This window comes from Peromyscus eremicus, chromosome 3, assembly GCF_949786415.1.
Source record: "Peromyscus eremicus chromosome 3, PerEre_H2_v1, whole genome shotgun sequence".
Lineage (NCBI taxonomy): Eukaryota > Metazoa > Chordata > Mammalia > Rodentia > Cricetidae > Peromyscus > Peromyscus eremicus.
The window spans coordinates 62,665,708-62,737,796 of NC_081418.1; the positions used below are offsets into that span (position 1 = coordinate 62,665,708).

A 72,089-nucleotide genomic window follows, 5' to 3' on the forward strand; every position below is an offset into this window, starting at 1 on the left:
TAAAAGATGGAAAGCGGTGATATGGGGACAGAGGCGGGTGGACATGATGTCAGAGCTGAGGCAGGAACACAGGAGACGTCAGAGCGTGAAGGGCAGTTGGTACAATCCACATAGATGAGTGAGGTCTAGAATCTCAGAAAACCCACCATTGCCAGGTACCTACCTGCCCACAGACAGCCAAGAACTGTGATAAAGGCACCTGGAGGAGAGAGGGGAGCGCTGGCCTGGGAGGGACAGTCCAGTGGGGCACAGCTGTGGGAGCAGCACTCGCTGAAGGTGTCCGTGCACGCACTGTCCTCACTCTGAAGTTACAGCCACACATCTGGGGGAGGTGATGAAGGGGCCACCCTACTGCTGGGAGGAAGATGGGGAGTCACAAACAGAGTCACAAACAGTGGGGCCACAGCAACGGTGCCCCGGGACAGGGGAGAGCCGTGGAAATGGCTTGGGGAGGGACTCTTACAGTACAAAGGATGCAGAACAACATGCTGGGACTACTGGGAAAGACTCTCCTAGGAAGGGTGAGAGATGTGCCAGGTTGCCCATCCCAGCACCACATAAACGGGGCATGGCATTGCACGCTTGTAAAGTACTCAGGAAGTGGAGGTAGGAGGCTCAGAAATTCAAGGTCATCCTTGGCTGCATACAGTCAAGTTATTGGTTGAGGGAGTAAACATCACGGGCAGCCATTGTTTTTGCAGACCTTTCTAGAGATGTGTCGTCGTAAATTTTCTGTTTTAGGAACCCCCTTTCCTCAAATCCTCTGTTTTCTTTTTTAGAACATTGGTTAACATATGACCTCAGGACCCAGGGTCACACTTCCTTTTGCCACCTGATAAGTGATAAGTGGAGCCCACTGTTCACTGGTTATAATAAATATCATCTTCTTTCCCAGCTGGCTGCTGGTCTGAGATGTTTCTTCCAGCAATCCATTGCTTATTTATTGCCCTCCCCAAAAGGAGCATTGGGGATCGCAGTAGCCAGACTTCTGAAGCTAAGAGGCAGCTTCTAAGTCCCTGTAATTAGAGAGGTCCGTATGTGATGAGGATATTATAGTATCAGTTATTCCTCGGCTCCCTGAGAGTCTTTCTAGTGCAGTGCGTTCCACCAGCAGTCTGTCGGGGCAGCAAGGGTATGGTTAATTGTGTTGTCAGCTTCTGGGAGCAGTGTCTCTGCACTCCTGTTTGTTTTCGGACGGGCAGCTCCTCAGACCACATCGTAGACTTTTCTTTGTGCAGTGGACAGTGCTTAACACAGAGACTGGACTGGCCAAAGCACAGAGAGTAAGTGCCCGTGGAGAACTTCGCCACAAATGGGACAATGTATCACTTCCTCCCAAGGTCAGGGACCATCGTAGGAGATGGGACTGAAAGATTGTAGGAGCCAGATAGATACTGGGGAGGATTTGAATGGAAACGACATCACAGGATTGCTGCACTCTTGACCAGTCAACATTTCAGCGTGGAGGGGAGAGGGTTCCTGAGCTGCCACCCCCTAGCTGAGGAGCTATGGACGGTTGATGGCTTCTGGGTGACAGTCGATTATATGAGTGTGGCCTCTGATAGGTGGCCCATTCTCCTGGAGATGGCCCCACACCCAAGAATATATGGGCAGCACAGAGTGGACTCAATGGGGTATTTAAACAAAAGAAGAAAAAGACAAGAAGTTGGAAAGGAGGTATGACATGGGTCTGGGAGGAGGTAGGGGGAGAGACGGGAGTGATTATAACCAAATTACATTGTATGCAAGTATGAAATTCTCAAAGAATTGATTAAAAAAAAACATTTTAAAACGAAAACTAAGACAAACAAGATGCAAAGCTCAGGGAGCAGAGGCGGAAGGACTGTGTGTAGATAGAAGCCTGGCTTGCCGTGCTACCCTGGACAGCAACAGATGACCCCTCTGTGCTTCAGGGCATCACATAAGATTCCTAACCTCTAATAATCCAGAACAGGGCTCTTAATGGAGGTTTTCGGGAACTTGAGTCGTGGGGAAGATGCCTTCGCGTTCTTTGCTAATTGCTCTCTGACAGATCCCAACCAACCTTTTTCATGTGAAAGACACCAGGCAGGGGAAGGACTCACAGCACCTGTGACACCGACCAATTTATTCACAGGTCTCTTCATGTCCCATTGCAGAAGTCTCAGAAGGTCATTTTTCCTCAACCCCAGTTAGAAGTTTGTTAACGGACGGTGGCTAGACCTTGTTCTGAGATATGGGAGTGGAGAGCGTCAAGGAAGGGCTTCCCCAAGCTGCTGTGAGGATCCTTAGTATTCAAAAGGGTTGAGAAGGTTGGGTGTAAGGGACTGCTGAGCAGCAGACGGAGGTTTGCTGAAAGGATGGTAGGGCTCTCTCGTGCAGCAAATGGAGAGAAGCCAGTTCGAAGGAGAGCACCACCATGTAAGTAGAGCAATCAATAAAAGAGACACCTGACCTGTCGGCGCACCCTAAAATCATTTTATTCAGAGTGGTCTATACCTGTGAGGGCCTGCTTCTTGGAAAACGTGGCACCGTGTCTGCTTACCACCACCTGGTCATGGAGAGTCCTGGTAACTTTAGCCCTCCCGCATGTTCCAACCAATCATGGAGGGCTACAAGTGGCAGTATCTTCAGGTCTGTCCGGCCTTTCTTCCTCTGGTCAGCATACAGGCTCACGTCATCATCTTTAGGAGAGATATCACCCGAGGACAAGCCCGTGATTGATGTGTTTTAATGAATGTTAGTGGCACTGTAGACATCTTGTATTTTCAAGAAAAATCACAGAGCCAATGTGATAACTCCAGACATTTCAGTGTGGGTATCCTGACATCCATGAGCTTCAGGGTCACCAGAGTGCCACTGTACTTACAGGGCTGGGACCCTAGAGGCAAGGGAGTGGGGGACCCTAAGCCGGGAGTCCCTTTTTGAGAAAGAACACCCAGCTTTGACTGTGGCTACTTATCTTGCTCCAGACCCTGGACTCTGTGTCCATGAGGTGATGTTAGTGGTGTGTTCCACACAGTGCTGTCACAGGGATGAAGTGGGATAGTGCCATGGAGGAATCTGAATGTTCACAGCCATCACTGCGACACTGGGTGCCTAAGTACCTGTAAGTGCTCCGACCCACCTGATGGAGCTCAATACCCTGTGGCAGGGCTAGGGTACCAAGGGTCCCTTCTCCTTGGGATGAGGACAAAAGACTTCCCAAACAAGAGAGGAATTGTCCGGCTGCCCTCTTATGGGGTGTTCTTCACTTACAGGGGTACAAGGTACACTTGGGGGACTAGAGTGACATCATGGTTTGACCTCAGGCTGCGTCTCCTGAGAGCTTTCTAGAACAGTGAGGACTTTCAGGACCTCCCCTGCCGCACACTCCAGGCAGCGTCTCCTCCTTTGCAATGTCATCTGAGGGGAGTTTCTGGAACTTACTAAAAATCTGGGGACAAAACATTAATCTCGTCATTGTTCATAAGAAGAAAACACTGAAAGCAACTGAGGTGAATGAGGTAAATATGCTGGCACCATCAAGGTTTGTGTTGTGGCCAGCCCTGAGGATTAATTTACTCTGAAGAAACGGTAAGAGAGGCAAATCTAATTCACAGGAGCACACATGTGTGCACCCTTCCACAAGAACACGATGGAACAGTCTTCTGGGTTGTGGGATTTAGCACAAATTTTTTCTTCTGTTTAAAATCTGCATTTTCTAGATACATGTATCATTTCTAACATAGGTAAGTGCCCGCTTTTACATTTTTCATTTTGTTTGGTCTGGTTCTATTCATTTGTATTCATTTATCTGTATTTTTTTGAGATAGGGTTTCACTATAGTTCTCAATCTGGTCTCAAACTTGAAATGCCCCTGCCTCAGCCTCCTGAGCACCGGGATTACAAGTGTGCACCATCACACCTGGTACTTAGTCTAAGTTTTTTTGTGTGTTTGTTTAAGATTTTATTATCACTTTTTAAAATTCAGATTCATTTTATTTTGCATGTAAAAATGTTTTGCCTACAAGTATGCATTATGTGGGTGCCTGGTGCCTGTGGAGGTCAGAGGGGGCATCACATTCCCTGGAACTGGAATTTCATATGGTTGCAAGCCACCATGTAGGTTCTGGGAACTGGAATCAGGTCCTGTGAACTCACTCACCATGGTTGGACACTTTTATTTATTTATTTATTTATTTATTTATTTATTTATTTATTTATCTATTTATCTATTTATTTATTTATTTATTTATTTTATTATTTTTATTGCTGTTGTTTTTCAAGACAGGGTTTCTCTGTGTAGTTTTGGTGCCTGTCCTGGATCTCGCTCTGTAGACCAGGCTGGCCTCGAACTCACAGAGATCCACCTGGCTCTGCCTCCCGAGTGCTAGGATTAAAGGCATGCACCACCGCCCCCCGGCAGGACACTCTTATGCTAGGCCTCAAGGAGGAAAAATGAACAGAGGTCAACTGGCTACGGGCCCTGAGTCAGACACAGACAGGCAGCAGACGAGCTGGTCAAGGAGTCCTGCCTCCTCTTGTGTACTCCCCACCACCAGGCTGCAAACAAATTAAGTCAGGAATGGAACAGTATTTTCACTGACAACTAGCAGAAAGGGAGTCATCCTCCTACCTGTGCTCAGTCTGAAATTCAAGCAGTTCCCACTCTGCCTACAGGCCACCAGGAGTACTGTCTATGGGACAGCCAGCCCCACAGGTGTTCCCTGTGATTCCCTGGAGAGGCCTAGAACCCAGTGCTCCTCATCTTCCTGCAACTCAAACTGACCTGGGGCTGTCTGTCATAGAGCCCAGAGGCATGCATGCATCTTGGCTTCTCAGCCGGTGTGAAACACAGCAAAGACAAGGCCTGAGTAAAGCATTCAGGATAAAAGAAGAGGTAGGGACCCCTCTCTTCAGCCTGCAGCCCTGATCTTTCTGGTTTGTATCCCTGCTTCTTGTCAGAACCTGAGATGCCAAGGGTTCATCATCTCCTTGTACTGGGCTGCTCAGTCTGGTGTTCTTCCCTCATCCCAAGGTGAGCTGTCCACCACCTTGAGATGCTGAGCCCCTTCACCCCTGGCTTCTGCAAGGTGGGTTACACTCAAGATTTCAGGGAGAAGCTTTTCTCTAGATGTGGCATAGTGTGGCTTGGATTTACAGCTCAGCCTATGAGAGGAGCCAGACAGAGCTGTGTGCTGGGCATTCGAGGTGTAAATCAATGAGAAAGTAATGGGAAGGGACCCAGCCCCCAGCTCATCACTCATCACTCAGATAAGGCTTTGTCTGAGCCGCACTGTTCCCTTGGGATCTTTATTGACTGTCTAGGATAGCCCCTGCTCAAGGGCAGAGGCTGGTCAAAGGGGGCCGAGGGTTGGTGAGGGAATCCAGATGGCCCAGACAGCAAAGGGGCTGACCTCACTCCCTGTCCACTGCCCCTGGCTCTGCCTGTCGCTGGTCTTGGCTCTACTGTGCTGTGGGCAGGGCTGTGACAGATCTCCAAGTATCCTGACTTCCTGCCCTGACAGTGGACTAGAGCTGCTCACTGTAGGAGGAAACGTCCTTGTCTGGGAGTCCATCAACAGGAACTAGAAGGAAAGAACAGGAGTGGAGATTTGTGTGATATGAGACTCACTCACCGGGAGAAAGAAGAGCAATACTCAGTGAACCTATAGTCTGTCATTTAGTCCCATGTCCTCCACTCCCACCCCTGACCCCTAAGCTCTCATTCATCTCTGCTGTTTTTATGCTTGAGAACGTGGGTGTCACTCATTCCTTTCATCCGGCCTGGTGCTGTTGATCTCAAGAAGGATTTTTCTATCCCACTGATGGGTACCCACAAGAAACTTAAGCCTCCTGGTTGGCTAAAAAGAAGCACCATTGGCCTGTGATCAGGCATGGCTTCAAGTCCAGGCCAGGTGTGGCTTTCCAGGTTAGGATTCCATCACCCACCAGGGGAATGATAGAGCTAGCTGGCCATCTTTTTTTTTTTTTTTTTTTTTTTCCCACCATTAGGGAGTGTCACTTTAAAAAGCACACATTCACACTGGACCCGTTAATCTTAGGCTATTCATAGTTAATCGGGGGCTTGGATTGCATTTAAGGCAGTTTTTATTCTAATTATCTGATATCCTGTATAGGACCTGCATTTGTATCAGAGTTCTCTATCTTAATAGACCTTTTGTTAAACAGGACCAGATAGTCTATCTCTTAGTGTCGTGCTTTCTTCCAAAATCCAAGGGTAGGGAGGTGCTTCACCAGTGTGTTTTGGTGAAGAACAACAGAACCAGAAAGATGACTCCCACCAGATTGGTGATTAAAATCTGTTCCCACGGTGTCACTTTGGGGTTACAGTCTCCCTTTATCAGCTGATTTCAGACAATGTGCTGTGGAGAAATTCCCACTCGTTCTGAAAGCTGCTGTGAGGCAAACTCCTTCACAGGAAATGTCAGGAGTCCATTCTGCTGTTTGAGGTGCCAGCCCTGCTATCATGAAGTTTAAAGTTAGCATCAACGTTTGAACTTTTGTCTTACAGGATCTGAGTCTCAGCCGGGCTCAATTAGCTGACACTGGCATGGGGCATTCGTTCCTCAGGTACGGGGAGATAGACATTCCCTAGAGGACACTTCAGCTCCCTCAGCAGCTCTTTGGGAAGGAGTGTGCACCACCCAGGTTCTGGCTCTTTTCCCTCTCCGTGACTGGAGGGAGCAAGACCATCCATCCATCAGTCACTAACACCACTTGGTCCGGCTTCTGCTTTATGCTGCGTTTGGAGGACATGACAGACCTGACAGAATGTTCTAGATCTGTGTCCCGTGATCCTGGCACATTACAAGACTCTACCTTCCACCACACGTTGGTTTTTCAGCAAGTTAGTATTTGAAAAATATTTTACAGTTATCTTACTGTTGTGAGGTGGGATCATTTCTGTTGTAATTTCAATAATTTTTCTCTTTCAGAAATGATGTTGAAGATAATTCTTCAAGACGTGAAGCATAGGCATGCTGTTTTCTGAAAGGAGTTAAAGAAATTTCCAGAAAAAGCTCCAACTGCATTTCTCAGGTCCAAATTTTATTTACTCCCTGTGTGTTTTAAACTTAGTATCTAAATTTTTTTCTACTTAAATATTTATCTATCCATCCACCCACTGACCCACGCATCCCTCCACCTACCCACTCACTGACCCATCTATCCACCTATCTACTCACTGACCTATCCATCCATCCATCCTTCCATTCACCTACCCATCTACCCACCACCCGTCTTTCTACTCCTGGACTCCACTCAGAGAATCAGAAGGGGAGTGAGCCAATCTGACATTTCCAACTCTGTTTCCACACACTTCCCCTCTGAGGCAAACCTCCTGCTGGTGATGAAGCAGCAACAGGAAGTAGATCGACCATCATTACATGAACACCATCATCTTTCCCACAGGGCAGACAATGCCAAAGCCTGACGATAGCCCCTGGTCCACACATGTCCCGGACAGGGCAGCAAGCACTCCAGTAGGACAATGCCATTCCCTGCATCCCTTCCTAGGTGGTTATCAGGCATATTTCAGTCTTATTTATTGCATTTGATCTTTCCTATTTACCCTTTTCCTTGCTCTAAAAGCAAATAAACGTACAAAGAGAACTATATTGCAGGCAGGAAGTCATAATAAAAACACACTGGTGTCTCACAAGTATATTTTTATTGCAATGTTTTAATGTACTTCTTCACTGTGTCTAGCTACCAAATGGTGCTACATGCTGATTGGCCTTTAACATTTCTCTTTTTTTTTCCATATTTATTTTATGTATATGAGTGACCTGTCTTCATTCACACCAGAATAGAGAATCAGATCCCATTACAGATGGTTGTGAGCCACCATGTGGCTGCTGGGAATTGATCTCAGGACTTCTAGAAGAGCAGCCGATGCTCTTAACTACTGAGCCATTTCTTCAGCCCCAGCCTTTAACATTTCTAACTCTACAATTAGCTCACAAGTTTGCATGAAGCTTAAAAGCAGACCACACAAGCATAAAAGATAGCCTTTCCCCAATATCCCACCATAATCTGAATTTTAAGACTGATACACAGGTCAAACTTTTTTTTGTTACATCTAACTATGCAAGTAAGAATAAACACAACACAAAGCTGAGAAATGTATGTCTGAGCTCCCGCTTTAACTATGTCTTAGGACTTGTCTAAGTAAGTGTTGATGTTACCTGTCGGGACTTTGGCTCATTTCTACTGTGTACTCTCTAGTAAAATGGGTTCAGCAGTCTTGGCTTGTTCTTAGCAAACAGACAAGAATCTTGTCTTGGTCAGTTTGGTTTGTGGGTTTTGAGGATCCAGGCTCAAGTGATGCTTCCATGGAGTCCCTAACACACATCTCACTGGACCATGTCTCCTCTTCTTGTCTTTTATTATTCACCCTCTTCCTAGGAATTTTAATATTATTATTATTATTATTTTTTTTTTTTTTTTACCTTGATCTAGCTTGATTTCTGTTAACTCTAAGAAACTTCCATCATGCAGCTTGAGTGTTTTTGTTGTTGTTGTTGTTGTTTCTGTTTTTGTTTGTTTTTAGTTGTGGTAGTGGCCCTCCCTGGCCTTTCATCTTATTTTGTACTTGTATTTTGAAAGCAGGACAGTGGCCAACCAACACCGCTTCTCTCTTCTACTACTATAACCTAGCAAAGCAGGCAGAGAGGGACCCAGGGTTCTGGGTAATTCTCAGTCGAATGAATGGAAGTTTAATCAGCAACTCAGTAAGCTACAGGCATCCCCATGAGCTCAACAAGCTTGATATGGAAAAGAATTACAGGGGGAAAAAAAAACCCATGAGTCATGAGATACCAAAACCATTGTAAGATCCAAGATCCTGTCTGGTGAGGAAGTCAAGAAAATTTGGGAAGCAAAGGGTCTGTGTAAAGCCCTCCCCGCCCCCGCAGGTGACAATGAACCTGGCGCTGGAAGTCTTCTTGGAGTCGCCTTCTCAGCCTTAAGCCCATGAAGGCACATTTTAAGAAAGTCCAAGTAAGAAAAATGCTAAAAAGACTTCCTATTTCAAAGGCCAAGTCAATCTTACAGGTTACAGAAATAAGAGACAGGGACAAGGACACCCCCGCCCCCATGGTGACATCTCCCACTATAGCTCAGGCTAGGCTTTAAATAACATTGTCTTCCCCGCTGGGAAGTAGCACCACCTGCCCTTGTATCTCCTCTTCCTTGTCTGTCTGGAGCACAGAATCTCAGGGTTACAGAGGTTCTATAACATCGCCAGCCACAGACACATTGCAAAAGCACACTTTCTCAGCTTCCCAGATAAACAAGTGACATTAAGACTTAAGACTAGGGGGAAGGGAAAAATAGAAATCTCTTTTCTTCATTTTTGTAATTTTTTTTTAAACAAATGTAAGGATTATTCTGGCCGAGGAGCCCAGTGAATGATCTGAATAGTGCAATTTCTGGATGGTTTTATAAACATTCATTTTAGATCTTCCAGTACAAAATTTGCCTGTTACCCATGCAAGTCTCACTGACAATGATGAAAATTTCATTAATTAAACAGGTGTAACCTGTACCCTCACATGCTGAATAATTAAAGTTCAATTCCACTGAATGCAAATTTAGCAGAGACAATGAGAACACTCGGGAGTGACTGTTATTACATTTTGTTACAATAAGTGTGGTAAAGGTGAATGTCTTTCCCCATCCAAAAATAAATACATAAATAAAAGTCCCATAGAAGAGTGAGAAATCAGCTGGTAGGAAAATCTACACACTATGATTGGTGAGGGGAAAACAAACCAAGAGAGATTTGAGCAAGACAAGAACACGTTCAGTGCTGTTATCGTTTGAAATCCACTACAAGTTAGCTTTCGGAATCATCTGAACTCACTGTGTAATCAGGTGAATGATGGCCATTCACTGTAGAACTAGCTATTCACTCTCTTCTAATTATTCCATGGAATCTTTTTAATTAATTAATTAATTAATTTTTGGCTTGGTTTTTCGAGACAGGGTTTCTCCTTGTAACAGTCCTGGCTGTCTTGGAACTTACTCTGTAGACTAGGCTGGCCTCAAACTCACTGAGATTCACCTGCCTCTGCCTCCCAAGTGCTGGGATTTAAAGGCGTGCGCCACCACCGCCCAGCTTATTCTACTGAATCTAAGGGACAAAGTTCTAAAAATTAAGAATCTCCAGATCTGTAAGTCCTACTCCTGATTGAGAGGAGTGACTTTACAAGTACCGTACAGAACCTCCCAGAATAACCAACCCATGGCATTAGTTGCAACTGAATGCCTTGAATTTGTGGTCAATCAAATATTTGAGAAATCAAACCAAGTTCTTTCCAAATAGCAAATCGTAGATGGATGTGTCAGACACATTTGCTATGAAACACTTGTACCCACTCTTAAATCCCTACTGACTTAAGAAATGGCTTCACCTTTTCCCCCACGGCTAAATTTAACGCTCTATTGCCAACCCAGCTTCCATCCAAATATGCAAAGGGGTGTTCAGTTTTATAAACTTCTTTTCACCTAACAGAAGACTTGGAGTTTGTCATGATGCCAAGTCAGAGATTTTCAAACCAATATCACGCATGAGACAAGTGTAGCAGACACGAGATGAAATTTCTTATCATGGCAGTCGCAAGACGTGAGGCGCACAGTGACCTTTGGGGCTGTGACTCCACTCCTCACTCCTAGGGTTCGGGACGACTGACTGGAGTGCCACACAGATCTGGAAAAAGAGAGTCATAATGAGTAAATCCCAGGTCACTGAGTCGTTTTTTTTTCTCCACAGAAGGCCCACACGGGTGGCAGCATATTTCAAAGCAAGTGTAAGGACACAGAAAAGTAGAAAGGAACACATATCCCGAGCCCAGCTTCCAGAATGAGTGACAGGCCAACCCAACTGTTCTCACATCATCTTCCAGTCTTTTCGGACCAAGCACCTCTGGAGGTCCCCCCAGAGGCAGGACCATTTAAGGGAGATATAAGCAGGGTGTTTCACAGTGAGAATGGGCGAGGATGCTGGCCCGGAACTCGGGAGGCACTAGCGTTTTGATTCACACCGCTTTAGTCATGTAACTTATTTGAAACGTACTAGCCTTTGAGAGTAAAGATCGTTTATGTGTTAGAATCTAAGTTTCCCCTCTCGGGTTGAGAAGCCAGATAAAATTGAAGATACTTGTCCACTTAAATGTCGGCTGGCCCATTTCTAGATACTTGCTATCTTACATCATGAGTTCTGTTAAGATGTTTCTAAAGTGTTGTGATTGGATATTAGCACAGAGTGATTAATACAGAACACATTTCTGTTTCCACTTAGGCCCTTACATCTCCAGGGCACCAGTGTAGCCATTCACTTACAAACCACAGCCCCATGTCCTCTACCTTGGACGGATACAGTTGTATTTTGAGTCCCAGTCTATATCATATTATACCATGGTTTTAGTCATTTTGATTTCACAATATCGAAGTAACCCTCAGGAGGTGCCGGTGTTTTAGGCCACAGAAGATGCCATTGGAAAAACCTAGCAAAGTTACTTTTCTTTTTTCTTTTGTCTATGAAAAAAGACACGTGAGGAATAAACCTGCCCCCCCCCCGCCTTATACCATGAGCAGACTGTGCTCAGTGACCTTCCTTCCTCCCAACTCAACTCAGTGGCACCCACAGAACCAGGCAACGCCCTCCCTCACTGAGATCTTCCCCACTCACTGGTGACACCAGTGTTTATGAGAATCTCCCTGCTGTGGCACTTCATAATTCAAACATGGCCGCCCTGTGACATGGACAGGTCTTCTCCATCATTCCCCATTTATGTCTGTCACCTCATGGGTGAATGACTGAGCCTTGACACACTGAAGAGTCAGACTGTGTCCTCATCTGCTCTGCTCCAGAGAAAGGGAGATGATCTAAACATAGCAGGAAAGAGCAGAACTCCTGTTTACGGTGTGTACGTTAGATAAGGACAGTAAGATTGCAGCCAATCTCTCCTTCTGGAAACATCTATTTTCTAAATAATTACATCTCTCCCTGTGAGCGACAGACGGGCGTTTCCTAGTTCTCAGGATGGCGTCTTGCATGTGGTGTACTCCCCCACTCCCACATACACACACACGTACATATAGGACACAGCCCTGAGACACGGTTCGCATTGCTGAGAGAAGAAAGGCCACAGCAAAGCTGCTGTCTAACACAAGACATGCTGAATCTCTGAAATACAGCTGGTGCCCTGCTCTGGTGGAAAGGACACTGCACTGTGCTGTAAATGACACCGTAGGGCACCAGGAATTTTTCTATGATGTGAAAGTGTCACCTTTCTTCGTGGGTATCTGAAGCCATCCCATGTGCTGAACCACAGCACCCCTTTGTTACTCTTGCATTCACGAGAATTGATTTGCAAATTTGCTTTTCTTGAGACAGAGCTCATGTAGCCCAGGTTAGCTCTGTGGTGTGGTGTGGTGTGTGTGTATGTATGTGTGTGTGTGTACATGTGACACAATCCCTGTGTGTATGTTGGAGGTCAGGCAATTATACATTAACTAATAACTGCTCCATGAGTATACATTACTTACAAGATGCTATCTTGAGAATGGGGGTAATACTCACCTACTGCTTTTAGGGAGACAAATAATTATTTAGCGCATAGATACCTCTAGAACTAGAGATTTGGCTGGTGGCTTGGCATTTGTATCACTGGACGTTGTTTGAACTGTTTTCGGCAATAATTTATGTCAGTCTGAAAAAGCAGTCTACCTTGCTCTCACAGTGCTTCAGTTGCAGGGCCAAGGGTGCTCAATCTCTGTTAAACACTAAGTTGTCACAGCTTTTGGCTTGGGTATAAGCTGCTGTATCTATCCATCACAAGCTTCATGAAGAAGCCCAGCCTGAAAGAGCTCTATCCACCACGCCACCGCCGCCGGAGCAGAGCAGTCACCTCCAGCTCTGCACAGGCCAGCTGCTGGCAGGGAAGGGTTGAAAAGCAATCACATGCAGTCGTCTGGTGTTCTCTTTCACATTAGCAGCCCTACATGTCTCTTAGGTTTATCTCCACACTTATATTTTCATTTTTATTTCCAATTACACCTATATAGAAAATGAAGAGAAGGTGCTAACATTACTGACTGTGTCAAATTGCTGAACCTGGGAGCAGTCTTCCCCCCCAAGACTCTTATTTCAGGGGCAGGGACTCCCAGAGACAGTGGCTGACACCCTCTTAGGTCTTTCTGGAATGCCTAGGTGTTCACGTAGTCATTTCTGGTGTCCATCATAGGTGACAATGGCTGGTTCAGCTATTTACAAGGAAAATTAGCAAAAAGATTTCAAACCCTGCTCATCATATGTATACTAAAAGCTAACATACACCTAACACAACCAAACTGATTGAAAAACCTCAGCAAGCCTTTCTTTGGGAAGTATGACCATGAACTTGTGTGAATGTCACAATTCTGTGATTACAGAACAATATAAAACATCTCAGGCTACCAAACAATCCTCTCTCTATCATTTTACTGCATTTTTCTACAGGCTTCCACTGGAATGGAATTTTAAATAGAAAGCGACCTTATTGTCTGCTCAGAGTGAGAAAACTTAAACTGTCTTGTTAGTGAGTATGTGGCCCTCTTATCTAGAAACTTCTAATGACACCAACGTATAGCTACAAGCACACAGTAATATTCCTTTAATATTATTCCTGAGCACCACATTTGATATATTGGTGACATGTACATACTCTTTATGAATACCTGCTGAATTTAACCTCAAGTTTTTGCTTACTGGGCACTACACTGGGTTAAACCATTGTCTTCATATAAACTCATTCATTTTCTTCCTAGGACATCTGAGAAGCTCTGCTCGACAGACCCACTCTGTCCTTATCTCTGTATAAACGTGTCAAAATGAGAGCAGACTGAGGAGGGGCTAGCCATCATAGGCTTCACCTTGGTATACAGTAGATAACATTCTGCTCATTTATTTTCCTAGTTTCTAAGTGGGCATACATATGTCTGAAATATGAAGCAAGTATTATTTAAACATGTTGAGACAGAAAAAAAACTTTTTAAGATGTAGATACACAGGGGAATGAACCTGGAAAAAATATTAAACATATCCCCCAACCCAGACAAGCAAAAACATTTAATGCTTTTTCTTTCAAAATAAAAACCCCACATTCTGTTGTTAGAACAAATACTTAAGCTATAAAATATACCTAAGCACATCCCTTCCTGGGCCAGGATAGAAAAACCGAACATCTATGACTAAAATTAAAGTCAATAGCTTTGGGGTCACTCAGCTCTTAACAACTAAAGTCTGAATTCTTTGAAAAACCAGAGGAGGAAAGTCAGCAGGGAAGGCTCCTGCCTGGGTTTTGGTAGCTCTGTTTTTTTGGCACAGGGGTCCTGTCCCTAGAAGCCTAGGTTCGAGCTGAGCCCGGCTGGCAGGGAGGCAGCCTGCCTAGGCTGTGCAAGGAGGAGTGAGAGCGGGTGAGCAGCGAGGCTGGGAGCACATGTTACATCAGACACAGTACCTGATTTTTCACTGCACAGCATGTCAGCTAGATGGTGTGCCTCCTGGGCGATAAGTGCGAATATCTCATCCTCATACTTTTCAATGATGGCTTCGCACTGCAGAAACACAATAGCAACACGTGTGAGCAGAGGCACATGGGCAGGGAGGGCCCCTTAGTAGCACAGACTTAGCGACATTTTAGTAGCGGAACACAGGAAAGCATGTAACCAAGGAAGTCCATTTTCCTTGGCACCTTTGGTTTGATACATCATTGCACAAGAGTAACCCTCCTCCAGAAAGGCTAATTGTATCATTTTCCTGAGACTTAACTAAATGATTACCCTGTTGGAAGACCTCAGAAGAGGAAGAGGAGGAGGAGAAGGAAGAAGGAAGAAGGAAGGAAAATGGCTGGCTATGTTTCTTTCTATTTCTGAAGTCTGGAGTGCAGTAGACAAGAAGCAACCAAGAGCTTTCCTTTCCCACTTCCTTCAACATTTTAAAGACCACATCTGGCAATGGTTAAGCCAGCTTTCTTACGATTTAACAGAATAATCCACTTTGTGGTTTGAAAATTGGAAACAACTGAGGCTCCTCAGCCATCACAACAACGGCACCTCCCAGCTTAGCTGCAGAGCACTTGCCATCACTTGGGAAGTTTCTCTGTCCATCCTTTAGGAATCTAGCTCAAATCCTGGGTCTGCTCTCCAAAGCAAATAAAAAATAAAAATAAAACAAGCGGACACTTCAGGCAGGAGGAAGCACAAATTTGCCATGGGATCTGAAAGTGTTAAATTCTGCCTGGAGTGTGTCTCTCCCATCAAGAACTACCAGGCTACCTTTTTTTTTTTTTTTTTTTTTGGAACTGTGAGTTACTGATGGCCATTCACTGGAGACTTGTAAACCATCTCTGAGTTCATTAAACAAGACTCTAAGAATTTTAAATGGCATTTAAAAATATTTAAATTCCACTATAATGTGTTTATTTAAAACCTGTGAAAGACAAACACACTCACATCACCATCCAAGTTCCATGGGGCTTTTAGCCCTGAATTATTGCCCTCACTTTTTAATTAAAATGAAATCTCCAAATGTCAGCTCCAGCCCCATGTTGGGGCTGCAGCACGCCTGACATTTTGGCCACTGTGTGAACTTAATGCATTTTTTAAACAGGCCTGCCCATCACTGTGTGATTCCACAGCATTAAGTAAGGGGAAATACGTTGCAATGTCTTTTGCCAGGCACACCCTAGGAAGCCAGAGGCCAACTTTTCGGTAAAATCAACTTTATACTGAAGGAAATGTGGGATTGTGCTCTTGACCCCAAGCATTGGTGTAGCCTAGCCTGAGCTACAAAACTTGAATTCACCGAAGGAAAACACTCCTTGAGAAGCCTGTGGGGGTTGGAGAGAGGATCTTGGGGCTACCATTCCAACATTTAGCTATAAATATTTGAAAACGACTCTTGGCCTCCCTTCGGTTTTCAGCCTAGAAACCACAAACCCTGCACTTCCTTAGGTGGAAACCCAGTCCCTTAGAAACAAGACAGGCTGAAGTCACCCCACACCAGCAGAATGTCCTGATAAACAATGTGCACCAGGACAGGGCACCTCCATAAAACTCCCTTTAATCTCCAAACTAATCAGTGGAGGAGGCCACGATCCCCGAGATGTGTCACAAGCCAAGTCACTAAGTGTTCAGTTAAGACTTAAACAGTGGCCAGCACAGGACACTAGGGCATGTGAATGTGCCTGACTGTCCACTGCTCATCAACAGCTCAAGAGTAGTCACAAGCAGAAAAAAGGAGATCCCAACAGGCTCTTAGAAGGGAGGCTTACCGCGAATTTCAAAGGTTTGAAGGCATCAGAATAAAAGAAGAACTTTTTATATTCTTTGTATATTTTGTCTCCCTTTCTCGGAGCGTATCTCCTAAAATACTTCTGCTTGGTCACTGGGTCGTCCTCCAGCTGGTAATCGTTCATTCGCATACACACTTTATCCAAAAGGTCGACGAGGAACGCCTCGGACTGGGCCAGGGGAACCTACAAGAAGAACAGAACCAGCCAGGACACTTGCCTACGCACACGCGAGTCCAGAGGATACGTGGAAGGACGGCTTCTCAACGGAAGCAGCTGCACCGTTCTTTATGTAGTTTAGCGCGAGCTTAAATTCTAGCGAGAAAACAACATGCTTGACAGTGGACAGTAAGAAACTGAACAATCTAGAAACTGTACTTATAGATGTCATTTAAAAAAGTTGTTGAGTAGAGGCTGAAGCACAGAAAATGGGAGGAAAATGGGGGCGTCGAGAGCGCATCAGTTCTGTGCGGAAGCCACGCTTCTGCCCATCCCAAGTCGCGCTGCCCCCTCGCCTTCCAGGCATCTCGCAGCGGCTGTGCCGGGTCTATGCGTGGTGGTCGTAGATAGCGGGACCCGGGACGCCCCTCACAGGCCTCGGTTTGCTCTGGGAACAGCTGGCGCGCGTCCCGGGCGCCCCTCTCCCTCCGGGACCTGCCGGGGCGCGCCGGGCTCCGTGCCACCACCTCCGCCCCAGGCGCGGGTCAAAGAGCACCCCGCGTCCTTGGAAACCAAGACAAAACCTCGTGCGGCGTCTAGACGGGTCAAGGTGCAGGAGGCCTGGTCCCCGCGGCTCCTTCCGGAAGGGGCGTGGAGCCGCCAAGGGCGCCCGGCCGGGCCCGCGGCTTTGCGCGCTTTCTCGCTCTCCACCCTCTGCTGATCAAAGAAGGAAGTTTGCATGACAACCGCGCTGAAAGGGGCTGCATGACAAATGAACTCGGTTTCTGCAATGTTGATATATCCAGCCCCCTTTGTCCCCTTTCACACGCAGTGTGAACCCTTCCGGTGCCAAGGACTGCGCGACATTCACAGGCGCGCTCAGGGCGCACAAAGGGTCCCGGCGCTTCCCCGCCATCTGGCCGCAAAGCCGATTCGCAATTAACATGAAAGCGCGGACGGCGTGGCCCGCAAACAACACCCCCAGGTCGCCGCTGCCCCCAGCGTCCACCAGGAACCGACCCTGGGAGTGCGCTTTACGCGGAGCGCAGGAACGGCGCGCTAGGAGCGCGCACGGTCACAACCCCGCACCTGCTGCGGCCCAGGTGAACCTCAGGCCGCCAGGAACTCTCAAGGTTCTGACTTCGCAAGAGCAATTAACTAAATACGTCTGCGAACTAAAATGAGCACACTCTGCAGCAGGTGTCAGGTTCTTTCCTCCAAATTCACCAAATTTATATATACATATATATTTTATATATAAATGTATATACAGTGAAAAAATGAAAATTCTTCAAGGGCACTTTCAATCACAACTGGCATTTTATTTATGCTTTTCAAACTTTGTAAGTTGCAAAAAGGGAAATCACAGGTTTACTCACTCATCTAAAAACCGAGTAACTGGTGGACACTTCGGTAAACTTGGCGTGCCGGGGGGGGATGGGGGGGGCGGAAGGGCGCTGGAGGGGGCGGCATTGGGAAAGGCTAGGGATCGCAAAGGCAAATTCTTACGTTAATGACTCAAAGCGGGCCTTTAACATGATGATGGCCAGTGCTTTCAAGGGTACCAGTGTGCTGAGCGGCTTTCCTTAACTGATACACATAAATGGCAGTTTCTGGTTGTCCACAAAGGATTTCAAGTCACAGCGAAGGGTGGGATCGTTTATTAAAAACAAAAACAAAAACAAAAACAAAAAACTAATAGCAACCAGGAAATTCACTCTCTCCTTCCCTCCCCCATCAGAAAAGCAAACAGACTATGCGTGGGGGTGGGGCAGGGCCTGGGGTAGGAGGGCCCAGGGTGCGGAAGAGGGCCCTGGGAAACGCAGTCCTGTTACCAGGCCAAGAACCTCCTCACACACTAAGCGTTTCTAGTCGCTTCCCTAGAAACTGTTCTGTTTTTCTTCCCCTTTCAAATTGACCTAGTACTCTGAGCTGTATGCAGAAGATTGCTAAGCCCTGTAAGTCTGGGACAAAACCATGAAAGCCTTCTTTCTACACGTTACTTTTGAAAGCTTTTACTTTTGCATATTTTTCCTGGGTTGCACTTTTTGAAAGCAGCTCCTCCACTTTAAAACCATCAGTGGGCTCAACAGCGAGTTGTTTTTAAAGTATAACCTTACACCTTTGGATATGGAGGCAGCGTGCCCCACTTTAACACAAATAGGTGTGTGTGTGTGTGTGTGTGTGTGTGTGTGTGTGAATTTCTACTGATTTTTGTTGTTGTTGTTTAAAGTCTGAAGATTGACAGCTTTTGAATGGCGTTAGCTAGCTAGCCCTTTGCAGGAGTCTTTAAAACCAGACGCAGTTGCTGGCTGAAGGCTTACACGATACTATAAGCTCCTCCGGAAATTCAGGCAAGAGAGCCCTCCCAACATGAGGGTGCTGAGGTCATTTTACGGAAGAGTCTTCAAAATTTGATCTTAAAATCCCTGAGCACCGGATATTGGAAAAATATTTTTAAAAGATGTTTCTCACCACAGCTCTTTATACATGTATTAAAATCTACATTAATATGATTCCACTCAGCTGAACCACCTTTAGTAAATTTAAAGACTGTTCACAGAATAATTGATCTCACCCCCAAATTGTTCCAATTCTAAGAATGCATTAGTACTGAGACAAGTGGAATAAGAACCAAGTCTTTCTTTGTACACAGTGAAGGTTTTGAATGGAACTTGTCAATAAAGCGACTCCCTTTGTGATCTTCCAGGAACCTCGCCTCCGCCATGCAAGGACTGTCTCAGAGATACTGGCCTCATTAAAATATGAATGGAAAGGGCCGCTGTCGCCACCGCTGTGGCAGTGGAGAACCCGGTCAGGCTTCTCCAGCAGTTCTCTTGCTGTTTTATGCGGACTCCTATAGCATGTTAGAAATGTAAAAGTGATCCAGTATCCTTTCCTCTCTATCCTTGGGAACCTCAATCAAAGTAAACCTGACATCTCCCAATTTTGCAGCCCTCCTTCACCTCTAAATCACATGTGGCATACGCAGTATCCAACCCCCACCCTACCACCTTAGGCTTCTCCTAACCACTGGCTTGTGAAGTGGACAGGGGAAAGGGCTTGAGAGGTACCAGACCACAACTTTGAAAAGTAGCCTAAAGTTCTGGCTGGGGTTTCTCCAGGAGTCTGCAGCGAGGGAGTTCGTTACAGACTACTATGACTACACTTTAATAACAGCCAATTACAGCATGCTCCATGTTTTTTCATTACTGTGTCTCTGTTAATCTTGTAGCAAATTTCTTGCTTGATAGCTATCACAACCAGGCAGGAATACAATTATGTCACAGCACAATGGACGTGGAGACGTTAGCTGTGATGCGTCCCCTCTCTGCCATCACAGCCTGACAGTTGCCAATAAACTTCATTCATCTTCGTGGCTGTTTTGTAGTTTTCCTTCAGACATGAAGGTGCACTTAACCTGCTTAGTGGCTGATAATTTCTTGTTGTTGCAAAGATTTTCCTTTCCTGAGGGTTGGTTAATGTAGCAATTCTAAGTGCTTTATAGCAGACATGGATCCTGTTTAACTGCCAACTTTCCTTCTTTAGAGAATGGACTGACCACTGATACTAGCTAAAAGTCAATCTTTAGATGCAAAAAGTTACCACTCCTCACCTTAGGCTTGGATTCAGAAACTCTTGTAGGCTGATGAGACATATAATTAGCTTTTATGTTAATTGTATGACACTCCTTCATATAATATGCAAATTGGTCGGCTGTTTGGTTTTATTAGACAACATGATTACAAATCTGTAGGAATTCATTTTGATAAGAAATAATAAAAGTTGATGGATTCCCAGTTTTATATATATATATGCAGGGGGATCACATCCAAACTCAACTAATAAGAGAGATTTTTTTTCTAGTAGCCTGTATTTAAAGAGCAGCTGGAACATCACAAATTCTCAACACTGGTGTTTCAAGATTTCACAAACTTCCTGTCTGTACAGGTGGGTCTGTGGGCTGCACAGGCCCTGCAACCACTATAGTATCCTCGCCTTCAAGAAATGTATTCCTTACCATCTGAACGATGGAAACAAGTCATTCTGATTTGAAAGGCTATTTTTGCAAGTTTTTCTGTCCTTACCATTAGCGTACGAGGGTACCGATCAGTAGCATGTATTCTCAAGGAGTTGAAAATTTGTAGCAAAATGAGAACCCTGTGATTTAGGGGAATTTTCCCCCCTAGACTCCAATCACATTTTTTATTCTGGAGGTTATCTTCAACTTCACAGTGACAGAAGAGAATAAAAAAGAATCATACCGTGGGTCAGGATTAATGATCACTGAATTTGGGAGGGGGGTCATGTAACTCAACTTCTAAAGTTAAAAAAAAAAAGTATCTTTCTCTCATTATTAAATATTAAATCTCCACTGCTATTAGGTTTCTCATTAAAAAATACTCTGCAAGTTTTTTTAAACCTATTAAATTTTGAATGTATTAGGTAAAATGAAAAGCACAGCAACCCATAAAAAACCGGCCATTTTCAAACTTCTGTGAAGTCCTGTAAGCAAAGTCTCAGGTACAGTGTCACCAAGCATCTGGATTTGTTCTGTACTTAGCATGGTGCTGGGATTCTGCTGCTTCAAAATTCCCCAGTAGGAGAAAGCCAGAGTGCCACCAGTGTGGCTGCAGACCAGAGCAGGACAAGATTTTGTTTATTTAAGGCTGAGGAAAGCTCGAGGCCAGCCTGATCTACATAGTAAGTTTCTGGGTAGCCTGGACTATAGTGCTCTGTCTCAAAAGATCAAAATTTAAATAAGAATAAAAATAATTTGTTTATTCATTCACCAAATAATTACTGAGCCTTATCTACACTGCAGACAAATGCATTTGTCAAGTATAAACTTTAAAAAAAATATTATTTTTTATTTTATGTGTATGGGTATATACATGTCTGTGTACCACATGTGTAGCCACAAAGGGCAAAAATTTAAGCTGCTACATGGGTCCTGGAAAATGAATGGAGGAATCCTTTGAAAAAGCAGCCAGTGCTCTTGACTGCTGAGCCATCCCTCCAGCCCCAAATACAGATCTTCTTAAAGACTCTTCATGATTCTGAATTAACACTGAAATAATTTTATTTACCTAGAATATGTTCTCAGCGGACATCAGCTGGTAGTAGTGTGGCCCCATCTACGGTATGGCTGTCAGAAATTGCCTAAGCACTGTTGCTGCCTGTGTCCCGGCAGCCGCGCCCAAATGACCAGAGACTTATTATTAATTGTAAATGCTCGGTTAATAGCTCAGGCTTGTTACTAGCTAACTCTTACATTTTAAATTAGCCCATATTTCTTATCTATGCTCTGCCATGTGGCTTGGCACCTTTTCTCAGTATGGTAAGTTCATCTCTTTCTTTCCTCTCGACCTGATTCCTCCTCTTCTTCTTTGCCCTCTCTTTTTGTCTGCAAGTCCCGCCTAACCTCTACCTGTCCAGCTATTGGCCAGTCAGCTTCTTTATTAACCCAATTACAGTGACATATATTCACACAGTATAAAGGAATATTCTGCACCTTCCAACCCTTCCTTGTCTTTCAGTGTCTTGTTACTGCAAATCACTCTGTGGCTGCCCAGCTGTCTGCTGAGCCAGCTCTGCCAGACGTGGTCCACTGTAGAAAGCGGGCAGAGGTATACCTGGGAGTCTACTCTGGCATTGTTCAGCTTGGTCTTTTTGCGTGCCATGGGCATATGGCAAGGAGGTGGTGAGATTGCCTGGTGAAGCCTGGGACATCTAAGAGGAGGAAGGTCTGGGACTTGAGTGATGGATTAAGATGTGTTGTCTTCACAGAGGGAAAGCACATGTACATCTATGTCCACATCCATAGACATGCTCACACACACACACACACACACACACACACACACACACACACACATAGATTATGCCTCTTAGCTGACAAGAATCCTGAAGGCACTGTGTGGCTGGCTTCTGGGTGGGGCTAGTGACAACTGTGAGCAGAATGACTATTGGGTTCCCAACCGTCTGCTCATGAGACTGCTGGAGTCTCTCTCATATAGAGTCCCTGATCAGCTGGCCTCCACATGCCTATCCTCCTCTCAAGCCCGAAGTTCACAGGGCTCTATCATATCCTAAGAACAAGCCTGTGTTCTGTGAGTGAGTGGCTAACTCCCAGCCTCCAGCTGAGCCTGAGGACACCCAGGGGTGTTGGCACAGGGCCTTTTTCACGTTCTTTGTCCTGTGTTCCTGTGCTGTTCATCTCCCTGTCTCCCTGGAGACAGCAGGTCTTTGGCATGAACCCTGATCCCCTTCACATGATAGGAATCTTGGTAGGCAAAGACTGAGCAACTGCCCTAGGCCACCCACACAAAAATCCTGCCTCTCAGCAGGCTATCTTCACAACTAAAGGCAGAAGGTAGAGGGAGAAGAGGACTCAGATTGGGCTAAATCAAAACCTTTCTACAGCACAGTGGACCCAGCCTCTCTGCAAAGGCCAGCCTTGTGTCCTCATTCCGGGAGGTCACAAAGAGGAAGCTCACTTCTCTCCCTCCCCTCCTCCCTCCCTCCCTCCCATCTATCTATCTATCTATCTATCTATCTATCTATCTATCTATCTTTATTTCTTAAAATCTGCCTGTATAGCCTGGCTACCTCAGCCTTCCAAGTGTTTCCATTACAGTTCTATGCACCATGCCTGTCTGAGACAGCTTTCTTTAAAATCGTTTGTTAATACTAACAGTAACACTTCCATTTTATTTCTTTTTAAAAATCCAAAAGAGCTGGATGGTGGTGGCGCAGGCCTTTAATCCCAGCACTTGGGAGGCAGAGTCAGGCGGATCTCTGTGAGTTCGAGACCAGCCTGGTCTACAGTGTGAGATCCAGGACAGGCACCAAAACTACACAGAGAAACCCTGTTTCGAAAAACAAACAAACAAACAAACAAAAAAAAAATCAAAAGAATCAAAAGGGTGAAAAACAAGGAAAACAAGGTTAACACCTACACCAGACCTGAGGTGTAGGGGCACTTCTAAAATTCTCTGTGACCTGGTTGAAACAACTGTGACCTCTACCAAAATCATGGCTATGTGTGAGTTCCCCTGCTCAGCCCACAGAGACTCAGGAGAGTCTCTCTCAGGAGGATGACCTGGCAGTTAGTTCCCTCTGCCCTGACAGCACCCCTGCACTGTTGTGGAACTTTGTTGTCTGGACACGGTCCAGTGTCCTTGAGTTCTGTTTCTCAACCAACCTCAGCAGCACCTGTTTCTTGTCATGTCCCCATTAAAGGGCAGAGTGGGGCACAGGTAAAGGCTGGATGGTATTCTCCCAAATTCATACCTCCAGGACCTTAGAACATGACACATCCATAGACAGGAACTTTGATGAGGGAATCAAGGTTAAGTAATATATTTGGGGGTGGCATTTCTCCACTACATATGTATGTTTCCTTACAAGAGGAGGAGATTGGAGCCAGTTGTGGTGGCATACACCTTTAATCTCAGGCACTCAGTAGGCAGAGACAGGCAGTTCTTTATGAGTTCGAGGGCAGCCTGGGCTATACTGTGAGTTCCAGGCCACCCAAGGCTACATGGTGAGACCCTGTCTCAAAAAATAGAATAAGAAGCCGGGCGGTGGTGGCACACGCCTTTAATCCCAGCACTCGGGAGGCAGAGCCAGGCGGATCTCTGTGAGTTCGAGGCCAGCCTGGGCTACCAAGTGAGTTCCAGGAGAGGCGCAAAGCTACACAGAGAAACCCTGTCTCGAAAAATCAAAAAAAAAAAAAAAATAGAATAAGATAAAGAAGAGGAGATTTGAACACAGATACACAGAGGGATGACACAGAGAGAAGATAGCATCCATAACCAGAAGGACTACAGAGGGGCTAGCCCTGTGGCACCCTCAACTCTGACTTCAGGAAAACTGACTCGTGTATTATCCATGGGACTTTGTTATGGGAACCTAGCTAACACACATGGATCCTAAAGGCCCAGCTCCCACCTTCTGACTACAGTCCAGGCCCAGCACACTGAACGTCCCCAAGGGTTAGGTGATAGTGGGCTGCAGAAACTCCAAATGCAGAGACAGCTAGCTATCCAGGCCAAGTCCTAGGAAGGCACTACTTGCCTTATGAAGCTCTGCCCATTGAAATCCTCAGTGTAGCCTAGTGGGGAAGGGGCCCTTGGGTTTGGGACTAGCATAAATATAAGAATCTAGTCAGGCTATAATTACCCAACTGTGGATAAGGCTGCCTGCTGTGGAATAATCCTTCTGTACACTGTGAACATGTATTACTCTTATTGGTTATTAAAAAGCTCACAGGCTGGTAGCCAAGCAGGAAGTATAGGTAGGACAGCCAGACACAGAGGACTCTGGGAGGAGGAAGGGTGGAGTCAGAGGAGTCACCAGGAACTGCAGAGGGAGCAGGACATGCTGGAAGACTGGTAAAGTCATGAGCCACATGGCAGAATGCAGATTAATAGAAATAGGTTAATTTAAGTTGTAAGAGCTAGTTAGTAATAAGCCTGAGCTATCAGCCCAGTATTTACAATTAATATCAGTCTCTGTGTGGTAATTTGGAAGTGGCTCCCAGGACAGGAAAACTCTGCCTACAACTACCAGTGACCTTTGGTCTCCCAGCATCCTTTTCTGTCAACAGGGCCATAGCAACACTATTTTGTGTATCTGATAAAGCATTTGACTAGTCAGGCAACAAAGGCAGAGTCTTGATAGTCTCTTCTGATGGGGCAGACTGTTTTAGAATTTACACACTTCAATGACACAAATTTCATGAGAGTGGGGTACCTCTGTACTCTTCACAGATAAATGAGGGGGAGGGGATGCCATTCCCTGCATCCTAACAAGCATAGCAGTGGGTGAGCTCTGGTCAGCACACAGCCACCCCTGTGCCCCAAAGCTCTCACTGGAACTGTCTTCTCCCTCTCCAGCTTCTCAGGATGTGAAAGCTTGTGGGATGGGTGGCAATCATTGGTTCTTAAGCATGGCTTGGGACCAGCACCAGCACTAGCACCAGCTTTCCCTGAGGCTCCCAGGCACATCAGTCTGTCAGAGCAGAAGGCTGGGAGAGGTTCTCACTGTGATGTCTTAAAAATATTGCATTATGTGTATGTGCGGGTTTTCATGTGTGTATGCATACAGACATGGGTACCTACAGATGACAGAAGAGGGAAGTGGATGCTCTGAAACTGGAGCTGCCTGCTGAACTTGGTGCTGGGAGCCAAACTCTGGTCTCTGGAGGAACAACTCTTACCTACTGAGCACCCAGTCCCTAATGTGACTTTAATTTTTTTTTTCATATGATGTACCCAGAAAGAGCAGGCCAGCAGAGCCTGGAGGGAGGGCCATTTAGGTCCAAGACCAAGAGTTCCTGAATCCAAGCCTGTCTTTGGGACACATGGAGAAAGATGTCTCAGTTTTGAGAACCAAATCATCCAGAGCAGCCCACATGGAGTACCAGAAACCCTGCTATTTCTCATGAGTTTGACTCAGGTGAGCCACCACAGCATCGGTGAGGTGATCAAAATCAAGAACAAACCTCTGAACCTGTAAGCCAGCCCCAACTAAATGTTTTCCTTTATGAGAGTAGCAATGGCCATGGTGTCTCTTCACAGCAATAGAAACCCCAACTAAGACAGACATGGAGGGAAAAATCCATTTGAAACTTTAGCATCTTATACTTGTAAGTATAAGGTTCCACCCTCCCTCCCACACAGAAGCAGTGAACCAGACACTCCTGTCATTTCACAGTCTGCAAAGGTAGTAGCAGAGTACTTCGTAAAGATTCACAGCTCACGGGTTGATGGGATGGCTCAGTGGGTAAAGGGCCTTGTCACTAAGCCTAACGACCTGAGTTCAATCCCCAGGACCCACAGCATGGAAGGAGAAAACGGAGTCCTTTAACCTCCTCATGTGTGCTATGACATGTGTGTGCTGAGACATAGACAGACAGACAGACAGACAGACACATACACAACACAAACGAAAAAACAAACAAACAAAACTATGACACTCCTCCCCCACCCCCCACCCCGTGCCTCAAATAATCCATAGCTCATTACCCAGTACCTTGATTTGGACATTTTTTTTTAGGGTGATGATAACATTTTAAAATTATCAATTACATTACTCTGAATGTTCTTGTGCATGTGGTATTTTTTCCTCTTGGGTTCTCTTCTCAGGGAATATTGCTAGCTGTAGATACCAGGACAGGGGCATCAGTCTTACATGCATTTCCACACGTGTTGTCTTGAATGCTGTCTTTCTGGGTAGAGGCATGAAAAGGAACTTGGCTAACAGATATCAGTAGAGCAAACATAAACCAAAACAGTGAGCAGGTCCTTCCCGAAGAAACAGCCACCAGCAGGTCACTGACTGGGACTCTCTGATTTTCCACCTTTGCTGACTCCCATTAATCAAGCTGAGAAGGAGGAGGGAAGGGAAGAGGAAAGGAAGGCTGGAGGTAGAGAGAGAAAGAGACAGAGAGAGAATTGGGTGTTTATTCCTGTACTGGCTGGGTGGTGGCATGGCCTCCCTGAAGACCTGTCTCAGCATCTCTGGGAAGTGGCCCTCGTTACTTTCTTTGTCATCACATAACTTGTTACCATGTTTATTTGGATGTCCAAATAAACCATTGTCCCAGAAAAACAGAAGTTTCACTTTAGTGGTTTATTTCAGGTAATAGATGTGAAACCATTGTCTCTACTCAAACAGTGTGTTTTCTGCACTACTTCAGGCTAGCAACCCCAGGAGATAACACTGGCTGTCTTTGTGCTGGTTGGTGTTTTGACAATTTGACACAAACCGAGACATATCTGGAAAGAGGGAGTTTTAACTAAGGAATTGCCTCCATAAGATTGGCCAGTAGGCAAGTCTGTGGGGGCATTTTATTGATTAATGATTGATGTGGAAGGGCCCAGCCCATTGCGGGTAGTGACACCCTTGGGCAGTTGGTCCTGGGGGGCATAAGAAAATAAACTGAGCAAGCCAAGACGAACAAGCCAGTAAGCAACATTCATCTATGGTTTCTGCTTCAGTTCCTGCCCTGACTTCCTTCAATGATGAACGATGATGTGTAACTGTGAGCTGGGATAAATCCTTTCCTCCTCACATTGCTTTTGGTCATGGTATTTTATCACAGCAATAGAAACCTAAGACATTCTTATTTTTTTAACATTGCTTTTGGACAAATACAATCTCCCTGCCAGCTCATACTCCAGGTAACTTACTCCAGGTGAGAGAATTCTGGGTTGCAGGTGGAATCATGCCTGTCAAGGCCAAGTGCACTGGATAAATCTCCACCAGGAGCTCTTTGCTACGGATGATGGAGACAAAGATCAGCAGCACATTCCTACTGACAAGACCAAACTTCTTCCCATGCAGGGACCAAAGAATGATGGGGAAAATGTAGTCTGGATAGAGAGTCAGTCCAAATGAGCCTGAAGGTCTCACCTGGTCCCTATGTCCTGAGCAGGACAGGCATGATGTCAGACAGGAGTCATGGCAGTGAATGAATCACATGCAGAGCATGTGGCCTTGAGGGTGGCCTTCTCCACTGCAGCGTCCTGGAGCAGACTGCTTATGGACAGTCCTGAGCTAAGAGTAGTTTTTTGCATTTATAAAGTGTGGAAAGATCACATGGTGCCGTGGAAGAGGTACTTTTCAATGGGAGAGCACGCAAAGCTTGCATTTCAGTGTCTAAAAGTTCTTTTTCTGTGGTACTAGGGATTAAACCCAGGGTATCACATATGCTAGGCAAGAGTTCTAACACTGAGGTACATCTCCAGTCCACTTAAGTACAGTTATATTCACTCACATACTGCCCAAAGCTAAGAGGTGCAGTGGGGTGTGTCTTGGAGCTGCTGACACCATCAGTCTTTACAGGTAATGCTACATACACTCTGTTCCTCTTCAGGTGACTTCACACTCTGCACCTCAACATGGCCCCGCCCCAGGTATAACACAGTCTTGTCCCGTGTATGATGTCATCTTATCTTCCTGATGCATTCTCCTCTCTCCTCTGGTACCAGACAGCAACGCTTTCCTGGGAAACACACCTGCAGCTCCACATCTATGGAACATACACACACAAGTACCTGAGAACACCAAGTTGCTAAGGAACGGCTAAGGAATTTCTAAGGAATCGCTTGCATCAGGCCAGAGGCATAGGCTTGTGTACACCTGGAGGATTTAAAGTCACTACATGTGTCATGGACCAAGAAACCAGAATCATGTTACTGGTCACTCACTCCACTTGGTGGACCCTTGAGACCCTCAGTAGGTTCTTCCCTTGTTGAAGTCCCCTAACTGTCCTGGGGGTGTGATGGGAGGCCAACGGGACCAGGTGCCTCTGAAGGTCTCCATCTTAACTGTTCATCTTTCTTCACAGAGGGGAAACAGCTTCTGCAGACAGGTTTCTTGCCCATGGTCACAGGCCTAGTTTACATACCAAAGGCAGAAAATAAACCAGGTCAACTAGATGCCAAAGGCCCTGAGCATCAGAGGCCACACTGGAGAGCACCTCTTTAGATTTTGGGGGAGGGCACCAGGTACCTCTGTGGAGTATGGAGTGCTCCCTGTGAGCACCTACACTGCCCTGCATCCTCCCGGGGCTACTCGAACAGCAAGCCAGTCCCAGCCATCCCTGGGCACTTGTCCTATGGTCACAGCTCTAGAACAGCATTCTGGACTTATTCTTCCTCCAAAACAATTGGTGCACTTGCTTCCTGCAAACAGGCAGACTCAAAGCCAGAGCACATCTATTCCAGCTGCAAATGTGCCAGGGCATGGTGGTGCCCATTGTGCCACACAGCTCCTTTTGTCCCGGGGGAGACACAGGCAATCCTTTAAACATTTCCCCATTATCCTCCATTCTCCACCCAATTTGTGGATCCACACGATTCTTATTCAGTGGATAAGGAGCAATTAACAGGACGAGGGATTTATTAAGGATAAGTCATGCCAGACGGTTTTGACAGCTTGTTTTGAGTGTGACAGAATTACCAAATCCAACGTTAGATGCATTATGTATTTAGACTTTAGCACGGTGTCTAATGCCAAGCTTGTGGAAGCATTCCTGCCAAATGGCAGCAGACAGTCATGTACCAGAGACAGACTCAAAGGTCAGAGATAAAGGACACATGACATGCAGCCACATACCCAGACAAGTCGGGAACGGTGGAGAAGGGAGTGGCATTTCATGGAGCCATCAAGGTCAATGTTAAAGTCTGCTCCCCATAGGAGCATCATCCAGAGGAAGAGAGAGGTTGTGCCGCTGACCAGCAGGGATGGTGGCAAGTCACAGCCACAGCCCTCATGAGACAATGCTCACCCCAGAGCACTACAGGAAAGTCTGAGCAGCCATGGGGCTGGGTTCATTTCCACCCACCTCCCATCCAAGAATACCTTGTAAGAAGGTACAATGGGAGGTTAGCCCACTCAGCCCTGTGGAACCAGTGTAGCACCGGGGTCATCTACCTCTTTCCACCTGGTGGTGGAGTTGTGTCCATGAAGCACATATTCAGGTCTTGACGTTTACACCCATGTGCACTTGGCTGGGAAAGGGTCTCACAAGCATGGTTATGCTGAGGTCCTGTGTTAGGATGGGTTCTGAAGGCAGCGTGATGGGTGCCAGAGTGGAGACACATGGACACACAAGGCCAGGGCTATGTGACCACAGGGATGGACCTAGGTGAGGACCCTGCTGAGTAGGGGCTGGAAGATGCTGGGCTAGACTTCCGTTCCCTCTGAGTCCTCAAGACCGCTCCCTTTCACCCCCTAGCTCTAATCGTCTGGTCCCTGATCTGTGAGAGGTAGGTGCTGCTTATCTTATTTCCCTTTGCTGTGCAACCCTGGAGGACAGACAGACTACTATGCAGAGTCCCACATACCTCCTCCACAAGGTACAAGGCACTGAAAAGCCACACCTTCCCAGATTATGATGGAGAAGGGGCTTCGCCTTTCTAGGGCCCCAGAGAAGATTTAGGTCAGCAACACTGAGCCCCGGCATCCATTCACACATGCAGGGCTCAATCTCAGCTTTGGTTTGTATTTAAAAATGAGTGGCACGCATCGCCAGCATTTGGCTAGTTAACCCTAATTCTTTGCTAAGCTACGATAATCTTTCATTCTCTCTCGCTGTTTTGTGCCTGCTGATCATTATTATTTTTATCTGTTCAGGAGTATTGAATCATCTGTCTTCTCCTCCTCCCTGAGGGCAGCAGAGCATCTAGTCTTTCTAGTAGTAATGCCAGGTTTTGTTTCTTAACCAGAGTCTTTGGTTAATGAGGACATTGGGTCTCCACTGTATCGCACACACTGTTACCAGTTCTTATGCTCAGGCTAGCTGGTCAGATCCCAGGAACTTAGCATGTGGGTGGATGTGCAGAGGACGGTGGGTCGCCCTAAGGTCCTTCTCAGACCTACCCTGTGATGGCAGGGCTCACTATAAAGGCTCCACTGCACCTTGCCCATGAGTTGGCAGCTCCAATCTCACAGGCGGCTCTCTCATTACACCGGGCATCACCAGCTACATCCTCACAGTGCAGACTCGTGGCAGCAAGTGATACAGCTGACTTGTGGGCCCCTCTCTTTCTCCATAACTTTCTGTTGCTTTCCTAAACTTCCCAACGGAGCTGGAGAGGTGGCTCAGTGGTTATGAGCACTGGCTGCTCTTGCAGGGGACCTGGTTTGATTCCCAGCACCTACATAGCTGTTCACAGCCATCTCTAACTCTAGCTCCAGAAGACCTGATGCCCTCTTCTGGTCTCTTGGGATACCAGGGACACACATAGTGCACAGACATACACACAGCTAAAACACCCACACACGTAAAATAAAAAATAAAACATTAAAACCCCGGCTTCACAACACAGTAGAAGTAGCCAGTCCCAAAGGACCTTCTGAAATCGATGAAGAAGTAACAGAGCCATGTCAACCACGTCTTCCTTCACTGATTTATCTGACAGAGCTAGGGGTGCGCTATGGACAAAATGTTGAGGTGCTGAAAGTATAAAAATTCACCTTAGCAGGGCTGAGAGCTGGCTCAGCAGTTAAGAACATTTCTGGCTTTTCTAGAGGACCCAAGTGTGATGCCCAACATCTACATGGGGTGACTTACACGTTATTCCAGCCCCAGGAGACCCAAAAGCCTCTCCCAGCCTCTAGGAGCACCCACACACATGACATACACTAACACAGACACACATACACATCTACACTTTTAAATAGGCTTCAGGCACAATGTTGAATGTTGGTAGAATGTTTACCCAGCACATACGAAGCCCGTGTTCAATCCCTAGCACCACATAAACCAAGCATGATGGTGCACACCTCTAATCTCAGCATTCGAGGTGGAGGTAGTGGGATGAGAAACTCAAGCTTGAAGGCCACTTGGGCTACAGGAGATGCTGTCTCAAAAAACAAAACAAACAAATAAAAAATGCAGTAGGCAAATAAGTAGAAATTTAAAAAAAAAACATAAAAATGTTCACAACATGAGAAGAAACGTGCAATTCCTCTGCCACCCCTAGAAACTTATCTTTTAAAGGTGACAGACACTGACTGGCTGGAGAGATGGCTCGGCAGTTAAGAGCACTCACTGGCTGCTCTTCCAGAGGATCCTGGTTTGATTCCCAGTACCCACATGGTAGATTACAGCCATCTGTAACTCCAGTCCTAGGGGATCCTCTTCTGCCCGCCCCCCAACCCCGAGTACTATATACACAAGTATCGCACAGACATACATGCAAGCAAAACACCCACAAAGTCAATAAATATAATTTTTTAAGGTAACAGACACAATAGCTTTCCAGGTCAACTGGGGAGCCAGGCTTATTTAGGAAATAGTGCTAGCACAGAGAACTTGTGTTCACCAGGGGAGAGAGAGAGAGCATGGTACACTGTTAAAAGATATGTTCAACACAGACGCTAAGAGAAGCATAGAAAAGAAGCAGGAACCATGGGAAGAAAACTCAGAAAAGCATTTGCATGACAAAGGCAGGCTCCAAAGGCGCTGTGAAAGGGGAGGAGTCTGTGAGGAGGCGCCCAGCCCCGCATGCATGCATGCATCACAGCCCTGGAAGCATGCTGCGGCAGTGACTCACAGAGGCGCTGTCCCGCAGATGCTTTCAAAGTAATAAAGTGTAAACGATAATCTGATAGAGAAATGGGAAAAGCTACAAATAAACAAGCAGACGAAGGAACTCCAGACAAAAGAGACTGCTCACTGCCAGACTGGGAAGGGAAATTAAAACAGGAGTTGAAATGGCTTTTTTTTTTTTTGGGCTCGGAACATGTCACCAAAGAGAGGACAAGTGGTATTTTCCACAATGGGCAAAGTAAAACTAAGTGGATTCTTTCCTACATTGCCAGTGGATTACAAAATGGTGAGGCTTTGAGGAGGTTATCCAGCGACTTGGATGAAAGTTACAAGTGTATAACCTGCATGGTTTGGCCCCAAACCACTGAAGACTCTGGAATCTATTGTATAGAAATCAGGTGAACAAGGCTGGGGGTGAACTGGCAGCAAAGTGCTTGCTACCAAGTGCAAGGTAGTGGACCATCTCAAACCTGATAAAATCCTGGAGCTTTGCTGTAATTGCCTTGTGTGGTAAAAATCTGGAGAGAACCAGAATGCACACCTGCAAGGGAAGGATCTGAGTTACTGAGGTGCATTTTACAGACGCCTCCAGATCTCCACTCACTGCATGGAAGGTGGCCTGTCTCACGGCCTCTGTCACCACATCCCACACTGTGACACTCGCCAAGCTATGGGCCTTACAGCTTGCCTCGCTCTCTCTTGGATATCAAAAGTCCAAGGTCAAGGTTTGGATGGTTCTATTCCTAGTGACGGAGCTGTGTCCACAAATGACAGTGTCAGCTCTGGGGTGTCTTCTTATGAGGTCAGGGTTCCACCTAAGACTCCTTTAGCTCTTCCCTTTACAGAACCTGCCTCTAAATACAGTCACAAAGGTAGAGAGAGCTTTGTCTTACGAATTTGGGGTGACACAGTTGGGCCTATCCCAAGAGGAAAGTATGCATGCTTAACAATAAATTTATATAACATTTCTACATTCTTCAGTGGATATATATATGATCTTACTACAGTTAAAAATGACCAAAGCTAAGAAACACTGAACATCTGCCTGCATGTATGTATGTGCTTGAGACCTGAGACAGCCGGAAAGGTGCTGATATCTGAGAGGGTGGATGGACTAGGGTGGGGTGGAGATGATACACAGAACTCTTCCATGTACAGTTGGCTCCCCTCGTTAACAGAGGAATTCTCCAAGACCCTAACCAGAGGCCCCCAAACCACAGATAACGTCAGAATCTGTTTTTTCCTCCATGCACATGCGTATGAAGAAGTTTAGGTCGGGTGAGACGGCTCAATGTACAAAAGCGGTGGCTGCCAAACCAGACGACCTGAGTTCACTCCCCAAGCCCCACATGGCGGAAGAGAGAACCAGCTCCTAGAAGTTGTCCTCTGGTCTCTGTACACACACACACACGCACACGCACACGCACACGCACACGCACACGCACACGCACGTAATAACAATAACCTTTTAAAAGTTTAATCTGCTTATCGTGATTATGAATCAACAGATGAAAACGCACACGCTCCCGTTCCGTAAGCTCCCTATAGCAAATCACCAAATTGAGGAAGGCAAAGAGTGATCAGAAGGGGGTGCTGTGTCACACCTGGGATCCCACCTACTTGGGGAAGTGAGGTTGGAGGACTGAAAACTCAAGGCCAGCCTTGGCTACACAAGGAGGTATCTCTAAAAACAAAATGACCTTGATGGAATGGCTCACATCATCTCTACATTCAAGAGGTTGAGGTAGAGGACTGGGTTTCACAGTGGGTTCAAGGCTAGATCGGGCTACAAAGCACGATCCCACTGCAAAAAACAAAACAAGGGGTAGAGGGTGAAGAGTAAGCAGCGACTAGGTACACTCTGCTCACAGAAACTTCAAAAACTATAGAATTTAAAAGACTGCTTTTAAGATAATTCCTCAAAAAAAAAAAAAAAAAAAGATAATTCCTCATAATTTTGACCTGAAAGAGATATCTTAGTTAGGGCTTCCATTGCTGTGGTCAAACTCTATGACCAACATCAACTTGGGGAGGAAATGGTTTACTTCATCTTGCAGCTTGTAGTCCACCATCCAGGGAAGTCAGGGAAGGAACCTGGAGGCAGGAATTGATGATGCAGAGGTCATGGAGCAACACAGCTCAAGGCTTGTTCCTTGTGGCTTGCTCAGACTGCTTCTTTATAGAACCCAGGGCCACTAGGTCAGGGGTGACCCCACCTGCAGTGGGCTCTCTTTTTTTTTTTTTTTTTTTTTTCGAGACAGGGTTTCTCTGTGTAGCTTTGCGCCTTTCCAGGAGCTCACTTGGTAGCCCAGGCTGGCCTCGAACTCACAGAGATCCGCCTGGCTCTGCCTCCCGAGTGCTGGGATTAAAGGCGTGCGCCACCACTGCCCGGCTTTTTTTTTTTTTTTTTTGCAGTGGGCTCTCTTACATCAATCATCAACAAAGAAAAGGCTCCACAGGCTTGCCCCCGGACCAATTTGGAAACAGCATCTTCTCAATTGAGCTTCCTTTTCCCCAAATGACTCTAGCTTGTGTCAAGTTGACATGAACCTAGCCAGTATAATATACTAAACAGTCAAATAATTTAGATCCAGTCAAAATGATTTGCTAAGTATCTTTGAAAATGAAAACGTTAAATAAACCTTACCAAAAAAAGAAGCAGAATACTTAAAAAAAAGAAAGACAGACAGAAAGAAAATGAAAACGTTTTAAGTTTTCCTCAAATTATAAACCCTAGGCACAAGGTTTTGTCTTTACAATATGTCATGAAACACTTCTTCCTGAATTATTTTCTGGAATTTTCTCCCTATTACTTTTGGACCTCAGTATGACAGCAGGAAACTAAAACTTTGTAATTGAAAGTGTGGATAAGGGGGGACTGTTCCATCTGCAGTTAATACCATAATGTACTAGTGTAATTTTAAAATGTCATTTTGTTTTGTTTTTAATTAATATTTTTTTAAAATTTTCTTTGTGGAAAAATGCCTCAGGGGTGAGGGGTGGATATGGAGAGACTGGGAGGTGAGCAGGATTGGGATACATGATGTGAAATTCCCAAAGAAGCAATAAAAAACTATGTTAAAAATATCAATGAAGAAACACTTGAAAATACAAAGTAGAGCTAACTTTAACCCAGTGATGGGAGGCGAGGCAGGTGAATCCCTGAGTTTGAGGCAAGCCTGGTCTACAGAAAATGTTCCTGGACATCCAGGGCTATATGGAGAAACACTGTCTCAAAAAACCCAAAATAAATAAATAAAGACAGACAGACAGACAGACAGACAGACAGAAAGAAAGAAAGAAAGAAAGAAAGAAAGAAAGAAAGAAAGAACGAAAAGAAAAGAAAGTCAAAAGTAGAGTCATTAGACACAGAATATACCCTGGACACCCCCTGGAGCCGGTTCAGGATCCCCTGCCCCACGCTGGACCTCTGGAGATTTCTGGGAGCTCCAGGAGCCTATGCTACTCAGTTCCCATCTCTGTGGAAAAAACTGAGATGAACTTCTGAGGAGCTGAGTGTAGTGGTGTACAACTTTAACCCCAGCACTTGGGCACAAGGTAGGCTGGTCTCTTCGAGTTCAAGGCTAGCCTGGACTTTATAGAGAGTTCTTTGCCATCCAAGGCTGCACAGTGAGACTCTGTCTCAAAAACAGATACAAACAAACTTATAAGGGAGGCATTTAATATGAGCAGCTCAGGGTTTCAGAGACTCCAGTCCATGGCCAATTAATGTTATTGCTTCAGGGCCTGTGGGAAGCACTTCCGGCCTGTGTATATGGTAAAGGAAACTACTCATCCTCATGGTGATCAGTAAGCAAAGACAGGAAAGTGTTTAAGAGCACCTCTTAATGGCCTAGCTTCCTCCTCCTAGAACCCACTTTCCAAAGACTCCATCACAGCCCAGCTGTGCCACAGGATAAGGATCAAACCTCAACACACAGGCTTGTGGGACACTCATCCCTGCCACAGCAGAGACCCAGCTGTCTAGATATGGCCTTGGACACCTACAGCAGGAATGGGCCTTCCCCTGAGGTGTAAGGCCACTTGAAACTGTTGTGCCCATGAGACAGCCTCATTATTGGTACTTAGCAGCCCACTGAAGCACTAGGGATGACCATAATTGAGTGTATCCATGGAGGAGGGGCCATGGAACCTCCCATAACACCTGAACTCGGATAGTTTCAGTATAGTTAATGGTCCTTCCTTCTTATGGCTTTGGAAAGTCTGGAAGTCAGGGTATGAGAAAGGCCCAAGGAGTCTAATTATTTTCTCACTTTGCTTAAGCAGTGGGCAGGAGAATAAGACCCTATTTGATACAAATGTGTAAATCTCTTTATTGGAGTCTTAGTCACACTGCCTTCCTTTAATGGCTTTAAATGTATTTTATTGGATTGGTAAGAAGCTGCCCAGGGGCCAGGGCCAGGCAGCTGTCTCTGGCAGCTTGGTTCCTACAGTTCTGATAGCCTCTCTCAGCCATAGACAGCACTTTTCTTTCTTGGTGGCACATTAGGCCACACTGTGGGGGAATCAGCAAAGGGGGCTAGCACACAATACATACTCCTGACCGTGAGTCCCATCCCGCCCTCCCAGGCTACAGCATACCATCGCCTTCACCCCCACAGAGTACTGTGCGGTGTGGTTTCTGTTTTCTGAAGCCACCTTGCCTTTAAAACTTTCCCTTTTATCAAAGACCTGATGACAGCCAGATGTTCTTACCTGTGAGAACACCTCTGGATGCTATCAGTGAGAATTGCAAGGGGAATGTGAGCCTGTGACCACAGAGATCAGAGAGGTCACAGCAATCCTGCCCAAAATTCTTATTGGAAATACTTCAGAGGGTGTCTTACATGTTCCTCACGGCGTAGGCAGATTGACCTCGGAAAGCCAGTGCCTCATAGCCTCAGTCCCAGGTCTGAAGGCATGAGATGTTGTCAGCTTCCTTGTTTCCTGGGCTGCCCACAGCAAACCACCAGTGCCAAGGCCAGAAGTCCAAAAGCAAGGCGTCAGCAGTCCATGCTCTCTCTCAGGGGAAGGTCTGCTCTTGCCTGCTCCAGCTGTGGGTTTTGCCAGTGATCCCTGGTATATAGACATGGTACTCCAATCTTGACCTCTGTCCCCAGTTAATGCTCTGCCAGGGGTCTCTGTTTCATCTTCTCAGAAGGTCTCCAAACACTGGATTCAGGGTCACCTTACTCCAAATAACCTCATCTGAACTGATGGCCTTTACCAAAATGCCATTTTCATCAATGGCAAAGGCTGTATCTAATGAACACACCGAGGTTCCTAGGTGAGGTGATTAAGGTTGAAATGGTAGTAGTCAGAGCACCCCGCCTGATCCCACCTTCATTATATATGTGTCTGTGTGTCTGTCCTTTCTTCATTCTCTCGTCACCCCAACCAGGGTTCTGGGATATTGAAGTAGCTAGGACTGCACCTTGTGTCTGTAAGGCTGAGCCCATGGTCCCATGCTGGGACCATGCCTAGTGTCTGCTGAGGTGCTACCCAGGGTAGACAGTGCCCAATGCTCCTCTATCCAGCACCTCTCAGAGTCTGTGTTGGGGGCTGCCCTGTGCCTCATAGGTCACTGAACAGCCAGCCTCTTGGACCCCTTCCCACCAGATACCAGCCGTCTCAGCCCCTCCAGCAGTGAAACTGAAACCATCATCAGACACTGACTTTAGGAGGGGATTTGTGGATTTGTGGTCCACGGCTCTGTGGACCAGAGATTTTGATCACAAGATGAGGGTCTTCCTACCTAGGACTCCATGGGCTTTGTCCATGCTAACTGCTGTGTACTAAATCTCGACCACAGAGCCAGTGTGTCTGTTCACCAAACTGCTGAGTCTGCTCTGGGGCACTCACCTGGCACTCTGCAGGCCTCAGGTGCTGCCAGGACAGTTCTGTTTAGTCTTTCCTCTCTGTAAACAAACTGGACAGATGTTTCATTTTACACACACACACACACACACACACACACACACACACACACACACACCACAACATGTGTGTGGAGATCAGAGGACAACTTGAAGGAGTTGGCTTTCACCTCTCACCTTTATGTGGGTTCCAGGGATTGAACTCAAGTCATCAGGCTTGGTGGCAGACCTTTACCCACCAAGCCATTTTACCAGCCATGAACAGACTTTTTCAAAGGGGAAAAGCTGGGTTCATTCTATGCATAAACCCTGGATAATCAATTTTTTTCTATGCTAAATGTTTTTGTTGTTAAAATAAAATTTCAAAGACTCAAGTCTATATTTGCTACCAGATTTGGTTACTTAGTACTAACCTAAATTCTAGGACTTCTTCACCTCAGATTGTGTAAGCTAAACAATAAGCAATAAGACTAGTTATGGCATTTAAATTTGGGAGGGCAAGACAAGGAACTCAGATGTTTGAAAGAAATAAATGCAGGCTGGTAAAATGTCTCAGCAGGTAAAGGCACTTGCCCAGCAAGCCCCTAGCAACCTGAGTTTGATCCCTAGAAGCTAGGGAGCAAACTTCCACATGTCTGTATCTTACCCCCAACATATATGCACTAATACACGATGATGATGATGATGATGATGATGATAAATGTATGAGAGGCTTAAGGTCCTGAGCTCTTATAGCCAGAGCATGCTGGAGCTAGGCTTGAAACACTATCTCAGTCTCTCCACTGGCCTGGTGTCCATCTGCCGTCTTTCATCAGACCCTCCTCCCCCTTGCTCTAAGCATAGGATGTCAGCACTTCCCCCACAGATGGGAGTATAGAGTAGGGCAGAGTCGGCATTGAGCGGGGATAATTCCTTATTTGTGCTTCTGCTTCCTGAGAGCTGCTGGGTTGACCTTTTGGGAGCGCTGGCCTCTTTCAGACACTTACAATCACACAGGCAGACAGCGAACAGGAAATCCCTGCAGGAATGTCGGACTCTGGAGGGCAGGCCCAGGGCCAGGGCTCCATGGGGAGAGGATTCCTTTGCCTCATCACTTCCCCTGAGGGACATATGGCAGGGCCCTGTGACCACAACATCCCAGAATGCCCCAGAGTGACAGCAAGAACCTGGCCCAGGATAGGCTTCTCAGTGTGCTTGGTCCTAGCCACCCTGTGTGGCCAGAGTTGTGTGAGATCCAGACAGACTTGGGATCCAGAAAGATTGTAGAGCATGCACTGTGAAATGTCTGATCAAAGTGATAAACAGGAATCAGCTCCCATTGAAGACTGGAGATGTGCTCTACAGTAGACATGACACCAGAGTTTAGAGAGCTTCTGGAATTCAGGTGACTCATGACAACGTCCATCTATGCCTCTCAGAAGTCAGTGAGGCCCCTGTGGGCTCTATGTCTCCCTCTAGGAGATGGGGTTTCTCTGTATAACCCTGGCTGTCCTAGAATTCCCTATGGAGACCAGGCTGGCCTTGAACTCACAGAGATCTGCCTGCCTTGGTCTTCCGAGTACCAGGATTGCTGGCATTAAATGTCTGCACCATCATGTACAACTTAAGGCATTTTTTATGATTTATTTTTAATCATCTGCATGTGTATGTGGTGGGGATATGTGCACACAAGAACAGCTGCCTACAGAAGCCAGGAGAGGAAGTCAGATTCCTAGGTTAGCCATCTGACATGAGTGGAATTTGGGTCCGTTGCAAAAGCCGGATACACTCTTAACCCCTGAGCCATCTCTCTAGACCTCTCCCTCTAGGTCCTAGCGGGCCCGCTCTTGTAGAGCGCTCTCCCTCTCCTCAGACAGAACGTGTATCAGTTTGTGTGACCTCAGTTGTCTACTTCCGCTGCTCAGCACCTTGTCTTCTGAGGCAGTGTTTCACTGAGCCTGAAGCTTGTGGCTTTGCCTAGACTGGCTGGCAGCAAGCCCTAGGGATCCTCTCTGCCTCCCCAGTACCAGATTACAGGCACTGCTGCCATGCACAGCTCTGATGGGGTGCTGAGGACCTCGTGTGTATACAGCAAGCACTTTACCGTCCGGGCAGCTCTGTAGCTCCAGGACGCACAGTTTGATTTTATGATGCCTTCTGCTTCCTTCTCCAAAGTATTGTAGACTTTAAAAATAAATGAAGTCTAGCTGAACAACTTGAGTTATAAACCCCGTGCCACCTTTAGGAGACCATCCCATGCTAAGGTGGAAAACAGCCTACAGAAGCTGGCTCCTCTGGCTGGGGGAACACTCATGGTAAGCAAGGTCCAGCTCAGGGGAACCAGCTCCCCCATGCACACCTGCCTCACTCTGTCTTCAGAAAACAGAATCGCTCCTCTACTCCTCATTATCACATTCCCCAATATCCATACTAGCACTACTCATGTTCTTACCTACGAGGAAAAGTTATGGTGTCTCTAGTGAATGTCTGTGGCAGGTCGAATAGCCAGGAATAAGTGGCACAGGGATGGCCTTCTCATGCACACAGTGTGACAGGTGACTCAGAAGCTCTGTCTCCAGGTGGCTTCCCTTGCCTGCTGCAATCATCCTGCAAACTCAGGAAGTTCCACACAGGAAGCCTGGGGCAGAGGACGTGGGAGAAGGAAAGAGCCAGGTACCCCACAGGGCCTGACATTTTTAGCAGGCCAACAAATGAGGCTGCCTTGAGTCTTGGAGTGTGCCATTCTTGAAGGTAGGGGGGAAGGTTTGGGCCATTTTCAGGATGGAGCACAGTTGCTGGAAGTGTTCCAGGGAGCACATGGGGAGGTCTACAAAACCAAACAGCACCAAGTGGGGAAATGGGCATCTTTGACCAGAGAACAATACTTGGGGATTCGGGAGTTTTCTTAGAGGAGTTCCTAATTACCTGTTTCTGGTAGTGAAGCTCCTCCTCACTTCAAATGGCCAAGCTTTGGGATCCGGCTGCCCCTTCATTGTCTTAATGCCCACGAAGAGGATTAAGATACTCTTTACCTTTTAATTCAACATCTCTCCTCATACCCTTGGAGAAGGCACAAACATTAAATTCCCTTGGTTTGGGGGCGGGGGAGGAGCTTGTTAACCCTTTGAGATGGTCAGGGAGGATGAGAGGCCCTGGGGGAAAGATCCACCTGCTGGCTTCTCCTGGAACAGCACAAGTGCCCCAGGACTGCTGTGGGACACCATCCTGTGTGTAGGAAAGGTGACTTATCGTCCCTTCCCAGCCTTGGGATGCCAAGAGCTTCCGAATCAGCCAAAGTGTCACCACTGTAGCCGAGACACAGCGCCACACCCTCCGCAGTGATGCCCAGGCTGTCTCTGCTCTGAGAGGCAAACAGAAAGCCCGTGTTTTGGGTGGCCACACACTTATTCACATGTGTGCATGCACACATACACTTGTGTACACACAGATCCACTTATACATATGTGCAGACATAAAGATGTGCACACCCACACTCACACATGTGCAGACGCACTGCCTGCACATACATATAATTGAGCATGCATACCAGGCCCACATATAACACATATCCAGACTTGGATAACTCACGGTCTGGAACCCTTGCTCTCACCAATTTTGGTTCTCATCATAGGCTTCCTGGTGACTTCAGGCTTGCTAGGAAGAAGCTGATCAGGAAGGGAGCCAGGCTGCTGGGACACAGTCTAAGCCTGTTCCCATTTCAGTGCCCAGTCCACCTGCACCGAACCTGAGGCAGCCCTGGTGCCAGGGCCTAGGCACTTTGAAGGCCACCTCCGTGGGTTAGCAAGGGATTGGGATGGAGACTTGCACGTGACAGGACTCTAGGACCAGGGGTAGAGGGTGACAGACACCCCACAGCTAACATGCTGAACAGGTGCACACGGCTGGGGCACAGTGTCAGCAAGCACCGGGCGCTCCTCAGCCACAGAGGCCAGCTGAGGGATGGGAGCTGCAGGGCACAGCCTCTGCCTCTTCAGGTATTCTCGGCAAGTGGACATCTAGACTCTGCCAGGGGTGTGAGAGGATGAGGAAGCCTGGGGCAGCCCTAGCTGATGAGGATGCCAGGCTGACCTACACAAAGGGATTGGAAGTGAGTTCCCTGTGTGGGTATCAGGCATCACACAGACACAGGGTATGGGTACTGGTGCCCATCAGTCAGTGAGGTACGCCCGTCAGGTCTTGCCCACCACCCTGCTAAGCATCTGGGCCAGGGGATTGGAGGGAGGAGACTTTCCTGCTGCTGCTTCTGTTTCTGGTGTGAACACATGGGAGGAGAGGGGACTGATCAGAGGAACATCTCTTTCAGGTGGGGAACCAGAGTCTGCAATTCCCATAGCCAAGCCCCAAATAAAAGCCCTGTGTTATCTCTGGCGTGGGGAGGACACTCAAGGTGTTGATAGAGAGGCGCTCCCAAGGGGCTCTGTAACAGCACAAAGCCTGAGGGCAATTTTGCTGTCTCCCTGCAGTCCACCCTCTCTTTCCTGTCAACTGATGCCTGTTTTTGTTCCTTGAAGGTTAATGAATATGGAGGTGACATTTGGCTCTTGTACTCCCCTGACTTCAGGTGGAGCACAGCCCTGCTGAGCCTCGAGCACAGCCACTTGAACTGCCCACCTGTGTGTCTTCTTTCCCCATCCTGTAAGCACTGGCTGCCCCTGGCTCATCCTGGAGCTGTCTACCATACCAGGCCTCTGGTATGTGGCGAGAACAGCTGTGCACTGAGGAGACAGGCAGGCTTGTACTTGGGTTTGAGGCTGTTCCTGGTTTTCGTTTTGTTTTTGAAAATCCAGTGACCAAGACCTAGCTCCAAGGCAGCTCTTCTGGGCTTGAGCTCATTGCTCTGGCTAGGGCAGGCTGCTACCTCCTGACTCACCTTCTCCATGGCAGTGGCAGAGCCCCCAGGGTCTAGTGACGCCAGGGGAAGTGTCCGCCCCATGCATTTCTGTGCCCTTCTGCTTACGGAGTGCTGGATTTGCATTGGGACCTGCCTGGGCAGCCTTTGGGGCAGAAAGGCTGAGACCTGAGTTTGCTCCTTGGGACATACATAGAAAGAACTGAATACCACAAGTTGCCCTCTGACCTGACCATACATGCCAAACAGACAAATGAATTTAAAACATTTTAAATGTTTTCTATATAAACCAAGCTAAGGAAACAGAAGCTTTACAATAAAATTCAGTGCAACATTGCCAAATAAATTATTTTTAAAATTTATGTACAGCCCAAGTTTTATAGTCTTGGAGACCAGAGTTATTCATCCATTCACCCATCTAGCTATCCATTCACATGTCCATCCATCCATCCATCCATCCATCCATCCATCATCCATCCATCCATCCATCCATCCATCCATCCATCCATCCATTTATTCATCCATCCATTCACTCATCTATTCATTTATCCATCCATCCATCCATCCATCCATCCATCCATCCATCCATCCATCCATCACTGCTGTTTGCCCTCTGTGAGGTGAGCAGTTGGTGCAATCTGGGAAAGGGGTGGACTATCTACTATTCCTCCATACAAAGAGCCCTGCACATGCCATGGTAGGTAGTTAAGAGGTGTGGTCATTTTGATTCCGAAGAATAGAGTAATGGAAAGTAAAGAGGTATCTTGATGTCAAGGAAGGCCCCACCCTCTGTTTTCTTCACAGGACTCGCCACAGACCAAGGACAACCCATGCTCCACTGGCCTCTGAATCCCCTGAGCTCCACACTTGAAGAGGGTGACACAGAATGGGCACTATCTTCCAACTTTGCTCTTTACTTGGGACAGGCCAGCACCCAAACCTTGGCTTAGGTCTAGGTGGCTCTGAGAGGGTCATAGTAGGCTCCACACCCATGGGTTCTAGTTGGTCTAGGTGTGAGTCTAGGTCTAGGTGGTCAAGGGAGGTTTTCTTGACTGAGGTGGAAGGGGCTGGAGGTGGAAAGTGATTTTCCACTATGATAAAGGAGCACAGTAAGGCACTGTTCCTTCTGCCATAACACTGATGTCCACCAAACTGTCTGTCCTCCCCCTAGGCCATCCTAAGGCTCCCCCAGAGGTCTGCTATGGCCTTCTGCAGCACGGCACTCACACTAATCTCAGTCATGTCTAGACTTCAGACCTCAGTGACTGGAAGGAATCTTTCATGTGATCTGCAATCCCAAGTCTGGGTATCAAGTTATGGAGGCTTTGAGTTGAGCACCAAGGATGCAGTCACTGGAGCCTAGAGCCAGGGTGGGTCCTGCATGTGGGTGTCCGGTCTGGGCTCTGTCTGTATAAAGTACAGGCCTCTACACCCAAAGCCATGGCTGCTGGAGCCTCTGCACTCAGAGAGGCCTTGCATTCTCTGCCTAGGCAGCCAGGAATGGGTGTGATGTTCTTTAGTTCATTGTCTTCTCAAACAAAGTATCTTCAGGCTACTCTCCCATGCTAAGGACAGACACCTGCCTTAGTGGCTTTTGGATGTTTAGACATGGCCTACTTTTTATATTAACACTTTACATAAAATAACACAGCATAGACCCCTCCTTTTCTAGAAGATGCTTTCTGGCATTTATATGTTTTCTTATAACCACCACATTATGCCAATTTTAAGGCCCGCTAACAGCTGCTAAAGTTCCTGATGAACTGAACCCCACTTTGTCTCCATGTCTAATGTTCCATGATACATGCAGTAGAGAGGGCACTTTGAAGTTATTTTGTGTCCCGGCAAATCAGAAAAACTCTTTGGACTAATCTTGCCAAGGTGGGTCAAGCAGGAGAGGGGAATGGTAAACTTAACTCCTTTTTGGGATTAGATGCTCAGGAAGGTGCAGGATTCTTACCCGGACAGCCCTTGGTGAAACCCCTGCAGGATGCTGCAGGAGGGTGAGAAGGGAGAGGCTTGGGTCACTTCATCCAGCTCCCTGAGCAGCTGTGTGTCTGGCTTTTCCACAATGGTCAGTACCACAGGGTCTGTTTCTTCTGCAAGGTCATCTCCAGGATCATAGAGTGTTTAAGGGCTGGGATACTGTGCTTCCAACAAGCAGCCACCCATTTCCTTCTGACCCCTCCAGCCCTACCCTTGCCCTGCTTTCCCATGGGACAGCATTTGCCTTCTTAACTCTCCTCGGTTCCCCAATTACTCCATGAAAAAGATCCATCCTACTGATCCAAGTGATCTAACAGTGGATCCGTTAACCCTCACTCAAGTTACTAAAACATGAAAATTGCTTTTAAAGCAATACTGCTAGCATGTCACACACACACACACACACACACACACACACACACACACGTACACACACAGTCAAGCCTCCGTTCAGGCTGGGTTCTTTCCCCTCTCTGCATGTGGCCCCCATGTCAGGAAGGTAATGTTGTACAGACAGATACTTTCCATGCTTGCTTTGGCACAGGACAAGATAATCCAACTCCTGTGGCTGTGCAGTTTTACATGGACTGGACACCATGGGGGACAGCTATTCTAAGTTCCAGAGTTCACTATCTGTGCTTGGAAGGAGTGGTGTCTTCTAAAGTGTCTGACCTCCCCTCAGGCTGCTGACCCTCTTCCCTGCAGGTCAAGTCCACCCTCCCTTGCAGCACCTGCCACTGTGGACCCTTGGGGCAAGCCCCCTTTGAGTATTTTTGAAGGAGGATCTTTCTTTTCCCTGAGCCATGGGCCTGTCTAACCAGAGAAGAGCTTGCATCCTGCTCCCCCTTCACACTGGAAATCTGTAGAACCAGGAAGGAGGAGGGGTGGAGTGCCCAAGAGGGGCATGCACAGCCTTTGAGCGTCTGCCCTGTCACCTCCCTGGGCCCCCTGCTGGTCTTGCCCAAGAACCATGGACTTGCTATTTTTTATTTTGATGAACAACGGGAGCCGAAATGTCTTCCAACTTGACAAAACACAAAATTTAGGTGCTGAGAGAGATACTTCAATTTCAAGCTTAAAGATTACTTTGGGTCCCCCAGGACTCAGAAGCAATTTAGAGCTGACACCCTGAACAAGAGCAAGGTTAGAAGATTAAGACCAACTGCTGTTTGGATAAATGGCTGGTAATTGCCCATATCCGCAATTATATACTGGCACATAATTCCTTTTCCGCTACCTTTTTCCTCTCCTGTGTCCCGTCAGGCCTGATGCGGTAGGAGCCCACCTTGGTTTTCTTCTGTCGGGCCTTGTTGATGTCATATTCCACCTCGTCCATCAGGGCCCTGCATGCTAAACAAGACAGACGCTGTGGTCAGGGGAGGGGAGTAGCATGGGTCGAGAAAGCCCCTGCTGCACCCGTGGGTACAGAGCTCCTGCAACCACAGATGTGCATGGACTCTGGCTGAGAGACCGAGGATCCCTGCTCTGCAGTACCCAAAGACACCTGGACCAAGACCTGGGTCCTTTATGTCCTGGTCTTTTCCTGTTCATTAAAAAAAAAATATGTTTATATTTCCTGTGTATAAGTGTATGTCTGTGTACCCTGTGTATACCTGGTGTGCATGGAGGCCATAGGACTGAATGAGCTGCTGGGTGCTGGGAACCAAACCTAGGACCTGTATAGCATTCTATCATTGTCTTCTGTCTCTTTCAGTTGACAAATGAAATCCTTACTAAAGTGAAACAAAGAGATTTTCTCCTGAATTTAGGAAACTGCCTTGCCTCATAACAGCGGGAACCAAACCTGGGTCTTCTGTAAGAGCAGCAAGTGCTTTTAACCGTCGGACCATCTCTTCAGCCCTACTATTCTGGTCTCTCAAACCGTATGTTTTCCCTTGCATGTAGGTGGCACTGTGGTGACTTGAGGGAAGCTGCTGGTGCTGGCAGAGCCCCTCGGGTGGCTTTGCTTTGGCCTAGGTAGCCACCTACATCACAGGAAGGCATTGTCCATCTCTACGTACTCTGAAACATAATTCTTCGGGGCTCTCTGGATGATCTACACCACCTGAAATCTTTCTCCCGTCCTCTCGGGTGCTCACGATCCAGCTTGAGATAGATAAGCTGTTACCTTAACAAAGCCTTTGGTGCCTCCAAAGCTTTCCTTCAGCTGTACCGGAAGCCAACTCTGGATTCCTTGTCCCTGCCTATCTGTGGACAAGACGTCAGCACAGCAGCAGCAGCAGCAGCTTTGGGGGACATTGAAAAAACTCAACAGGGAAAACCCAGGACCCAAGTAATGTGAGCAGACACAGCTGCATGCCAGTCTAGATGGCTCATCAGGGTGGTGAGTGACCTAGAAGCTGTCCGCTCCACCCTGGATCTCTACCCTGGGGTCTCCTTGCTGGAGTAGTGTGACCTCACATGCCCAGAACTAGCTTCTGGCACTGGAGATCTGCCCCTGGATCAGGCGCTCTTCTGATTGTGCACCAGAATGTAGCAGCTGGTGGCACGGGCTGGGCTAACGAGGCAGAGATGGGTCATGTATGGAGGTAGCTGGTGGCAGTGTGTTTGCTGCTTTCCAGTCACTTTCTAGGTAGATGTTGCTATGGCTCTACAGTGGCGTGGATGTTGCCCTGTGGCTATTGCTGGAGCTTCTCTGTCTGTGGGCCAGAGCCATTCCCTGGTGCCTGCACATCCAGCTCAGCGGCGCTGAGCCACGCTCAGCCACGGACTTGGAACTAAGGCATTAGTGTCACGCAAGCCCAGCTACCTATTGATCCTGCTCATGACAGCCAGGTCAGAATGGGCTGCTGCCGGGCATTGTACCATCGCTGGACCAGCATACAGCCGCACCATTCAACCTCATCTGGTTTCAGAAGCTAAACAGGGTTGGCCCTGGTTAGTACTTGGATAGGAGACTGTTACTGGATGGTAAATCCTGTGCAGTTAGCCTGAGACCTCCAGTGGAATGGCTGGGGTTTCTCCTCAACCGTGGTCCATGAGGATGGAAGGTTTGCTTGGCTGTGGTCACAGATGTGATTCAGTTGATACTATGCTGAGACGGCCTGTGAGGCTGAGAGGCTGCCTCGGGCTCTCATCATCATACTGCTCAGGTCATGGAATGCAAGTGCCCCTCCCGCTGATGCCTGCTGGCTCTACGGCTGTTTATTCTGGAAACGCCCAGAAGGGCCAGCTCACACTTGGTCCTTCTCTGCCTACTGCTAGAGTGAGGATGCTGGCTGGAGCCGGTCTTAGGCAGTCAGGTGCAGGATACAGTAAGATGCCTGGTGACGAACTGTGGGGCCAGCGCCTCCCAGTGGGCTTCCACGTCCCTCATCCTGAAGAGCCAAGGAGAAGAGAAGGCATTCATGGAGGGTAGTGAAGGAGCAGGGTTGGTAGAACAAGGATGAAGGATGGCTTTGCACTTTCCTGTCTCTCCCAGGAAGGACGGTGGCTGTGTCTTGAACCTTTTTAGCCAGCAAGCCTCAGGTCACAGTCATCCTCCCTGGGGTGGGCTGTGAGCTGGCAAGGCAGGAAAGGAATCCTGGCTTTTGGGACCATGGGGGTCATTGGGGTGTCCACTGTGGGGTACAGGGCTGTCACTGGGCAAGTGTTCTTCTCCTAGCCCATCCTGCTCCTCTTCCTCCCCTCCCAGGGACTAACCTGTGTGTGACCTACTCACTGCATCCTAGGGTCTTAGGATCTCAGCGTTGCTTCCACATCTAGGCCTGAGAAGAAGCCCATAGGCTGAGGCAGCCTGGGGCTGGGGCATTGAGGGGCTACCCAGAAGGCTACGGCCCCCATGGGGAGGACCCACAGCTATGATTGGAGAAGACACCATTAGCTCCCGGAAGGGACAGGATGGGTGGGAGGGGTACCTCCAGCACTGCCATGCCATCCCTGACCTCCCCAAGGAGGAACGGCTCTTTGAGAAAAGATCATTTTAAATTTCTGCCCCAGGTCACAGAACATGTTAAAGGAGAGTCACATCAGCGACCTGGGCTCCATATTTCAAGTCCAGCATTAATTTAAATGTTAATCTGAAATCTTCACATAAGCCACTGGAGTTTAGAGTTTATTAAAGCAGACGGCAGGAGTGGAGCCTCACGGGGGCCCTGGCGGGTCACATTGCCTGCCAGAGGGCAAGCCCCCCGCCCAGCTGGGTCTCCCCATCCTTTCCACGCTGCAGCTCCTCCTCTCTCCCTGTCTTCCTCTTTCTCTCTCAGAGGAAGATTTGAAAATGGGGACAGGAAATTCAGGTGACCTCCTGGTACTTAGGTGATGGGCCATCTCCAGACATCCACAAGTGCAGACCCTATCTATGCGTCATCTCCCAATGCCAGCATGGCACACAGCCTGGACTGGACCCGGCAGGAGAATTTACACACTAAGAATAGGCAGGCGTCGACTCAGGGGCTGCTGGCTCTTTGGTGCTGTACTTTCTGGAAGCAAAGGGATCTGAAGCTTGACACTGGCTACCTTCGAGGTACAAGGAAGTCACTGAGCATAAACCACAGCCCTACCTGGCAGGGGTGCACATCTGCCTGTGAGCTCAATCCCAGAAGAGATGCCAGATAGAGAGAGGCATCCAAGGACAACACTGGTACCCAAAGACACCTGGCCCATTGGGAGACAGGACCCACAGAACTTCCTGAAGCCTTCTAGGACAAAGAGCATGGGTTGAGGTGGCTACTAACCTCTGAATGATCAATGACTTTTAAATTGACATGGACTATCCCAACAAGAAGATGTACTGGCAAGCTCCATCCCTCTGCAGACATTTAAAAGATGGATGGTCAAGCCTGGGGTCAACCTCTGTGCCAACAGACACCTGAGCACCTTTACTTATGCTAAAATTGCATCTCACTGGGTTGAGGATCACAGTTCAGAATGCACACACTTAGGGATCAAACTTGGAGTGAGAAAAACCACTGTCTTAGTTAGAGTTTTATTGCTGTGAAGAGACACCATGACCACAGCAACTCTTAGACAGGAAAACTGTAGCTAGAGTTTTTCTGCCTGGCCCACAGTCAGGGCAAATCTCTTTCACCTGCCAGTCCCACAGCTGCTCAAACCCGACCAAGTAAACACAGAGACTTATGTTGGTTACAAACTGTATGGCCGTGGCAGGCTTCTTGCTAACTGTTCTTATATCTTAAATTAATCCATTTCCATTAATCTATACCTTGCCACATGGCTCGTGGCTTACCGGGATCTTCCCATGCGGCTTGTCATGGTGGCGGCTGGCAGTGTCTCTCTCTCAGCCTTCCACTTCCCGGAATTCTTTTCCCTGTCCCGCCTATACTTCCTGCCTATCCAATGGCCAATCAGTGATTTATTTACTGACCAATCAGCAACACACTTGACATACAGACCATCCCACAGCACTTCCCCCCTTTTTTTTTTTTATAAATCACTGATTGGCCATTGGCTAGGCAGGAAGTATAGGCGGGACTAACAGAGAAGAGAATTGAGAGAACAGGAAGCTGGGTGAGGGAGACACTGCCAGCCGCCACCATGACAAGCCGCGTGTGAAGATGCCGGTAAGCCACGAGCCATGTGGCAAGGTATAGATTAATAGAAATGGATTAATTTAAGTTATAAGAACAGTTAGCAAGAAGCCTGCCATGGCCATACAGCTTGTAAGCAATATAAGCCTCTATGTTTATTTGGTTGGGTCTGAATGGCTGTGGGACTGGCGGGTGAGAGAGATTTGTCCTGACTGTGGGCCAGGCAGGAAAACTCTAGCTACAAATGGCGCCCAACATGGGGCAAGATTTTCCACCTAAAAACTGAGAGAAAAGATTCTAAAACAGAGCTAAAAACAGCTTCCTAATTGTCTCTCTCAAATGAGCAGCAACTGCCGGTTTGAGCTACTGGTGGGTTCCTGGTGTGCATGCTCGACCTGCCTGCCATATGGCGGGAACGAGGCCTTTGCAAGTGGTACTTTGAGCTGCATGGTGGATTTAGCCTTTGCTGGTGCAGAGCAAAAGGGGAGGTTTCTGGGCTACACGCTGCTTGGATAAAAGCATAGACCCACGATAGCTCCCAGAGCCAGCGGTAAAATACCATGGCCATGTTGGGAAGCTGAGGTGGATGGAGCCAGCAGCCACAGCTGCTGCAGTTTAAAGCGATAGATTCACAATAAGACAGATTCAGATGTAATAGTTTACAATATATGTAAAAGATACGTAGGCTTAAAAGAGACAAAAAAGGTGATATATACAGTTACAAAAACAAATACATAGTTTTAAAAAATAAAGTCTTTAAAGAGACAGTAAAATTAATATATAAAATAAGCCACGTAAAGATGAATATTACACAGAGAATCTGGATTGTGTTGTCTTTGGGATTCTTAACTGCAGAGAGATATTTGATTGTAAAGGAAGCTGAGTTAAACCAATATGCATATTTTAAAAATACCTTGATTTCAAAATTTGGATGTAAGGATATGTTGCTTTGGAAAGGAGACTCTGATTTTGTTTCCACAGAAAGCCAGAGGCTATGGATTTGTTCAAGATTAAGATACATCAGGTTTGACCAGCCAAGACCCCCTGAAAGATCTCCGATGACACCATGGCCCTGATGATCCAACATCCAAAATGGTTTCAAGGCAACTGGCTCAGACGACATACCCTCATGGACTATTCCATAATTCTAAAATTTTCTTTGTATCCCCATAAGATACAGCGCCCCCCTCCAGCAGGAAGTAGTAAGAGAAGCTACGCCCAAATTCCCAAATATACCAAGCTGACTTTGGAGATATGCAAAGGTTAAAACCTTCCTTTTTAAGAAAAGAAAAGGGGAAGTGCTGTGGGATGGTCTGTATGTCAAGTATGTTGCTGATTGGTCAGGAAATAAATCACTGATTGGCCATTGGCTAGGCAGGAAGTATAGGCGGGACTAACAGAGAAGAGAATTGAGAGAACAGGAAGCTGGGTGAGGGAGACACTGCCAGCCGCCACCATGACAAGCCGCGTGTGAAGATGCCAGTAAGCCACGAGCCATGTGGCAAGGTATAGATTAATAGAAATGGATTAATTTAAGTTATAAGAACAGTTAGCAAGAAGCCTGCCATGGCCATACAGCTTGTAAGCAATATAAGCCTCTATGTTTATTTGGTTGGGTCTGAATGGCTGTGGGACTGGCGGGTGAGAGAGATTTGTCCTGACTGTGGGCCAGGCAGGAAAACTCTAGCTACAGAAAACATTTAACTTGGACTGGCTTACAGTTTCAGAGATTTAGTCCATTATCATCACAGCAGGAAGCATGGTGGTGTACAGACAGACATGGTGCTGGAGAAGGAGCTGAGAGTTCTACATCTGGATCAGCAGGTAGCAGGAAAAAATAGTGAGCCACTGAGCCTGGGCTTGAGCTTCTGAGACCTCAAAGCCTGTTCCCACGATGACACACTTCCTGCAACAAAGCCACACCTACTCTAACAAGGCCACACCTCCTAATAGTGCCACTCCCTGTGACCAAGCATTCAAACACATGAGCCTATAGGGGCCATTCCTATTCAAACCGCCACAGCCACGGTCACTCCTTCATTCATGGGCTTACAGGTAACAGAGCTCTGGTATCTTCCAGAAAGGAGGAATTGCATGCCAGGAGAATGGGGTGGATGGCACAGGTCAGAAAACAGGACCTACACAGTCTTATCCTCTCTTCCACCCAGGGGTTTTGAGGTGTCTGTTTTGGCAGTCCTAGCTATACCTATGACCTGCCTTGATGTACATGGTAGAGTGGTACTGTGTAAAGTGTGGGACACAAGAACACCCCCCCCCAAATCCCTCTGAGCTTCACCATGGCCCTCAGAGGGCTCTGGCCACGGTGTAAGAAATCATACTGGTTACCCCATGGTGAAAGTTTGCAGGAGAATGAAAGCAAGCGAGAGCCAGTGCCAGGGTCCCGGCCATGCAGGGATACATACAGGCTGTGCTGCTCACACAGGCGGAGGTGACACTGGGGAACAGACTATGAAAGGGAGCTCATGTCTAATGTCTGAGTTTAGGGTGGGGCACCCAGGACGGGTGGGTGGGTACCCCTGGAGAACAGGGGGAGACCCTAAAAAGCCACAGAGACCTGAGAACCAGGCATTGCTGACTAGTAGAGTCAGGGAATCATGTATGCAGACACCATGATGGAAAAGTGCAAGGTAAGATGGAGGAACAAGAAAACCAACCAAACAAACACAACCTGGGGGCCCAGATCCCTGGAGAGGAAGAGGAACCGTGTGCTAAGTGCTGAGGTGGCAGCGTGGGTGGGGCAAGAAGGGAAGGAGTCTTCACGCTGAGCCCAGAGTGCCCAGGCTTCTGATCTGTATGTTTTCTGGATCATTTAGGCCGTAGTCAGGAGGGTGGAGGAGGGAGGGTCGGGGTGGATACAGGTGAGTAGCTGGACAGACTACTGCAACAGTCATATTAGTGGGCCCAGATCGCGCAAACTTTAACCTTGTGCTTAAAGGGCCTGTCTCCCAAAAAGCCATGTGGGTAGTTATGGTTTTAGCATATGGATGGAGAGGGGCACAATTCTACCCCAACAAGCAATAAGAAGGAAACTTGACCCATAGCCTGGCCCAGCCCTGTCGCTTGCCTCAGCCAGCCCCTCTGTGCCTGTCTGGTCGACACCTTGGCAATGTTCTTGGCTTTCCCTGCAGGATATTGGGTATCATCCATAGTCCTAGGCCTCAGATTCTCAGACCCCTGCATCTGGGTCTCCCAAGCCTGTCTACTTGTCATTTTAAAGGAATGTGTTCCATCTCTGAAGGCCTGCTGCCTTGGCCAGAGCCATCCTGTGGCCTGGCCTCACCTCGTCCCCCACATGGAAACAGTCAGGATGCCTGGCTGAGGCAGGCTGTGACCCACCCTCCAGGTCTAGGGAAGGCCTGGCCCATCCTCCAAAGCTCTTGACTGCTCATTAGCGGAACAAGATCAGGGCTCAGCTAGTAAGTACGTGTCTAGCCAGAGAGCAGCATCCCACTCTGTGAGGGTCGGGCACCGGGCAGAGATTCAGGAGGCAGCAGGTGGGGAGGGGGGGGTCTGCAAAGATGAGGCTCCACCAGCTGGTGCGGACAAAACTGAAGCCCGGGGCTCCTGCAAGTAGCAGCAGGCCCTGCATCCCCCATCCCATCACCACGGCAACCCGGCCGAGGGAGGGGCTCCCCACTGAGTTTTAACCCAAATTATATTTTCCAGGTCTAAAATCAGAGCCACTGTAAGGGAAGAACTCATTTTCACAACTTTAAGATGCCTTGGCTGAGAGGCAAAGATGAGGGATGGATGCTGGGAAGGACAAAAAACCTACTGAATGCTGCTTTAAAAAGGACTGCACAGAGCCAGAATGCTTCTCCCCGCTGCTTCTGGGAAGATGTGAGGTTGGTGTTAGGGCGTGGAGGTCACTTTTTAGAGAATTGTCTAGTTTCCCTGTCATTCTGTTTACCACAAGCCACAACCATCTTTAATGTTCAAGATGATGACCCTGCGTTCCTAAAGACACAGAGAACCATGGTTAGAAAATGCTATTTGCTTTGGTAGAAGTACGGACAGACGCACAGGAACACTTTGGGTGTGTCATCATGGGACGCCATCACAGCCAGCCTTCAGGTGGCTGGAGATGCACTGAGCCCAGCCAGACCACACCACGCAGACCTTTTTCCATGCTCTTATACTGGCGAGTCTTAGTTTGAGGGACTTGACTCCACATTTCCTGCAGGCTGAAATCCCTTCTGCATAATATTTGATTACTTTAAGAAAAGTCTGGACCTGGATGTGGTCTGGACCTATGCACTCTTGTGATCCCAAGCTCAAGTGGGCCACAGGAGATTATGCCTAAAAAAAAAAAAACAAAAACAAACAAACAAACAAACAAACAAAAATCCAATGGGAGGAAGGGAGGAAGGAGAGGCAAGGTGAGAATAGAAAAAGCAACAGGCTGTGTATTGCTTTGCTGTTTCACCAGACACAGGCAGGTGCTTTGGTGTTATTTCCCATCCCGCGGGTCCCTGTGGGTCCTGTGGGTCCTGTGGGTCTGTGTCAAGGAAAAGAAGCCATTATGTGATTAGAGATCCTCTGGGGAAGCTACACTCTGACACTCCTGGGGGAGCTGGAGGCCACATGCAACAGTAGCAGCTACTGGCCTTGGGTGCTCTCTGTGCACTGCTCGGCACCCTGGTGAGTCTCATGGGTCTGTGTCCCATTCTGTGAGGGTCAAAGATTTAAAAGCCAGTTAGTTGAGCTCCCTCACCTGGCTATCATCTTCTCTGAGCCCCCTCTGAGCATGTGAGTAGGTGGCTGATGGGTGGAGAGTGGGCAGGTGGAGCCTCTTCCAGGTAGAGTCACAAAAGAGCTCCTAAAATCAGGCTCTCTTCTGAGAACCCTTTGAGAGAAAGGGTCTGGTGCAACCCAGGAGTGGTGGTGCATGCCTATAATCTCAGAACTCAGGAGGCTGAAGCAGGGGGACCAGTTGGAGGTCATCCTGGGCTACACAGTGAGGTCAAGGTTAGCCTGGAGTACATAACAAGAACTTGTCTCAAAAACCTAAGTCAGCCGGGCGGTGGTGGCGCACGCCTTTAATCCCAGCACTTGCGAGGCAGGCAGGTGGATCTCTGTGAGTTCAAGGCCAGCCTGGGCTACAGAGTGAGTTCCAGGAAAGGTGCCAAAGCTACACAGGGAAACCCTGTCTCGAAAAACCAAAAACCAAAACCAAAACCAAAAAAACCTAAGTCAAAATAGTCCGGTTGTGCCAGGCGGTGGTGGCACACACCTTTAATCCCAGCACTCGGGAGACAGAGGCAGATATCTGTGAATTCAAAGCCAGCCTGGTCTACAGATCAAGTTCCAGGACAGCCAGAGCTGTTACACAGAGGAATCTTGTCTTGAAAACAACAACAACAACAAAAAAGTCTAGTTGTAGCAAGACTCTGAAGTGCATAGTTCATGTGAGTTCTGATAAAGTGATAGAGTAACCACTCAGGACAGCTTTGTCTGGTGTCTTAGGAGCCAGACACTTCCACCGATGGATGTCACTATGTCTGAACCTGTCACATCCAAGAGCACTGGGTCTATTCCAGCGGGCACAGAAACCTGTGCTGCCCAGGAAGAAAAATGATGTCTCAATAAAGTCAATTCCAAAGTACATTCCAAAGAAGAGCCTGGCTCCTAGGCTGCAGAGCTCAGTCTGGGTAGAGCGTAGTGAGGCAGCCAGTCAGTGCCAGGCATTTTGAGAGCAGTGGTCTATATTCCTCTAGGGTGGCTTGACTTCCTCGTGGGAGAACACCCACCACCGCTCTAATGCTTCAGCTCTAACAAGGGTCCAGGGTGTCTCTTTGTCATGGCAGGGACACAAGCAAGGCAAACACCTGGGCTTCTTTAGACACACAGCTCAATTTCCCATTGGCTTCCACCAGAAAACACTGCAGAGCCCCTAATTCACCAGCCACAGGCACTGAGTTCATCCACAGTAGCAGCCAAGCCCCGTCTAGCCCCCAAAGTGTCCACACCCAGCTCTAAGTCTTCAGGTATGGAGAAGGAAATTTGGTCAACTCAGACCCCCTGTTTGGGGAGGATTAGGAGGTGACCTTGCAGGAGGAAGTATGTCATGGCAGGGCACTTGAGGTTCAAGAAGTGAGCTCTCAGCTTGCTGCTCCAGCCATACTTCCCTGCCTTGGTGGTGATGGATTCTTGTCCTTCTGGAACCATAGGCCAAATAAACCCTTCCTTCTACAAATTGTCCACCTTGTCCACGGTGTTTTATCACAGCAATAGAAAGTACCTAATGCACATGGAAACCCAAAGGCAAGGGGCTGGGGGTCAAATGGGTAACAGAACAGTGGTAGGTCTGGGTAGGTAGAGGTGAAGCAACCCCATAGAAAATGCCCAGAAGTCGGATGAGGAGGTTGAACATTCCACAGAGATGTGGTCCAGGCTGACCTCTGAAAGAGAAGAAGGAAAGAGAGACCCAGGGACAGAGGGTCACCTGGTCAGTGCCCCAGTGAAGTCAGAAACCCCAATGGGAAAGTAAGGAGGCAGAACTCCCAAGTCCTCTGGCCTCTCTCTGGAAGATGACCTATGGCATGAGTACACACACCTTATTGTCACTGTGGGCAGGTCTTAGCTCAGGTTTCCAAAAAGTCACCCTCCTTTAGTGAACACTCTCCATTCCCTAATTCAGAATGAACTTGTTCAAATGTTTTTAGTGTAATGAAAACATTAGCTCTAGTCTCGGTGGAGCGGCTGTCACTAAATCAATAGCCTGGGCCGTCCATTATGCGGAGGGCTGATGGGCTGAGAGGTCTGTCAGCAACATGAGGCAGAAGTGCCCTCTACGAGTGACTGACGGGCGGGAAGACACAGGAAACTGCTGTCTGCAAGCTGAAACCCTTGAAAGCAGGCCAGGGTGGTGGGTGGTCTACACAACCCAGGTGCCCTCAGGAAAGCAGGACAGACCTTGGGGGTGACCTGCTGGGCTGCACCTGCACTGTGAGCCCTGCCCACGGGGCAAGCACAGACCTCGCCAGTATCTATAAGCACTGGCAGCTGCTGGATTCTCACACCAAGCTCCCTCCACCTCTTCTCCAACGGTCACAGCCCAAAGGGAGAGCTGGTGAGAAGATGGAGGAAATGAATCCACAGAGCCTGAGGACAGACCACTGAAAGTGTCCGGGAAGGACTGTGGGGCTCTGTCATCCAGACAGGGCCGTCTCTACAGCAGCTAACGTGCCTGCCAGGAAGGACGGGCTTTTAATATTCCAATACGTTCAGACCACCAAACCACTTCCAGAATCCACACATTCTTGCTCCCCCTCCTTTCTTTCTCCCCCTCCTTTCTAAGTTTTTTGTTGAGAGAGAGAGAGAGAGAGAGAGAGAGAGAGAGAGAGAGAGAGAGAGAGCATGCACATGTAGCAAGGCATGCACGTGGAGGCAGGAGTCCAGCTTTCAGGAGTCTGTTCTTGTCTTCCTCCTATAGAGACAGGGTCTCTCTTGTCCTCTACCACCTCCATCTTGCCATAGACGAGCTGGGATTACAAACACATACCATTGTATCCCCACATAAACACATACCATTGTATCGTGCTTTTTGCACGAATGTCTGGGGTCAAACTCGGGTCATCAGGCTCCCTGGTCACAATCTAGCTCTCTGAGAAGGGATTGATCAGTAAGAGAAAGGGGGCTGCGACCAGGAAGACAAGTAAAGGTTGTTTAAAACAATCATGATTCCAGGCCGGTTGTCATCATAAGATCCACTGCATGTGCATGTATACACACATGCATCCACACACACACAGCCACCATGACCCAAAGACACACATGCATACATATACATACATATATGCATGTATCTACACATATACAACCACCATGACCCCAAGACACACTTTCACACATACACATATACAACCCACATGATCCAAAGACATGTACATGCATGCATACACACACACACAAATTACCATGACCCCCAAATACATGCACACACATAATGCACATCCATCTATCCACATACAACCCACATGACCCAAAGACATACATGCACAACACATACACACACACATGCATATACACACACACACACATCCCACACACTTATTCACACCACTTCTCTAAGAGCAGCATCTGGGATGGAACCAAGTTCTCCACAGACAAGGACAGGCACAGAGAAGATGGGTCAGAATTCGGCAGGGCAGTGTCTGGGTGAGCTCAGGTACCACACGGCCACAGGTCCCACAGAAATGGGTAGGTGAAGCTGTGAACATCTGCCATCTATACCAGAGTGGGAAGCATCAGGCTGAGGGGGCAGAACATGCAGAAGGGAGAGGCCCAGGCAAGCGTAAGCACAGGACACGGGCTGGCCAATGGTAGGTGAAGAGTCCACAGGCGAGTGTCAGTAGTGTCGGGACACGAAACTCGCACAGAGAAATCCCTACATGTTCACCTACGTACACAAGGTTATGAGAAAACACAAGGGAGGAAGGCCAGGCAGCTGGAAGTAAGCTCAAAATCCACTGTGCTTCAGGGCAGCAAAGCGACTCTGTGTGACACGTGCCATTTTAGTACCCACACTATGGAGTGTACAGGAGGGACCTTGATGTGAACTGTGGACTCTGGCTGATGATGTTGTATCAGTAAGATTCACCCATGGTAGCAAATGGACCATGTGGGGGTGATGGTGGGGAGATGGTGGGGGACTGTGGAGGATGGTAAGGACTGTGGGGGGATGGTGGAGGACTGTGGGGTGATGGTGGGGACTGTGGGGAGATGGTGGGGGACTCTGGGGGGATGGTGGGGACTGTGGGGTGATGGTGGAGGACTGTGGGGTGATGGTGGGGACTGTGGGGTGATGGTGGGGACTGTGGGGTGACGGTGGGGACTGTGGGGTGATGGTGGGGACTGTGGGGAGATGGTGGGGGGCTCTGGGGGGATGGTGGGGACTGTGGGGGGATGGTGGAGGACTGTGGGGAGATGGTGGGGACTGTGGGGAGATGGTGGGGACTGTGGGGTGATGGTGGGGACTCTGGGGGGATGGTGGGGACTCTGGGGGGATGGTGGGGACTGTGGGGGGATGGTGGGGACTGTGGGGTGACGGTGGGGACTGTGGGGTGATGGTGGAGGACTGTGGGGAGATGGTGGGGACTGTGGGGTGATGGTGGGGACTGTGGGGTGATGGTGGGGACTGTGAGGTGATGGTGAGGACTGTGGGGGGATGGTGGGGACTCTGGGGGGATGGTGGGGACTGTGGGGGGATGGTGGGGGACTGTGGGGTGATGGTGGGGACTGTGGGGTGATGGTGAGGACTGTGAGGTGATGGTGAGGACTCTGGGGGGATGGTGGGGACTCTGGGGGGATGGTGGGGACTCTGGGGGGATGGTGGGGACTCTGGGGGGATGGTGAGGACTGTGGGGTGATGGTGGGGACTGTGGGGGGATGGTAGGGATTGTGGGGACTGTGGGGTGATGGTGGAGGCTGCAGGGGTGTTGATAGGAAAGCTGTGGGGTGATGGAGGGGCAGGAGCTGTGAGGTGATGGTGGAGTAAGCTCCAGGTTCAGTGAGACACTCTGTCTCAAAAATTAAGATGGAAGTCAATGGAGGAAAACACCCAGTGTTAACCTCTAGCCTCCACAGGTATGCCCACACAAGAACAAGTATACACACAGCACAGGCACACACACACACACACACACACACACACACACACACAGAGAGAGAGAGAGAGAGAGAGAGAGAGAGAGAGAGAGAGAGAGAGAGAGAGAGAGAGAGAGAGATCTCCTCATGCTGAGACCCTGACAGGCTCCTAACTCCTCACCTAGGTCTTGGAGTATTTGCCCACATGACCCTGTGCCCAGCCCTATGCTGGATTCATTCAGAACTCATCAGTAGCTCAAAACGCACAAAGCATCCCCAATACACATCTACTTAAAGTCCACACCAAGGCTCTGAGACCCTATGCATACTGTGTACAGCACAGGGGGAGAGGAGGGAGGGGACAGGAATTCTTATCCCACCCCCTCAACCCTGAGCCTCCTCTTGCCAGCCCCAGGGGTCCTTGTTCTCTGTGCCAGCTGTCCCTCATACCACCTCTCTCCTTATGGGAAGTGGCACTCTAGGTTGCCCCAGGCAGCCACCTTCACAGACAACTCCCTCTTGGGTAGTTGGCTCTGGGCACACCCCACAGGCACTGGCCGGTCCCCTGGGCGGGGCCTCCTATTTGCATGAGAGCAAAAGCTTTATGAAATCACTGTCTTGCATCAGCATAAAGAAATACATCCAGTGTGGGGTGTGGGCATAAGAGGGCCTGTTGGAGGCTCTCTGCCTCGTCTCTGATGGCCTCTGCTCAGGGGGACTGCTGTGACATGCCTAGGGTAGGATGGAAGGGCTCAGCTGATACAGAGAAGGAGAGGATGGCTCCGGGGAAGAGTGTAACTCACACCCTCCTCATGGCCACCCTTCAGCACTCCTCCTCAGCCTCATCCCACCCCACGTCCTCGCCAGCTCCCAGACCAGTGGTTCTCCACCCATGGGTTGTGACCCCTCAACAAACTTCTATCTCCAAAAATATTTACATTGTGATTCATAACAGTAGCAAAATTACAGTTATGAAGTAGCAGAGAAAATAATTTTATGGTCGGGAGTCACCACAACATGAGGAACTGTATTAAAGGGTCGCAGCATTAGGAAGGTTGAGAACCACGGCTGTAGACAGTCTCCTTGGACTCTGCTGGTGCTTTTGCAACTCCCCCAATCCTGGTCCCAGTGCCAGGCTAGAAGCTGACTCCATGTAGAGGAGCAGGTTTAACTTCTCAGAAGGTGACAGTCTGACTGAGCTGCCCCAAACCCAAGGCCCCGGTGATCATGCTGCAGAGACCGCAGATGCCCAGAGGCGGACAGACAACAGAGAATTCTACTAAGACCCACGAGTCAACGAATCCCAAGCCAACCGGAAGCACCACTCCGTGCCTCTGCCCCCAGGTTCCCCTCTGCACATGGCAGTCCCCTACCAACTGGGCATTCCGAGGACAGGCATTTTTGTTCGGGGTAGACTGCCTTCCTGCCTACAACTCCCACAGCTCTGCTAACTAGAGGTGCTCCCTGTGGATGTCAGGGCTGAGACAAGGTCTGTCCTGTCTTTTGTTCTCCAATAACTAGAGCTACCTGTGAACCCCGTGGATGTAAGGGGTAAACTGACATCCCAAACCACAGTAGGGTTTCTTTACCTTCTTTACCTAGTATCACCTACCTTGTTCCTGGAACTAGCAGCTTATCCAACTACCCAGGGGAGACTGGTACCTGCCTCTGTCTATAGTTACACTGGGGCTCCAGCTTACCCCACACAAGGCTGGCAGAGGCAAAGAACCCTCCTTGTTCATACAGAAGCCAGATCAGAACAGCTGAAATGCCAGAACAGCAAGCAGCAAGCTGTGCACTCCTAGACTGGGCCAGCAGTCACATAGCGAGAACCTCAGAGGGCTTCTCTTGAGTACCCGGGGCACAGGAGTGAGTGATGAGGAAAGGAAACTGTCCAACACCTTGCCCTCCACAGAGTAGGAACCTGTTGTGCACTCCAGAAGACTGGAGCTGAGACATCCTACCCCCTACCCCCTGCACTCACCTCCACAACGCACATTGGGTTCCTCAGAGTTGTCAGTGGCCAGTGTGGGCCACAGCAGCAGGGCAGGCAGGACCAGCAAGGCCATGGGCAGCAGGGCAAGCCCCATGTCTCTCCAAAGATGCCTGCAGCGGCCACAGGTTCAGAAGCAGAGAAAGGGCACGTAAAGGTCCCTAAGCAGCTTCGGCTTTAGGAGACCTGTGCATCCTGCCCCGCCCTTCCCACAGGCCTTGCACCTGGCTGGCCTGCAGGTGCACCGCAGCTGCCTCCTGTTGCTTGCCAACTGTGCCCACCCACCTTCATCTGGGCCACAGCCCTGGTGCTGGCCCCGCCCCTGTGCTTGATCTCAGTCCCTACTTACTTCCCTGGCCCCAGCAAGTGCTGCTGCACCTGGCCCCATTCCAGGTCTGCAGCTGCCTCCCTCAACCCAGACTTAGCCCTCCCCAGATCTTTATTTTAACTCTACTGCTGTCCCTACGCCCATCTTGGCATTCACTCAATGGGACACCACCCTTCAGTCCCCAACCTTGTCCATCTGAGGTCCCAACCTGCCCATCCCAGCCCCTCTTGACTGAGGTCTGGGTTCCTAGCACAAAGCCAGGATGCAGGTAAAGCTCAGGGTCCCTTTGGGCTCCAGGAGGTCTGAGAAACTCCTGTAGTGGTTACCACAGCAGCAGGCCTTCTTGCTGGGCTCCTGTCTGGGTGCTTCCCCACTTTCTCCACCCTTCCCCACCCTGCCCACTCTCCTTCCTCCCTTCCTCTATGCCCCCCACAACTGTCCTCCCACCCCTCCTCCCTGCAGCCTCCCTCAGCTTCCTCTCCTGCTGCCCTGTTCTCACTCCATCAGCTCCCGACAGAGGATGGTAAACTAATGCCTTGAGGGGACCCTGCCTTCAAAATCTTTCGGGCAAGTGGCTGGAGATGTAGTTTAGCAGATAGAGTGCTTGCCTATCATGCACGAAGCTCTGGCTTCACTCCCCAGCACTGCACGAACTGGGCATGGTGGTGCACACCTGTAACCCAGGGCCCAGAAGGTGGAGGTGGCTGCAAGTCATCATCAGCTACAACTGAGACCCTGTCTCAAAAACTAACAAACAAACAAATAAACCAAAAAAACACCTGGGCAGGTCTCCCACTTCAAAATCTGAACAGCAGCTGTGAATCAAGACCATCATCTTCCACAGCCTCTCCTTGGCCCCTGGGGACAGAGACGAGGCCACTGTGGGTAAGGCAGAGCTCACTGGGGATCGCCTTCAGGGCCTGGAGCCCAGCCCCTTCCCTCTGCCCCTCAGCCAGCAGGGAGAAGCTGCTCCTGCATTCAGTACAGCTTCACTTGCACAGTCAGCCAGGCTCAAAGAAGTAAGTGCAGGCCAAGCTCCTTACATTCTGTTTACCGGGCTTCCGCTATGTACCTGGCCAGGGTCTTCTGTGGTACTGGCCACTGATTCTCTCCTGACCCCAGGCACAGATGAAGCTGAGCCGCAGGGAGCTTTGTGCACACAGCTTTCCTTTGTATGGTGGCAGAACATCATTTCTAATCACGGTGCCGCTCTGCTGGTCACTCTGCTGCTGGGACTCGCCAGTGAGATCGAAGCAGAAGGTATGGCATTAAATTAGGAAGACTGAATCCTTCTTGCTTCCTTTCGGAAAAGTGGATTGGAGGGCTGGAACTCCTGTAGGCATCTTCGAGCCTGAGAATCTCAAGAACAAGAATTTGGAGGTCTTATCGCTAATGAGAACAGAGAGCCATTGACTCAGCTTTGGACCTTCCCGTGGTAGGAAAAGAAAACAAATTTCTACTTGGCTGGCGCCATTGTCATTTCAGGTGTTACCAGAAGTGGAATGAATTCCCAGCTGCAAAGGCAGAGTGGTGCTTGTGTCCCTTCGACAGAGGTCCACAGCTGACATGACAACCCTAAGACCTGATAGCTGGGACCAGGAGAAGAAGCCTGGAGGCCATGTGAGGAACAGCAGACATGACAACCCTAAGACCTGATAGCTGGGACCAGGAGAAGCCTGGAGGCCATGTGAGGAACAACAGACAGTTAGGAGAGTGGGCTGTGGAGCCCCAGGGGACATGACCCCCAATAGCACAAAGGGCAGAGGGAATGGGCCCACAGCAGGGTGACCAAAAGCCTTCCAGAGCCTTCTCACCTTCAGCTGGGTGCTGTGCACATCTCTGGATCCCTAAGGTGGAGGAGAAGCCAGTTTTCTTCTCACCTGCAGGGCCCACCGTATACCTGGCTGTCTTAGTCAGGGTTTCTGTTGCTGCGATGAAACACCACGACCAAAAGCAAGTTGGGGAGGAAAGGGTTCATTTGGCTTACACTTCCACATCATAGTCCATCACTGAAGGAAGTCAGGGCAGGAACTCAAACAGCACAGGCACCTGGAGGCAGGAGCTGATGCAGAGTCCATGGAGGGGTGCTGCTTACTGGCTTACTCATCATGGCTTGCTAAGCCTGCTTTCTTATAGAACTCAGGACCACCAGCCAAGGGATGACCCAACCCACAATGGGCTGGGCCCTCCCACGTCAATCACTAATCAAGAAAATACCTTACAGTCAGATCTTATGAAGGCATTTTCTGAATTGAGTTCCCCTCCTTTCATATAACTCTAGCTTGTGTCACGTTCATACTGGTCCATCCTGGAAAGTTAGGCTCCAGGCTCTGTACCCATCCAGGCTCTGTCAGGCCCAGTCCCTCCTCAGTGCCAGGCTCCCAAGGCTACATCATCTGCATCCTCTGGAACTATACGGCTGCATGAGGGAGAGGACGGGAATGGTAGTGATGCTGATGCTGATGCTGATGGTTCTGATTACAATGGGATGATGAGAGGGATGATGGCGATGAGGATGGTAATGATGGTGATGGTGATGATGATGATGATGATGATGATGCAGCCTGATCTCCCCATGGACCAGCCCCTGTTCTCTATTTACTAACAGAAGGACTTTTCAAAAAGCCAGCCTTGGGCCCCAAGGAAGAAGGTGATGTCCCCCACAGAGGGATTAGTCAGCAAGGGCACTGATGGGGATGTTCCTCAAGCCAGATAGACTCCAGATGAATTCAGAAACAACAGTTACATATACATATACCTCATCTCACACACCCACACACACCACATGGGGGAGGGGCTGGGGATAAACATTAGTTATTTGTGCAGTGGAATTGTCCTGTGATGCTATATGGTGACTATGTCTCTCCAGGGCTGGGCAACGGCTCAGTGAGTAAAGGCACTTGCTGCCAAGCCTGATGATATGAATTTGGTTCCTAGACCCACATGATGAAAGGAGAGAATCAACTCCTAAAAGTTGTCCTCTGATCTCCACAGGCACACCCACAAATACATACATGCACACATAAATCAATGAATACATGAACAAATAAATATGATTTTAAGAAAATCCATTTCTCCAAACACAGGACTCAAAGGAGAATCAGGCTATAGCTAAGGATTCTAAGTGGTAAGGTGTCTGTCCTCAGAGGGTTTTCTATTTTAACACTGCTCTGGCAGGGGTTAGGGACGGTGATGACTATAGAAGGCATTTTTGTAATTCTGTCGAATACTGTTGTCAACATAAAAGTGCTCTTAAAAATGAGGTATACTAAAAACGAAATAAAATCCAACAACCAAGGACTGGAATAAAAAACCAGCAATGTTACAAATTGGGGAAGGGAGTGGGAGAAGACTGTTTTTTTTTTTTCTTTTTTTTTTGGTTCCAGCACCCCCATGGCACCTGACCACTGTCTATTACTCCAGTTCCAGGGAATTGGATGCTGTGTTGGTTTGAATAAGAATGGCTCCCCATAGGCTCCTATATTTGGATGCTTAGTCACCAGCGAGTGGCACTATTTGAAAGGATTAGAATGATTAAGAGGTGTGGCCTTGCTGGAGGAAGCATGTCACTGGGGGTGGGCTTTGAGGTTTCAAAATCCATGCCACACCCAGAGTCTCTCTCTTTGCCTATGGATCAGGATGTAGCTTTCAACTACTTTTCCAGCTCCATGCATGCCACAGGATCCCCAGCATGATAACGGACTAACCTCTGAAACTGTAAGCCAGCCTCCAACTAAATGCTTTCTTTTTTAAGAGTTACCTTGGTCATGGTGTCTCTTCACAGCCATAGGACAGTGACTAAGACAGATGCCGTCTTCTGGCCTCTGCAGACACCAGGCACACACATGGTGTGCATACACACATGTGGGCAAAACAACCGTACACATAAAATTAAATTTTTAAAAAGAGAAACTAAAAATAAAACCTGGGGAACCCAGTAAGATGGCAGGGTGCAAGGAAGAACAGTGCGCAGCATCTCTATGGGTGTGGGGTACTCCTAAACGGGCAGTACCCAAAAAAGACCATTTACAATGCAAATGCACTCACCAGGCCACCCACTGGTTTTGCTTCCAGGAATGTGTGCCCCACACACTGGTGCCGCAGTTTCTATGTGGCTGCTCATCACAGGCTGTGTCAGCCAGACACAAAACAGTTTACCTCAGTAGCAAACAGGTGAGAGTGCTGTGCAACAGACTACTGTGTGAGGAGAAGAAGGTGCTTGTGTACGGCTAGAGACCGTCTCACACGTGTGCACACTCACAGGAGCCGGCGATGGAACCCAAGACCCGTGCGCGCTGGTCAAATGCTCTTAAAATATTTCTAGTAAGTGATCCCAGGGTCTGGGACATAGTTCGGTGGCAGAGTACCATCCCTAGCACCGCATAAAGTCAGGCATAGTGGCATATCTTGTGATCCCAGCTCTCGGGAGGTGGAGACAGGATGATTATAAGTTCAAGGCCGTCCTCAGCTACACAGTGAGTTTGAGCTACATGTGACGGTTTCAAAAACAAACCAACCGGAAAAAAAAATGGCTCAGTGGTTAAGAGAGTGTGCTGCTCTTGCAAAGGACCTGAGTTTGGTGCCCCTGTAACTCTAGCTCCAAAGGATCCGATGCCCGCTTCTGGCCTCGCAGGCATGGCACTCTTGGGCAATGCGCATCCTACCATACAGACACACATGCATGCTGATAATTCAAATTAAAAATACATCTTGTTAGAAGAAAATTTAAAACAGCATCGTACAGAACAGTGTGCCACCCTCTGTGTAGAGTAAACTTCCTCTGAAGGGCGTGAAGGCACACCAGTAGCTTATTCTTTGCTGGCACAAGCTAAGAGCACTTGCCTATTGAGAAACTTGGCCTTGGTCCCTGGTCCTAGGTGGAAACTCTCAGGTGACAGGGCCATCTTCCTTACTGGACGTAGCTGACACCAGTGTCCTAAGCCACAGTCCAGTCCTGGCAGCAGGGGCTTCAGGCAGACTCTTATCCTGCCTTCAGCCCAGACTGAGTCTTAGGGCCCTTCGCTTGGCTAGTCATTCCATCAGTCCTGCCTGGGAAACAGGGCACAGGCCAGTTCTGGACAGCCAAGTATCATGAGATTCCAGGTCACCAACCACAGTGATGTGTCCTGGGAGGACATGGCTTGATCCCACAGGAAGAAGACACGTAAGCTCTCACAATCCTCACCCTGCGTGTCTCTTTCAAGTGGCTGGACCCGATTTGTGTCCCTTGTTACAAAAATGTAAACAGCAGTACCTTCTTCTGCTTCTGTGAGTTAGCCAATGAATTATCAAAGCTGAGAGACCACGGGGACCTCTAGATTGGTGTCGAGTTGGCCAGGAATGCAGGTGGTTCAGGGACCACACAGAGCTGGCATCCAAGGCATGGCAGTCTTGTGTGACACTCACTTGTGGTGCTCAGCGTCAAGGTGAAATTCTCCTACACTGATTGGTTTCAGAATGGGAACCAGTAAAGGCAGTGGGATATTGCTGTAGCCACTGTGTAACTTTTTCTGGAGAATACCGCCTATTTACAAACACACAACACGCAAGATGAAGCTGGTTTGAAAGGATACTTTTCACTTTGAGACAGGCAAATGGGGTTGTAATGAGTCCACTGTTTCGAACCCATGGCCGAGGCCGACAGCATACATTCGGGCTGTCATGAAGCTTCACCCAGACACCCCGGCCAGGGCATTTTCCTTTTCTGTGCATTTGTTTGATTTTACCAGCCAGCCTTGAGCTGGAAGACCTCCGACCTTGAAGTCAGGTGCACCCCAGTGTCTCCTGTCAATGCAGGCCTCCTGCTCAGGTGGAGAAAGTTCTTTTCTCTCCCTTCACAGAGGCACAGAGGGCTGAGCCCTGGGCCCTTTGATTTAGGAGGCAGTGCAGGCAGGTGGAAGGAGCTGAGAGATGCCCACTTTGGTCCTGCTGCCGACCTCCTACAGTCCTTCCAGCTTACTGGGGTTTTTCTTCTCCTGCACCCTCATTTTTCTCCTGTTTTTTTTTTTTTTTTTCTGCTGCACAAAATAGAAAAGAGTAGAAAAAGTCCTTGTCATGATGATCTGTCTGGTGGGCATAGGAAAACAGAGCATTTTAAAGCCAGAAAGGCTCATGAGGGCCCTGTGCAAGCCCGCAGGGTAAAGGGGCTTGGGGCAATTTGTGGAGAAGGCAGGTAGGTCTCGGTTGCATTTCAAGATCACAGTTCTTCTGTAGTTAAACACAGGGAGTCCTAAGACAGTCTCCTGCGGCAATGGGCATTATAGTTGACCTTTCCAACACAGAGAGGATGATTTTGTGTCATGGACTCTCACTCATCTGATGTGGACCTTCAGCCTGGGAGCCATCCCCTAAATATCCATTGTTCTCCCTCTTTGTCCTACCCAACACCATGTTAACTTATCCTTGGTGCCATCCCCTGCTCCAGCACCCAGCAAGGGCAGATCTGTCCTCCACTGGGCTTTGGCTTCAGGACTGCTGCTGTGTTTGTGCTGGTCGGGACAGTGTGGTGCAATGCCGTGGGGCTGAGGAAATGCAAGGTCCTTCTGATTTGGGGAAGGTACATACCTCCCCTGTGTCACCCTAGGCCTTTGCCTGGGCATCAGGATGTATCACTTAGACCAGGGACACTCTGGGGTTTAAACATCTACTCTCCCTTGCATTTCAACCCATAGTGACTGAGCATGACACTCGGGGCCAGGCAGGGCCCTGAGCTCTGAGATAAGCACTGGCCTCATCCTTGTCATTGTTTGGCCACCGGCCAGGCAAATGAGTTGGGACTTGTCTCAGATATCTACTCTATGCAGCACCTCCCAAGGCTGCCGTGAGGATGGTTTTAACCAGGAAGTGGCTCCAGGGTGGGTGTACTGCTCTGCAGGTCACCGCCTCGGCAAGCATGGGCGCTTCCTCTTGGGTAGAGTGTGGTTTCAGTGTGAACTGCCCCCCACAGGCTCATGTGTTTAAACAGTTGTTCCCTCACTGCCAGATTCCTGCTCCTGCTCCGCTTCCCCTGACATGATGTTCTCTATCACTCTGGAACTGTGAGCCAACGTAAATCTCTTCTCTAAGTTGCTTTTGTCAGGGTGTTTTATTACAGGACAGGAAAGTAACTAAGATGCAGTGTCAATCTGGGGAATGGCTTGCCCTCTGGACTCAGTTTCCAAATCTGTAAAGTGGACTGTGGTGGTTAGGGTTAGGTGTCAACATAGCAACAGCTGGTGAAATATTCATTGTGTTCCCAGAAAAGATCAGCCTCCCAACTGCTGACTGAGGAAGAGTCTGCTGCTCCCAAGCTGCTGAGCAGCCTCCGGTCAGCAGGGCCGAATGTGGCAACATGGTGGAGGAGAGCTCACTTCCTCTGGGACACCTCTTCTCCTGACCTTGGATGTCAGAACCTCAGGTTCTCTGACCTTTGGATGCCAGCATATGTGAGTTAGGGGTGAGGCAGCAGCATATGTGAGTTAGGGGTGAGGCAGCAGCATATGTGAGTTACTTAGGGGTGAGGCAGCAGCATATGTGAGTTAGGGGTGAGGCAGCATTTCATGGTCCCTGACCCAGGGGACCATTTTCATCCAGCTGTCCACACAGACGTAGGGAATGGCTAAATGATGTTGTAGGATAATTTTTTTATACACTGTGAAGATGTGTCTTTGCCAAGGCGCCTTCTGATTGGTTTAATAAAGAGCTGAATGGCCAATAGCTAGGCATGAGAGGACAGATGAGATTTCCAGAGAGACAGGATTCTAGGTACTCAGATTTCACCAGTAGATTGGAGCAAGTCAGACATGCTGTACTGAGGGGAGGTAACTGAGTATAGATTAAAAATTATGGGTTGCTTAAGTTATAAGAGTTAGTTGAACACAAGCCTAAACTAAAGGCCAAGCTTTCATCATTAATAATAAGTCTCCGTGTCGTTATTTGCTGGCTGGTGGTCCGAGAAAGTTTGCTCCAGAATGACACTTGTCCTTCATTCAGCTGAGGTTGCTCACCTGATCCACCTAGGAAAAGCTTGTCAGAAGGACGTGTGTCTGGAAGCAGGTTAAAGCTCACACACATCTGGCCTGACAACAGTGGAGTTGAGCTATCCAGGAATCAGTGAGGTCACAGGTCCAGGCACAGGAGGAGGCTGCTTTCTCTTAGTGACACTCTTGCTCAGAGGAGGGACTCAGAAAGGGAAGTTCTTCCTATACTTGATGGCCTTGACAGCCAGACTACATGATAGAGCCTTCAAGTGGGGGAGAGGTTGCAACCTTTTGACATTTTGACACGATGTTGTCTACAGAGTTTCTGCTCTAAAACTGAACAATTGAGTTATATACAGATCCACACACATTTATATATGCAAACACACCCACTCATAGATCCACATCCAGACACACACACACACACACACACACACACACACACACACACACACACACACAAATATACAAACATGTACACACACAAAATCACAAAATATCTCATAATGTGTGTGTGTATGTGTGTGTGTGTGTGTGTGTGTGTGTGTGTGTGTGTGTGTGATGGCTCAGCAGGTAAAGGTGCTCACTACCAAGCCTGATAGCCTAAGTTCCATCCCCAGAATCAACATGGTGGAAATATAAAATGAAACTCCACGTACAAGCACATACACTCTTTCACACACACAGTAAATAAACAAATAAAAAATTCAAGGTCTCGATGTTTTAAGTAAGTTCAGAGCTTTGTGTTGGGATGAATTTATAGCTATGGTTGACTGCATGAGGCCAAAGCCTAGATGCTGTCTATAGTTTAGAACAAGCATCCTGTACTGGTGTTGTGCATCTCAAGGCCTGGTCCCTCTTCCGGCAGACCGCTCTGAAGCCTCTTGTAAATACTAGGCACAGAGATGTTACATGCAAAGCACAGCTCAAGGCCACACCCTTTGACAACCTAGAGGCTGGGTCTGAGCCACCTGCAAAGCCCACTGTACCTGGAAGTGTGTGCAGTGTTCTGGAAGAGGCAAGCAGGAGGGTAGCGTTTCTAAGGCAAAGATGAGGGTGTCTCTGCTTTTCTACACAGACCAACAGCCAGTGTAGGGGCTGTTGGGCTCACATGTAGGGAACTAGGTACTGGGACAGATTGTCCGACTGCCCCACATTCCTGGAAACTATGGGGGGGGGCAGGAAGGGGGCAGGGAAATTGTAGGCCTCTGAGATTCTGAGGACAAAGAAACCTCTAAACTCAATGGTTCTTCTCTGGTAAAATGGTTAGATCCCCTTTGAAATAGATACGATAAGGGTATTAACATAGCAATTCACATTAAAGGATCTGTGGCCAGGTGGTATGATACCCTCCAGGCAAAAAAGAATGAATAAGAGAAAAAGCCAATAACCTCGGCCCTCTGGGTGGGGAACAGCCTCGTTTAGCT

At 48.1% G+C, this 72,089-nt stretch overlaps 1 protein-coding gene across 1 annotated transcript; it reads right to left on the reverse strand.

Annotated features, from left to right (window-relative positions):
- Positions 1-10,658: 10,658 nt before the first annotated feature.
- Positions 10,659-46,600, reverse strand: Cnpy1 (canopy FGF signaling regulator 1). The gene is made up of 4 exons (XM_059256651.1): positions 46,502-46,600; positions 16,305-16,508; positions 14,490-14,586; positions 10,659-10,696 (listed from the first exon to the last, which is right to left on the reverse strand). The coding sequence occupies exons 1-4, from the start codon at positions 46,598-46,600 to the stop codon at positions 10,659-10,661; spliced, it is 438 nt and encodes a 145-aa protein (XP_059112634.1).
- Between the last annotated feature and the right edge of the window lie 25,489 nt (positions 46,601-72,089).

Coding starts and splice junctions, on each gene's coding strand:
- Cnpy1 (XM_059256651.1), bottom strand. CDS start 46,600: ATGGACGAGGTGGAATATGACATCAACAAGGCCCGACAGAAGAAAACC. Junction 16,509..46,501: donor GGACACAGGAGAGGAAAAAG/GTAGCGGAAAAG, acceptor TTCTTCTTGTAG/GTTCCCCTGGCCCAGTCCGA. Junction 14,587..16,304: donor TCAAACCTTTGAAATTCGCG/GTAAGCCTCCCT, acceptor GTGTTTCTGCAG/TGCGAAGCCATCATTGAAAA.